At 43.9% G+C, this 60,948-nt stretch overlaps 1 protein-coding gene across 2 annotated transcripts; it reads right to left on the minus strand.

The window, feature by feature from the left end:
- Positions 1-8,395: 8,395 nt before the first annotated feature.
- Positions 8,396-54,145, minus strand: LOC142244087 (carbonic anhydrase 13-like). Of its 2 annotated transcripts, XM_075316282.1 has the most exons (7): positions 53,928-54,145; positions 42,827-43,024; positions 20,899-21,017; positions 18,570-18,665; positions 15,750-15,812; positions 12,539-12,694; positions 8,396-8,823 (listed from the first exon to the last, which is right to left on the minus strand). In XM_075316282.1, exons 1-7 carry the CDS (start codon positions 53,956-53,958, stop codon positions 8,698-8,700), a joined length of 789 nt encoding a protein of 262 aa, XP_075172397.1. In that variant the 5' UTR covers positions 53,959-54,145; the 3' UTR covers positions 8,396-8,697. The 2 variants fall into 2 exon arrangements, with proteins under 2 accessions (XP_075172397.1, XP_075172398.1); XM_075316283.1 differs by lacking the exon at positions 15,750-15,812.
- Positions 54,146-60,948: the final 6,803 nt, after the last annotated feature.

Here is a 60,948-nt window from a genome sequence, read left to right on the forward strand (position 1 = left end):
TAGAGCACTTTTTCAAGGCCCTGTACATACAGTATATTTATACAAACGTTTAGATGTAATAAAAACAATAAAAACGGGAAGGGGGTGAAAATTTTGTGTATATCTACAGTGCCTACAAGTAGTATTCAACCCCCTGCAGATTTAGCAGGTTTGATAAGATGCAAATAAGTTAGAGCTTGCAAACTTCAAACAAGAGCAGGATTTATTAACAGATGCATAAATCTTACAAACCAACAAGTTATGTTGCTCAGTTAAATTTTAATAAATTTTCAACATAAAAGTGTGGGTCAATTATTATTCAACCCCTAGGTTTAATATTTTGTGGTATAACCCTTGTTTGCAATTACAGCTAATAATCGTCTTTTATAAGACCTGATCAGGCCGGCACAGGTCTCTGGAGTTATCTTGGCCCACTCCTCCATGTAGATCTTCTCCAAGTTATCTAGGTTCTTTGGGTGTCTCATGTGGACTTTAATCTTGAGCTCCTTCCATAAGTTTTCAATTGGGTTAAGGTCAGGAGACTGACTAGGTCACTGCAACACCTTGATTTTTTCCCTCTTGAACCAGGCCTTGGTTTTCTTGGCTGTGTGCTTTGGGTCGTTGTCTTGTTGGAAGATGAAATGACGACCCATCTTAAGATCCTTGATGGAGGAGCGGAGGTTCTTGGCCAAAATCTCCAGGTAGGCCGTGCTATCCATCTTCCCATGGATGCGGACCAGATGGCCAGGCCCCTTGGCTGAGAAACAGTCCCACAGCATGATGCTGCCACCACCATGCTTGACTGTAGGGATGGTATTCTTGGGGTCGTATGCAGTGCCATCCAGTCTCCAAACGTCACGTGTGTGGTTGGCACCAAAGATGGGCGGCACGGTGGCTCAGTGGTTAGCACTGCAGTCTTGCAGCGCTGAGGTCCTGGGTTCAAATCCCACCAAGGACACCATCTGCAAGGAGTTTGTATGTTCTCCCCGTGTTTGCGTGGGTTTCCTCCGGGTTCTCCGGTTTCCTCCCACACTCCAAAAACATACAGACAGGGAATTTAGATTGTGAGCTCCAATGGGGACAGTGTTCCTGATGTATGTAAAGCGCTGCGGAATATGTTAGCGCTATATAAAAATAAAGATTTATTTTTTTATTTTTAAAGATCTCGATCTTGGTCTCATCAGACCAGAGAACCTTGAACCAGTCTGTCTCACAGTCCTCCAAGTGATCATGAGCAAACTGTAGACGAGCCTTGACATGACGCTTTGAAAGTAAAGGTACCTTACGGGCTCGTCTGGAACGAAGACCATTGCGGTGGAGTACGTTACTTATGGTATTGACTGAAACCAATGTCCCCACTGCCATGAGATCTTCCCGGAGCTCCTTCCTTGTTGTCCTTGGGTTAGCCTTGACTCTTCAGACAAGCCTGGCCTCGGCACGGGTGGAAACTTTCAAAGGCTGTCCAGGCCGTGGAAGGCTAACAGTAGTTCCATAAGCCTTCCACTTCTGGATGATGCTCCCAACAGTGGAGACAGGTAGGCCCAACTCCTTGGAAAGGGTTTTGTACCCCTTGCCAGCCTTGTGACCCTCCACGATCTTGTCTCTGATGGCCTTGGAATGCTCCTTTGTCTTTCCCATGTTGACCAAGTATCAGTGCTGTTCACAAGTTTGGGGAGGGTCTAAATTAGGAGGGTCTAAATTAGTCAGAAAAGGCTGGAAAAAGAGATAATTAATCCAAACATGTGAAGCTCATTGTTCTTTGTGCCTGAAATACTTCTTAATACTTTAGGGGAACCAAACAGAATTCTGGTGGTTTGAGGGGTTGAATAATAAATGACCCTCTGAATAAACGTTTCACAATTTAAAAAAAAAAAAAAAAGAAATAACATTCTTTTTTGCTGCAGTGCATTTCACACTTCCAGGCTGATCTACAGTCCAAATGTCACAATGCCAAGTTAATTCCGAATGTGTAAACCTGCTAAATCTGCAGGGGGTTGAATACTACTTGTAAGGCCCCCTTCACACGTCCGTGAAAAACACGCACGTGTGTTACGGGCCGTTTTTCGGGTCCGTGTCCCGTTTTTGTGTCCGTTTTTATGGTCCGTGTGGCACCTGTGTGAATTGCGTATGCTAGCCGTGTTTGTGTGCAGAACGTCCGTGTGTGCGTGTGGAATTAACGTGTATGTGTACGTGTAATGTCCATGTGTAATGTCCGTGTGTGTGATGCACAATGTCGTTTATAAATGTCGGCTGACAGCAGACAGAGTTGCGCGATGAGAATGAACTCGGGTGAACTTCACCCGACTTCATCCTCATACCGCGGCTCTATCTGTGTCGAGTACTGATTAGCGGTCACCTGTGAAGGATTCACCGGTGACCGCTAATCCCCCGATTGACTGAAGTGTCCCCCCCTCTCTCATACTCACCGATCCCCGATCACCGGCGCTGCACGGCATTCACACGGCTGCGGCGGCTTTTACTATTTTGAAAAAGCCGGCCGCTCATTAAACAATCTCCTATTCCCTGCTTTCCCCGCCCACCGGCGCCTATGATTGGTTACAGTGAGACACGCCCCCACGCTGAGTGACAGGTGTCACACTGCACCCAATCACAGCAGCCGGTGGGCGTGTCTATACTGTGCAGTAAAATAAATAAATAAATAATTAAAAAAAAACGGCGTGCGGTTCCCCCCAATTTTAATGCCAGCCAGATAAAGCCATACGGCTGAAGGCTGGTATTCTCAGGATGGGGAGCTCCACGTTATGGGGAGCCCCCCACCCTAACAATATCAGTCAGCAGCCGCCCAGAATTGCCGCATACATTATATGCGACAGTTCTGGGGCTGTACCCGGCTCTTCCCGATTTGCCCTGGTGCCGTTGGCAAATCGGGGTAATAAGGAGTTATTGGCAGCCCATAGCTGCCAATAAGTCCTAGATTAATCATGTCAGGCGTCTATGAGACACCCTCCATGATTAATCTGTAAATTACAGTAAATAAACACACACACCAGAAAAAATCCTTTATTAGAAATAAAAACACAAACATATACCCTGGTTCACCACTTTAATCAGCCCCAAAAAGCCCTCCATGTCCGGCGTACTCCACGGACCTCCAGCGTCGCGTCCATCTCTGCTGCATGGAGGTGACAGGAGCAGCAGAAGACACCGCCGCTCCGGTCACCTCCACATATAATGTATGCGGCAATTCTGGGCGGCTGCTGACTGATATTGTTAGGGTGGGGGGCTCCCCATAACGTGGAGCTCCCCATCCTGAGAATACCAGCCTTCAGCCGTATGGCTTTATCTGGCTGGCATTAAAATTGGGGGGAACCGCACGCCGTTTTTTTTAAATTATTTATTTATTTATTTTACTGCACAGTATAGACACGCCCACCGGCTGCTGTGATTGGGTGCAGTGTGACACCTGTCACTCAGCGTGGGGGCGTGTCTCACTGTAACCAATCATAGGCGCCGGTGGGCGGGGAAAGCAGGGAATACGAGATTGTTTAATGGGCGGCCGGCTTTTTCAAAATAGTAAAAGCCGCTGCAGCAGTGTGAATGCCGTGCAGCGCTGCGCCGGAGATCGGGGAACGGTAAGTATGAGAGAGGGGGGGAAACTGACCGACAGACTGTGAGAGAGGGACAGACAGACAGAGAGACCGACAGAGAGACTGACCGACGGACTCAGGGAGATTGACCGACATACACAGAAATAGAAAGAATAGCCGACATCACTAGAAATAAAAACACCAAACGGACACGGACTATAGGTATATGCATACGTGTTTACTAACGTGTGTGCACATACCCATAGACTTTCATTGTGTCCACGTGTGCGTGCTCCGTGCAGATAACGGACATGCATCCGTGCCAAACGCAAACACATACGGATCACGGACACGCACACACGGACATAATGAAATAACGGACGTGTGACCACAATCATAGATTAACATTGGTGCACGTTTGGCCGTGTCTCCGGTATATACGGAAACGGACCAAACACGCACGTGTATCACGGACGTGTGAAGGGGGCCTAATAATGTATTATACTCACATGTTCTATTAGTTATAACTGTTGCCACTTTTCATTGACTTTCACTTGTTCCTCTTCATGTTTTGGTCACTAGATGTCACTATCTAACCATATTATGGGACTGCCTCTTATTTCATGTAGGCCATATAGACAGATTGTTTCCATTTTAGAAAACCAGTATATTTCTTTTTTTATTTCTTTTTACAATAATAAGTCAAATCTGTTATGAGCATGATATTTGATCTATATGTGTTAATGAAATAGGGCTTAAAGGTTTGGGGTGAATTAGGGTGCAATGTCATACTGATGATGTATATTGTTTCTTTTTTTTTGCCCTTATAAATGTCCTTAACCCCATAGTGAATGAGGCAATTTTAACCTTACTGACCAGGCCAAATTTTGGAAATCTGATCAGCGTCACTTTATGTAGTAATAAAATGAAATGAAGTTTTGAGGCCTTCAAAATGGGATAGTGAAGAAGCCAGAAGTTCGGCAATATTGAGGTGTTGATATTTTTTTGTTAGGAAGTTTGAAGGGTTAAAACATTATAAGCAATTTCTCATTTTTCTAACAAAATTTACAAAACCATTTTTCTAGGGACCACATCAAATTTGAAGTGATTTTGAGGGGCCTTTATGACAGAAAATACCTAAAGTGACCCCCATTCTAAAACTTGCACCCCTCAAACTGCACAAAACCACATCCAAGAGGTTTATTAACCCTTCATGTGCTTTATAGGAGTTAAAGCAGTGTGGAAGGAAAATATAAACATTTTATTTTTTCCCACAAAAATTTTGCTGTAGCCCCAAATTTTTCATTTTCACAAGGGTAACAGGAGTAAATGCACTATAAAATATGTTCTGTAATTTCTCCTGAGTACGCTGATACCCCAAATGTGGTGGAAAACTACTGTTTGTGCGCACGGCAGGGTTCAGAGGGGAAGAAGTACCATTCATCGTTTTTAATGCAAAATTGGCTGGAATCGTTAGGAGACACCATGTCGTGTTTGGAGAGCCTCTGAGGTGCCTAAACAGTGGAAACTTCGCATGTGACCCTATTTTAGAAACTAGATCCCTCAAGGATTTTAGCCAGGTGCATAGAGAGCACTTTGAACCCGCAGGTGCTTCACAGAATTTATAACGTTGAGCTGTGAAAATAAAAGAATACATTTTACCCACAAACAAGTTGCTTTTACCCCAAATGTCTAATTTTCAGAAGTTTAACAGGAAAAAATGACCATACAATTTGATGTGCAATTTCTCCTTAATACACCGATTCTCCATATGTGGTGAAAAATCACTGTTTTGGCACACTGCAAGGTTCTGAAGGAATGCAAAATTGGCTGTAATCGTTAGTGAACGCCGATTCATGTTTGGTTTAGCCTGTGATGTGCCTAAACAGTTGAAATCGCTCATATGTGACCCAATTTTAGACTCTAGATCCCTCAAGGAATTTATGCAGATGTCTGGTGAGCACCTTGAAACACCAGGTGCTTTACAGAGTTTTATAACGTTAAGACGTAAAAATGAAAAATACATTTCTCCCACAAACGTTGCTTTTGCCCCAAATTTTTAATTTTCACAAGGGTAAAAGGCAGGGCTGGGAAGGGAAGGAGCACCTTATTGGAGTGTAGATTTAGTTGGAATGGTTTGGGGTGGCATTGGAGAGCCCCTGACATGTCAGAAAAGCAGACCCCCACAACTGATCCTATTTAACAAATTACAGCCCTCAATGAACTCATCTTGGTGTGCAGTGAGCATATTGACATCACATGTGTGTCCCTGAATTTTATACCATTGGACGGTGAAGAAAGAATAGTTAGATTTTTTCACTAAAATGTTGTTTTAGCCCCAAGTTTTCAATTTTTATAAGGGCTATTAAGAAAAAAATGGACCATTCAGTTTTTGTGTCATTTTTTTCTGAGTGCGCTAGTGCCTGCCATGTAATCGGGAACTACTTTTGAGGCACAGTGCAAAGTTGAGAAGCGGAGGAATGCCATATTAGATTTCAGAATTTGCTGGAATGGTTTGCAGGTGCCATGCCACATTGACAGAGCTCCTAATTTGCCAGAACAGCAGAAATCCCCCACAACCCCCACAAATGACCCCATTTTACAAACTGTACCCCTCAATGAACTTATCTAGGGGTGCATTGAGCATACTGACACCCCAAGTGTGTCACAAAATTTTATACTACTGGGCAATGAATAAAAAACAATTACATTTTTACTACTAAAATGATGTTTTAACCGCAGATTTCGAATTTTCACAAGGAGAATTAGTAAAAAAACAGTCCCATAATGTATTACAAAATTTCTCCTGAATGTGGCAATACACCACATGTTACTGTACAATACTGTTTGGCCGCACCACAGTGCTCGGGAGGGAAGGAGTGCCATTTCATTTTTGGAGCATTTATTTTCCTAGAATAGTTTGTGGGCTCCATTTGCAGAGCCCCTAAGTGCAAGAACAACAGAAACCAACCCCTCAAGTGACTACATTTTGGAAATTACACCACTCTTGGAGTTCATCTACAGGTATAATGACAATTATGTCTCTGGAAGACACCCATGGTATTAAACGCAGTGAATGTTTCAGAATTATTGCAAATAAGCTCTTGTACATTGTAGTGTCCCTGCATTGTGCCCAGCTCATGCTGCTGGAGACACGCTCCCTGTAAATTAAGTGGGCTTTCCACTTGCAATTTTAAGGTTAAAACGTGTATATAAATAATATGCAGCACAAACACACACACACACACACTGCTTATATATCACACAAAGTACAAACAATGCTTATTAGACACAAAGTACACACAGTGCTTATATATTACACAGAATACACAATACCCATATACAGTATTACACCCATACAATGCACACAGTGCTTATGTATTACACACATACAGTACACACAGTGATTAAATATTACACACATACAGTGCTTATATATTACACACATACAGTACACACAGTGCTTACTATACATACTAGATGCATACAGCACACACACCTTACAAATTAGATACATACATCATGCACATAAGTTACATATTACATACACATACAGTACACATTGCTTACTTTAATTATTAGATGCCTACACCACATTCACCTTTTACATATTAGATACACAGCCCACATACAGCATTTACACAACTTACATATTAGACACATGGAGCACACACTCCGTTTACACATTAGACAAATGGACGCTCATTAATTAGCACACACACGGCAATTACGGTAAATATTAAACACATGCAGTATCCACATGCCACTTACAGCAGACACATAGGAGACATCATATTTTGCATATTAGATAAACACATTATAAACATCACTTCACACTTTATTGACTGCCGAGACATCTAGTTTGTTATTTTTCCAGTAGCCTTTCTACATCATTGAGGAATAAGTGAATAGCGCCCCCTCAGCAGGTGCAGGCTATGCTGGTGTCAGCTGTACATTACAGTTGGCACCTTGCTGCATCGGTCATTATTGGTGCTAGCACTGATTGTGGTCATATCAAAAACTAGAATAGCGCACACCATGTAGTAGAGTAAACAGCTGTTTATTTTCTTTGCATGGTCCAGAGGTATACAAAGGAACAATAGTCAGCAGCTCAGTAGACTATGGATGTTTCCCGCAGAGAGCCCTTTCTCAATGTATACACCTAAAGAAGTTTTATTGAAATTCTGTACATGCCTATATACCTGTACAGTACGTGGAGGTTAGTAACTGACTAATTACATGATCGTGTGCTAATATAACAGAACTCAAGTTTTCCCACGGTTTAGCCCTTATTTGTAGACAACATTGTTTCGCTGTCATCCTTCAGTTACAATCTAAAGGCCACGAGAATGTGCAGGTAGATTATGAACACACGGGACTAACACTATATAAAAACAGGTTAACCTGGATATAACCACAAGAAACATTTTATTTCTTTCATCGACAACTATTTTGTTCCACTTTAACTAAATATACAATATATTGATAATATTTTAGATTTGTATAAATATACTGTTTCACAATGTCATAACCCCTCCCCACTGTGGCCAAATGTTGTTTTTATTTTTTCATTTCTTCCTCTATTTATCCAAGAGCTTTGACATTTTTACTTTTCATAGCCATGAGAGCTTGTTTGAGTTGTAGTTTTTTATGACTTGAAATACTATGTCCCAAGAATGACAAAAGTATTTTAGGAGTGATACCTTTATAGGCTAACCAGAAAAATTATATTAGCAAGCTTTCAGAGCACAGAGGCTCCTTCTTCAGGCTGAATTACGAATTTGTAATTCAGCCTGAAGAAGGAGCCTTGATGCTCTGAAAGCTTGCTAATATAATTTTTCTGGTTAGCCTATAAAGGTATCACTCCTAAAATACTTTTGTCATTCTTGGGACATAGTATTTCAATTGATTTTTCTGGCTAATATGGTACCACAATATTACCTAGTTTTTTATGACATCATTTTACCATATACCAAACTGAAAAATAGGGAAAAAATATCCAAATGGGATGAAATAGTGGAAAAAATTAAACAGGATTAAAAGGATATCAATGCAAAATGTGCAGTAATGAACTGAAAACATTGGAAACCTTTGTACATTGTACACAACTATATACTGTCCTGACTGTCACGGTATAATGCCATCAGACGCAGCGCAGTAATGGCATCATCTAGAAGAATGAAGCTCGGACTTTCCTCCCTTTCAGCGGTTGGGTGGGACGGTGATTGGTTTCCATATAGCAAGGCTCAATTCCGTCTGTTTCAGTGGTCGAGAAAAGGCTGCGGAACCGGGATAACTGGAAAAGAATTCTGGAAATGATCATTCTACAACTATAACTCCTATCACAGGATACAGAAAACTGCCAACAATTTCTATATCAAAGACAGGGCTTATATAAAAGTTCATGGATATTTACATATTTAAGGGTCCTGGACGTTTCCCTCCGCCCACTCCCCTGAGTGACAGGTCTCTCCTGTGTGTTTATATAGGGAGAGATCTGTCAGTCATCACCAGTGGGTGAGGACCTGCCTTTTCGACTAGTCTACTTTGCAGCTCAGTACCTGGCAGCTTTTAAAGTATAGTATGTTTTTTGGCTGCATTTTAGTGTCAAACATATCTGGCTAAAATCATTCATCCAGTGTCTCATATACGCTGTCTGTGGATCGAACAGCATGTATACGCAGAGTTATATATGGGGTAAAGATTTTGATCAGGGACTAAATACCTGGCCCGGGCAGAATGGCAGGTTGGGTTTCCTCCCAGTACATGATAGATTTACTAATGGTTGTATAAATTCCTTCTTACTTTCCATAGTAGCACATTAAACATTGAGTGCATCTATCTGATATTTTATAGACAGGCATAAGTAACAAGCTTAAAGGGCCTGATTTAAAGCTTTTACACCATAATTCATTTTTACATGCATTTTTTTCAGGCTCCTTATAGCAGCATAAAGGGAAAAAATCCCGCAAAAATACTCAGTTAAACAGCGTCTGTAAATGTACAGTGAGCAATTCAATGCACATTTAAAGATGGTGTTGAACTGACCAATTTTTCTGCATCACATCCATTTTGCTTACATTGTCAAAGGGAATTTGTCAGGTCCGCTATACCCTCCAACCCACCAGCATTCACCTCTGTATGACTAAATTCTGCCCTTAATCCTCCTTGTCTGATGTTTTTCACATAGCTGAATGTTTTTAAAAAAAGTATTTATATGATCCAATTTTCCTATGCTAATTAGCCCTTTGACTAGTCCAGTGTTTCTCAACTCCAGTCCTCAAGGCCCATCAACAGGTCAAGTTTTCAGGATTTCCTTATTGCCCAGATGATGGAATTATGCACTGTGCAGTATAGAGGAAATCCTGAAAACCTATAACCTGTGCTATACTAAGGAAATCTTGAAGACCTGATCAGTTGGTGGGCCTTGAGGACTCTAGTTGAGTAACACTGGACTAGTCAATGGGGTGTTAGTTCCTCCGACTAGTCGACCCTCTTTCCATGTTATCATGCCCTGTAGGAGTGACAACATGATTTCCATGAGCCGGCACATCGCCAACTCTTGCAAATCTGGTGCATGCGCGTGGCTTATTTCGACAGCGTTACTGCGCTTCTGAAGCAAGGTGTACGTGTGATGCCCTGGCAAAACCAGGTAGTCACAGATAGGCCCCTGCATAACACCCTTCCCTCACTTAGGAAACACACAGCCGACCTGAAACCCTAGTCACCCCCCCTTAGGGAAAGACAGACACACCAGTGGGCGGGACCAGGTGGTTGGACACGCCCACCAAAGGGCCTAGACAGCCCGGGGCGGGAAAACAAGCAGTTCAGTCTTGTAGTTCAAGTTGAGAGGAGTGTGGGCTGGAGCTAGGCGTAGCTCCAGCAGAGGAGGTCCAAGTTGAACGGTACCAGGGTAGGAGCACTGTTGCCTTTGGCTAGGTGGCAGACTGTGGTCTCTGTCAGCAGGAGACGGGAAGACGACTCGGCAGAACCGAGGTGGACCGAGACAGGGTTGTAGCCCACCGATACCGACACGGGGAACCGACCCGTAAACCGGAACACAAAGGGGGGTACTCGGACCCTGAAGCCAGGACCAGAACCCAGCGGCCTGGTTAATTAACTGATTGAGGCCAGGACTAGAGGTCCTGTCCCACCCAAAGTCCCTCATAGAAGACAACAGCCCACCGATAGGGATAGGAGGTCACCGCCAGGGCCCATAGACTTCAAAGGCCAGTGTCTGCGGGCACGGCTCCTTAGGCCACATCCAGCCGGGAGTGGACTCCTGAGTTCCAGACTAGTAAGTCCACCTTACACAAAGTCAGTGCAGAGAAAATGATAGAGACCACAAGCCCGGGTGGGGGATCCGAATGCAACCGGCCGCGGCGCCGGCCACTAGCACCTTGGTTTACCAAAGACTCGTGTGGTTCATTCACTTTGAGTAATTAAACAACCCCTTGCCGTCGCTATACCCTGCACAAAGACACTGGGCCCCGGGGCAACCATACCTGCCCACGGAGGGGTTAACGTCTCGCTGCCGCTACATCTCCCCTGGGTACCCCATAATCGCAGCGGTGGTGTCCCAACTCACCATACACCGTGGGTGGCGTTATGAACTTAATACGGCCTAGCCTGTACATCTACGTCCCTCCATTTTATTCGGCGTGTCCGCGAGACCCCTGGGTGTGGAGACCCTCGAGCCACCCCCTTAGGAGGTCCAGGTCCGAGCAGCGGTGGCTCCTGGCACGGGGGCGGCACATACGCATCCCAGCTTCAGAGAGTCACACCACGCACAAATGGAAGAACAGCTTCTGCACTTCCAATAATAATAATCTTTATAATAATAATCTTTATTTCTATAGCGCCAACATATTCCGTAGCGCTTTACAATTCAGGAGGATCATATACAAACAAGTAACAGTTATAGAAATTAAATATTTAGAGGGGAAAAAAATACAACCCTGCTCGTGAGAGCTTACAATCTACAATGAGATGGGGGGAGAGGCAAGGTTCAAGTGCTTATTTACAATGACAATCCAACCATCTCACGGAAATGGGGCTGGATAATGGTTTCCTGGACCAGTGGGCCCGAGCCTTGAGATGCCTTTGGGTGCCATGGAGTTTGATGTGGAGCTATGTTGTGAGAGGTTGTAGAGGGACTATGTGAATCGAATCTGATTAGGGAGTGTGATAGGCCGCCCTAAAAAGATGAGTCTTTAGGGTGCGTCTGAAGCTGAGTAAGTTGTGATTTGTCCTAACTTCTTGGGGTAGAGCGTTCCAGAGGGTTGGTGCAGCTCGGAAGAAGTCTTGGATCCGGGAGTGTGCAGTGAATGTGCAGTGCACCTCTCTGAAGCCGGGACGCGTATACAGGACAATAAAAGTGCTGAAAAGAGCCGCGGGTATGCAATTCCATGAGCTGGTGATCAGCTGTCTCGTGGAAATCATGTTATCACACCCACAGGTGCATGATAACATGGAAAGAGGGCAGACTAGTCTGGGGAACTAAAGCCCCATTGACTAGTCAAAGGGCTAATTAGCATAGAAAAAGCGAAGCTTATAAATACTTTTTTTAAACATTCAGTTAAGTTCATAACATCATATAGGACTGGTTAGGCAGGGAATTTAGTCATACAGATGTGAATGCTGCTGGGTTAGAAGTACTGGTGGACACATACAGAAAAAAGACCCCTCTGCAAAACAGTATTTTAGGCCTTTTACAGGCCAGTACCTCATCAAAATACATAATTCCATCTACTTTGGAGATAGAAATGGGCCCCCTTACCTCTTGGACACCTGTGCGATTGCACAGGTTTCACCAGTCTGCCCCTGGTCTGCCCCAGATTGAAGGGCATAGGGGACCTGGCAGGTTCCCTATAAACACAGCAAATTTTTTGCACACAAAAAAATGCAGCTGAAAACTCCCAATATATGTTGCATGGGAACACGGTCTTATAACTAACACATTTCATGTCATCCAACCTTCCCAAACATGTAGATGGAGAATCTGATCATACCTGCCCGGAGCTGATAGATATTGGTTCTTTTAATACAATCCATGTCACACATTCGAATAGCGGGGGAACAGTAATTGATCCTTGGTAAGTCCAGAATTCCTTACAGTTCGGGAGTAGACAAGATGGATTAAAGTTTCTAAAGGATGACTGTTTGTCCTAAAAATGGAAATTAGACTTTGTAGCACATCTAGCCATTCAGTTATTAGGACAACTGTCCAATGAAATACATAAGAACATAACATAATTCAACTATTATTTTCGTAAATTCGTCAAACCCAAACTTAATGAAACGATTCCTTCACTTCTACTCATTAGCTAAATGCGATACCAAGATTTTTGCAAGATACTGTCGCAGGCAGGGCGTGACTGACCACGTCAGGGAAGGTTACCCGAGGCGCTAGGATCCGGGATCGTGGCTGGGGCTCGAGCGGCAGCCGGATCCGGGGCTCATGCAGCGGCCCGTCGCCCACAACAATAAAAAGGGGGTATTTACAGGGGAAGAGTTTGTCAGTGACGCCACCCGTGGGTTGCGGTGAAGGCTGGTGACACCACCGCTGCCTTGGTATGGGACGCCCGGGGCTGATGGAGCGGGGCAACAGGTTGGAATCCCCTCCACGGGTAGGGGTGGTGTTGTCCTTGGGCCCAGGTGTACGGGAAAGGAGGATGCTGAGCGTGTTCTGCAGGGCTGGACCGGGTGGTAAGGGTGTACTCACAGTTCCAGAGAAATTCACACAAAGTCCAATGGTAAACCAAATTGCCAGTGACCGGTGACCTCCAGCAGGTGTATTCAGGTCCCACACCCTGGTACAGCAAACAGGGGTCCCTTCCTCCTACATTTAGTGTTTGTGTCTTCAGTTTGACTACTCCGCTTGAAACGGGGAAGTCCACTCCCGGTGATTCTGTGTGTTGGGAGCTGTGGCCCACGAGAACTGACCCGTGGGATCTTAGCAGGCAATTGCGGAGCCCTATCCCCCTCGTTGGGCTTCTGTCTCACTCTCTGGGCTTACTAGTGGAACAAGACGTGGAGACTTGTCCCCGGCTGGCTAATTGACAAGGGGCTTGAAGCAGTCCTCGCCCTATAGTCCAGGCACCCCGACTGTACACGGCCTCCGGACCGCATTACCGCTGTCAGCACCGGCGGGCTACAACCCTGCCCCGGTCCACTTAAGGTCTACCGCGACCAGATCTCCATTGCCTGTGGCCCTGTCTGCCGACTGCTACCTAGTCAGTAGTCCGGTAGTCCAGAGGCTCCAACACCTGACTACCCTGTCACTTCACACTCCTTTCACTTCCTCACTCCAAACTTAACTGTCTTGTTCCCTCCCAGAACACCTCAGGACCCCTAGGAGGGCGTCACAATCTGCTTGGCCCCACCCACTGGTGTGTCACTATTGTCATGGGGGGTGACTAGGCTTTGCTGGCTGATGTTGTGTACCTGGGTGTGGGTTTTGTTGGTATGCCAAGGAGGATGGAGTCCTGCACCTGGAAGATATGTGCAGTCTCTGTGACAACCTGATTTTTCCAGGGCGTCACACTCCCCCTTGGTAGAATACATTACAATACAATACAATATTTCGGTACATGGGAGCTGGAGTGACAAGTTGTGTTTTATGCTCTGCCCACAGTAGAGCAGAGCAAAGTGCATCTGTGTAAGCTGATGATGCTACTGCGCAGGTGCATGATTTCATTGAGCTATGTGAATGATGCAGGACGCATCATCCACATCAATAAAACCCGGAAGATGGAAATTAGGAGCAATGGTGAGGTACAGAAGTCGCAGATATGATGCCTATCAGACCGGACCATCTGATTTACATACAGGAGCAATTTAAAATACATTTTTGGTGGTATACAGAGGGAGTCTGGATAGAAAACTTTGTGTAATACATTGCAGGAGCTTTAAAAGGTGGCATTTGTTCACACAGTAAAAATTTGGTGACAGGTTTCCTAGTAATATGGTATTGAATCGAAGCTTAGTACATAAATACAGTCCCATTAACAAGCACAGTGTGTGAATACAGAATTATCAGAATAAATTTCAGTAGCTATGTACTATATAGTAACCTAAATAATAAATCACACAGATGTACATGTGTGATTTATCTGAGGAAGGAGATGTGATCAAAATCTAAATTATATTATTACTGCTGACCAACTTCTGACAACAGCGTGGGAGTCTACTGCTAATTGAATTTAGACGCTAAACACAGTAACATATGCAGGCTCATTACATAATACTGTATCAGATCCAAGAATAGCAAATACAGTACTGAAACCAAGCACAGCAAATACAGTACCAGAACCAAGCACAGCAAACACAGTACCAGAACAAAGCATAGTAAACACAGTACCAGAATTAAGCACAGTAAACACAGTACCAGAACCAAGCACAGCAAACACAGTATTATAATCAAGCACAGCAAACACAGTATCAGAATCAAGCACAGCAAACACAGTACCAGAACCATGCACAAACACAGTACCAGAATCAAGCACAGCAAATACAGTACCAGAGGAAAGCTTAATTAATAAATAACGTACTAAAACCTAGCTCATTAAATAAATAGCAGCAATACAATTAGGCTGATAGCATAAATATGATATTATAAAGTCAGTGAAACCCCTGAAATTCAAATTCACCAGCCAAGGCAAATTTTTCCAAAAATTAGATTTGCAGCAAATTTATTCAAGGAACTTTAATTGCCCTAAAAAGACAGTATAACACTCCGAGGTCTCCTAGAACTATATCCAACCCTTTCAATCTCTCTCCAAAATGACAATTAAACAGTATAAACATTTATATAAGGAACATAGCCCCTTTAGAAATCATAACAGGCATATACAGGTTAACTTAATCCTTGCCGAAAAATCTACTTTTATTTAATATACAAATAGTGGCACTTTAATGCACCATTGGCGAGGCCAAAGATTGGTGGATGCAGAGGAGGACGTATCGCTGCACCAAGGCGTAGGCCACACCAATCTTCTGCAATGTGGAAAATAGCAGTTGGCATTTTTAGCAAATTTAATGTCAAATTGTTCAAATTTGCAAATTTTCCAAAATTCAACATGAATTCGATTTGCATCAATCCAATTCTCATCTCTACTGTTTGGGCTAAACGCTGAAATTAATAGTCATTGATAGGCTACACAGTATTATTCAGGCAGTCAGTTTATGTTCATAAATTTCTTCAAGCTTTACTACTGGTACCTTAAAGCTGATGTCATCTAAAGCGTTTGTAATTATTTTTAGATTTTTGTTATGTTTTTCAATCTGAAAAGAAAAGATGTTTGTTATTCACACATGGTAACTCACATGAGAAATTAGGGTTTAAAGGATTATTCCCATCTCCAAGATCCTATCCCAATATGTAGTAGGTGTAATAATAATAATAATATTAGCAAAAACATCCGATTAGAAATGTAATATAGTTCTTCTGTTTCACTGTCGCTTACCTCATGTTCAGGGCATTGTAGGACTTAAAGCATTCATGGCTATGACTACTAGCAACTAACTGGCTGTGACCTTATGCATGGACGTAATTTTAGATACCTAAGGTCCTGCAAATCCCTGAACATGAGGTAAAGACATAGTTAATCAGAAAAACTATACTACATTTCTAAATAGACGTATTTGCTATTATTATTATTATTACACCTACTATACATTAGCATAGGATCGTGGAGATGGGAATAAGCCTTTAACTCAAAACTACTGCACCTATTCCAACCGGTTCCTGTACAGACTAAAGTGGTGGTTGTGGTACCTGCACAGGCTGGAATAACCCTAACCGCAAAACTAGGAGATGTCAACTTGGACCTAGTTGCCTAATAGGCTGTCCAACTAGGAACTGGTGAGACGTATAGAGCACTATAACCCTGAATAAGGAAGGGCGTGCAGAGATAGAAGGGATCCCAAGTGAGAAAATATAAAATATGAATACAAAGTTGAAAAGTAAAGTACCACTGCAAGAAAGAAAAGCCTTCTATTGCCTAATCCTTGCAGTAGAGAGGAATAGGCTAGATAGACTTGCCAGCAAAGTATAATAAACCAAGATGGTTTCCATCTGACTGGCATAAATTCACCTGGACCTCTCAGTAGGATCCACATTGAAATATAGCCAGCAGAGAAGACCAGAAGGGGAAGGTATAAATAGCCACACCAGCAATGTGATAGGACAGACTAAATGATAAATGGAAACACCTGCTGACCAAAAACAATGAAGCAAGGGTAAAAGATAATCAGCACTCAGACAGAGACAGAACCTGCTGTGGCTCCGCAGAGAAGGAATTTGATCACACAGCTCAGGGTCGCCATATTGAATTCCAAGGCATTATAATGTTATTCTGGTATGCGTTCCAGAAATGTTAATTTATATTAAAGCTGATCTGTTAGAGTTTTACTATGCTATGTGTATCACACAGAAAAGAAACCTTGCTTAGAGATATAATGTAATTATGTTTTCAGTTATTTCATGCATGAAGCTGTATAAAAGTTGCCTGGACTCCTAATGAAAGCCTGTGCGTCCTGTTTTAAATACACAGTGTGGGAAAGCAGTCAGTCACTATATGTAGTTGGGTGTCACATAGACATTTTCTCTAACTTCGCAGACTGTTATGGTCCTGTTCAGATTGCTGATTCTGACACTCCGCCTGAGAGATTCTCTGGTGTCTGTGAACAATGCAGGCAGACACCTGCTGTGTGCTGATTCTTAGGCAGTCTGCTTGTTTGCATTCTTTGATCACCTGTTGTAGGGGAGCCTATTACATCTGCTCCTCGCATATATATACTGACTGGGTCCTCCCTCCTATGCCAGCTACAGCTAGTTGTAGTTGGTCTGTTATGGTGTCCTAGATTTTCTGGTACAAATAGTTCTTGCTTCTTTGTGCGATTGTTGAGCTTACCCCAGTTGTCCTTTGTAGTTTCCTTCCTGCTCTTGTTTTCCTCCTGAATCTCTTATTGTCCTATCCTCTGTGTGTGCAGTGTGTCAGAGTTTTGGTTTTCCATTGTTTATCTTCATCTGTGTTTAACATCGCACTCCTGACCCTGCTCCTGCTAGTGTGAGGGACAGCATAGGGGCCCCTATCCCTCGTTATCCAGCAAGTCCCATTGTGACAGTGGGAGAAACATGGGATGTCACAATTAAAATCAGGAAGTCTAGTAAAAAACTCAGTTACAGTGATTTAAAGGTGACTTACAGATTTTATACTTGACAACAGTGATGAAGAAATGGTTCAGAACTGGGCATAAAACAGGGTTCAGCAAAGACACGCTGAGAGGTGATAGTTTTTGGGGGTATTTCAGTTTTTTTAGATGCCATTCCTTGGCTGTCTTGAGTCTAAATGACCTACTGTCTAAAGAAACTTAATAAGGCCACTCCCGGCACTGGGAATTTTTAGGGACATTTCAGTTAAAAGTGTTGTCCTATCTAAAATGACAAGTCTGCAGTCACTCTATGTGTCACTGTAGGTGACTGCAGACTTGTGAATCCTCACATTACACGCCTTGTGCGCTGTGAGGGTTCTCTAGTATTAATGGTGGGAATGGTGGGCATGTGACCGCCAGTATGCTATATGCATATTCCTGTTCAGAATCTTACTAGACTGTTTTCAGCCTCGCTCAATACATTGGCATTGAGCACGCCAGAAACTGTCAAGTCAGATTCTGGCTGGGAGTATGAATATCACATACTTGCGGTCGCGTGACCACCGAAGAATCCTCACAGTGCACAGAAGATCCACAAGTCTGAAGTCACATAGAGTGACTGTAGACTTGTCCTTTTAGACCGGACAGCTCCTTTACATACCATCCTTGTGAGGCAGAGCCTACATGTCCTAAATTTTGCACAATATTTTTTTTCTAAGTATGAGCTTCACCTGCCAAATCTATACAATACAAGGTCTACTCAAAAAGTAAAGGAGCAATAATCCTCTTACGTTCAAGATTTCGAAGAGTGGCCAACAATCTTCACGATAAATATGAGAGAAAGAAAAGCCAAAGTGACAGTACGTATATACATAAAATTTCTACCTTTAAAAATATTCCCAAAACAGCTAAACCATCGGGCTTATAGACAGCCTCCACAAAGCTTGAATATTTTTCTGCGTTCCAATGGACAATGTGAAGCTGAAAGAAATTTACCAAAGAAGGGAGAATTAGTGCTTATTGCTTTATGTAAGAAAAACTAAGCAACAGTAATTACTGTGGAAAAAAACAAATATTGTGTTTTCCTAACTTGACAATATCATCACAATTGCAGTAACGTAAGTGGGAAAATTCTATCTTTTTACACACGTAGGCATTTATTCATCAAAGCAATTTTGCCAAAATTATGGCATAAATTGTTTTGAAAAATTGGAAAAATGTGACGACTTTTGACATTTCACGCCAGTTTCTTTTAGATACACCTAAATGGGTGATTATAAAGTGTGATGGGGAGCAGCGGGTAGTGATTCATGAAGATGTGCGCACATCTTAACGATTCAAAGGGTCTGACTCCGCCACGCTGCCTCATAAAGACTTGATAAATCAGGGCCCCAGCAAAAAAAAGTGCATAAAACATGATAAATATTCTTGGTTTACACCAGAGAGGGGAGTAGACTCATTTATCAGTGGCCTTCATTGGGTGACTCACAGCACTAAATGCAATGTATCATCATCAGAAAATGGCCTATTGTTTAAATTAGGGTTTTCTGTTAAATGTATTTTTTTATTTTGCCAATATTTTTTTCTTTTCATATCAAAATTTATATTAAAATAAAATTAGAAATCTTGCAGTTTTCCTACTGGCCATTGAGGCCATTGTGGACTGATAACGTCAGGCAGTCGGATTATCATCACAGGCAGAATTTGGAGAGGTAATACAATCTATGCACAGCTAAATAGGATCCACCATTCACAACATTCAGTGTGCCACCTCATTTCACAATGACCTTAACACATGCTGATTAGATGCTTCAAAACAACCGATAGGCTCAGGGGTCAGTTTACTGCTGCTAATGTACATGTTGATTTCCTGAAGGAACAGAAAGTGCAGAGATAGAAGGGATCCCAAGGATGGCCCAGGTGGGCAGTGTGAAAATTGCAAAATTTCTAAGTTGTTTTTTTTTTAACCCCCCTTCCCACCCTCACAGCCTATTTTCATCTTCATACATAGGGCAAATTTTACATTTCTGACCAGAACCACTTTATGAGGTCATAACTCTTAAACACTTCAATGTATTCATCTGATTTGGAGAATATTTTTTTGTGTGACACATTGTACTGTATAATAGTGGTAAATTAAGGTCAATATTTTTTGTGTTTGTTTTAAAAATATTGGAATTTTGGGGACAATTTCACAATTTTCAAACTTTTAACAATCATGCCTTTAAACTAGATATAATTGTATCACACAAAATAGTTAATCAATACATTTTACCACATGTCTATTTTACATCCCCATCATTTTAAACAGATTTTTTTTAAGGAAGTTAGAAGGGTTAAAAGCTCATCAGCAATTTCTCATTTTTCCAACAAAATTTACAAAAAAATTTTTTAGGGACCACATAACATTTGACGTGACTTGAGGAGACTATGTGACAGAAACACCCCCCCCCCCCAAAAGTGACACCATTCTAAAAATCATTTTTCAGGACCCTCCTTGTTTAGCACACAACGAACATATGATTAGGACTCGGGACTGGATAAAACGTCACTAATTAATGTCACACATGTCCACTCATTTTTGGAACTATTCTTTATTGCTTACATAATTTTATAATATTGAGGTGTAAAAATACTTGCTTTAGCCACAAATTGTTCATTTTCGTAAGGGTAATAGAAGAAAATTGACCACACAATGTGTTGTGCAATTTCTCCTGAGTACGCTGATACTCCATATGTGGTGGATATCTACTGTTTGGGTGCACGGCAGGGCTCGGAAGGGAAGGGACACTTTTTGAGCATAGATCTGATAGGAATAGACTACTGCATGCACCATGTCACATTTAAAGAGCTGCTTTGGTGCCAAAACAGAAGAAACCACCCACATGTGACCTCATTTTGGAAAGTACACCTCTTGAGGAATTTGTCTAGAGGTGACCTGAGCATTTTAAACCCACAGATAATTCATAGAATTGTGTAATGTATTTTTTACCAGAACATCAGTGACATCACTAAGAAGAGGGGCAGAACGATGCCGGATACTAGAGAAGGTAGCGGTATTTGAGTATATTAATGCACGCTCTTCACAACATGCATATACTGTATAATAAGATTGAATGGATAAGAAATTCATGGAAGGGCTTCTTGAATTGTCTTTTTATAATAGTGATAATGGTAAAATATGTTATGTTGTAATTTATAAACATCTTTCTACCTCTGCCGGATAATTCTTTCCATCCACCTTATGCTCTGATCCATATTCATCACAAGATCCCCAGTGAAAATGTATTTGGCGCAATCTGTAGCTGCCGTGCAGTGGTCCACCTCTTACAACTATCAAGAAAAATCAGAGACAAAATTATAAAATTTCCTCTATGCATTATAATGTATATTCTTTTATGTCAATTATTACATACACAAATGGTGTATTCCTAAATATAAAAGTCTCGTTTTAATACCAAGTCATAAGATTCATTAATAATTCTTTGGAAGATTTTAAAGTAAAATTAAATATACCGTATATTATTAATGTTTGCTTTCTTCCATAAAGTTTTCTTAGAACTATGAATTGGTCCTCTATTATTTCACTTAAAAATGTATAAATACCTAGCTTATGTGCTGGAACCACCGAGCGTCCCCTGATCTACAGTATTTTAACAGAGAACAGAATCGCACAAGAGCCTTTTTATCAATAATTCTTAATATCGAAATTGAAGAAATTCTATTATCTTCAATTACACTAGGCAACAAAATATCAAAAGTTGTCTGGTTCAAAAATCCATTTAGCCATTTCTTAATGATTTTGATGTTCTGAATTCAAATATGACAAGGAAAACTGTCATTTGTCTCTAGTTTCCATTTGTCTCTAGTTTCCATGAGATCGAAGAGTTTGCGTTTTACTGTTACATAAATTAATAAATAATTATAACATGTAGTTATTACTTCTACAAATATAAAACTGAAAATGTATTGTCAAACAAATTGTATTAGATGTATTCAGAGGAAACTCAAGTGTATTTAAATCTACTATACAATTAATTAATTCACATGTCTAAGCACTTTGGACAATTATAATTTTAACTATTAATATATGTTATTGCACAGTACAAAATATGTCCTTAGTCACTGGATACTCGGCTCCTTTTTACTTGTCTCCTGTATTTAAGCATTGGATTATATCTCTGGTGCTTGCCTGCAAGCTTCAAAGGGTTCCAATTACCCTGATATCTTTTTTCCATAGTTGCAATTTCCTGGTGAAATCGCTCACCGCACTCATCACTCACTGCTCTGCAGTTTGGTGCAAAGAAGTCTAGATGCGAATGCAAGAGATGAATCTTTAACCCCTTCACGACCATGGACGGAAAGATCCGTCATGGTGCCCTGGGCCTTAACGACCAAGGACGGATCTTTCCGTCATGCAGTAATCGCGGCACCGGAGCCTCCGGTGACTGCGATCGGTTAACACAAACCGCAGATTCGGGGAGGAGGGGACCTGTACCTGACCTCAGGAGGGGTGGTGCCTCCTCCCCGGACCTACGGAGGCTGTGATTGGCTGACGAACGCCGCTCAACCAATCACAGCCACTGTAATGTTACAGCCACTTAAAGTGACTGAAACATTGAAATCCAGCCCTGGCCAGTGCAGCTATAGCACTGGCCATTGGCTGGAGCTGGGTGACTTCACTGGATCACCCTCCCCCAACTCCAGTAACTCTGATTGGAGAGATCGGCCTTGTGACCGCTGTCTCCAATCACAGTGGACCTGTTGCCGGTGACCGCCCCATCAGCTTCACTTCCCGTTCCCTGGCCTGCAGCACAGTGAGTGTACAAAGTGCAATGGCAGGGCGACAAGCTCCGGTCCCATGCTGTTATGGGACCGGAGCATGGGACCCGGAAGTTGCCGCGCTGCCATTGACTATATGAAACCGGCCTCCCGATCCGCCGCCGCTGCCCTCCGCGATCTGCCACCCACACCCCCACCCCTCGTATCTGCTGCCCGCACCCTCACCCCCACACCTCCCGATCCGCCGCTGCCCTCCGCGATCTGCCACCCGATCTGCTGCCCGCACCCCCACCCCCACACCTCCCGATCCGCCGCTGCCCTCTGCAATCTGCCACCCGATCTGCTGCCCGCACCCCCACCCCCACACCTCCCGATCCGCCGCTGCCCTCTGCGATCTGCCACCCGATCTGATGCCCGCACTCTCACCCCCACACCTCCCGATCCGCCGCCGCCGCCCTCCATCTGCCACAGTGCCACCGGTCCCCCCCGATCTGCTGCCTGGCCCCTTTCCCTCATGATCGGCTGCTCGTCCCCTCACCTCCGTGATGTGCTGCCAGCCCCCTCCACTCGAGATCGGCTGCCCGCTTCCTCCTCCATTATGTGCTGCCTGGCCCCGCACCCTCTCCGTTATGTGCTGCCCGGCCCCGCCCCCTCTCCTCTGTTATGTGCTGCCTGCTCCCCCCCACCTCTCACCCCCGTGATCGGCTACTTGCCCCCTACCCTGTCACCCCCGTGATGTGCGCTCCCTCCCCTGTCACCGCCGTGATGTGCGCTCCCTCCCCTGTCACCGCCGTGATGTGCGCTCCCTCCCCTGTTACCGCCGTGATGTGAGCTCCCTCCCCTGTCACCCCCGTGATGTGCGCTCCCTCACCTGTCACCGCCGTGATGTGCGCTCCCTCCCCTGTCACCGCCGTGATGTGCGCTCCCTCCCCTGTCACCCCCGTGATGTGCGCTCCCTCCCCTGTCACCCCTGTGATGTGCGCTCCCTCCCCTGTCACCGCCGTGATGTGCGCTCCCTCCCCTGTCACCGCCGTGATATGCGCTCCCTCCCCTGTCACCGCCGTCATGTGCGCTCCCTCCCCTGTCACCCCCGTGATGTGCGCTCCCTCCCCTGTCACCCCCGTGATGTGCGCTCCCTCCCTTGTCACCGCCGTGATGTGCGCTCCCTTCCCTGTCACCGCCGTGATGTGCGCTCCCTCCCCTGTCACCGCCGTGATGTGCGCTCCCTCCCCTGTCACCGCCGTGATGTGCGCTCCCTCCCCTGTCACCCCCGTGATGTGCGCTCCCTCACCTGTCACCGCCGTGATGTGCGCTCCCTCCCCTGTCACTGCCGTGATGTGCGCTCCCTCCCCTGTCACCGCCGTGATGTGCGCTCCCTCCCTTGTCACCCCCGTGATGTGCGCTCCCTCCCCTGTCACCCCCGTGTTGTGCGCTCCCTCCCCTGTCACCGCCGTGATGTGCGCTCCCTCCCCTGTCACCGCCATGATGTGCGCTCCCTCCCCTGTCACCCTGTGATGTGCGCTCCCTCCCCTGTCACCGCCGTGATGTGCGCTCCCTCACCTGTCACCGCCGTGATGTGCGCTCCCTCACCTGTCACCCCCGTGATGTGCAGTCCCTCACCTGTCACCCCCGTGATGTGGGCTCCCTCACCTGTCACCCCCGTGATGTGCGCTCCCTCACCTGTCACCCCGTGATCTGTGCTCCCTCACCTGTCACCCCGTGATCTGTGCTCCCTCACCTGTCACCCCCGTGATCTGCGCTCCCTCCCCTGTCACCCCGTGATGTGCGCTCCCTCACCAGTCACCCCGTGATCTGTGCTCCCTCACCTGTCACCCCCGTGATGTGCGCTCCCTCACCTGTCACCCCGTGATCTGTGCTCCCTCACCTGTTACCCCCGTGATCTGTGCTCCCTCACCTGTCACCCCCGTGATGTGCGCTCCCTCCCCTGTCACCCCCGTGATCTGTGCTCCCTCACCTGTCACCCCCGTGATCTGCTGTCCGCTCTCCCTCACCTCTCACCCCCGTGATCTGTGCTCTGCTCACCTGTCTCCTTCGTGATCTGCGCTGCGCTCCCTCCCCCACCTCTCACCCTCCCCGATCTGCTGCCTCCTTCATCTCCTGTGATCCAGCTGCCTAGATCCATCCTGTAGGGTAACTATCCCCAATCTCACCTCCCACTCCCCTTCCCACCCATCCCCCCATCCCCCCTCCCCCCCATCCTCTGCTGCTCCTGCATCCACTGCGCCCTCTCCCATCTGCCCCCACCCTATCCCAGCCGCCGTCTCACAATCACAGATGCTCCCTTTATATGCCGCTGCCCCCCCATCTGCCGCCGCCCCATCTGCCGTTCCCCCCCATCTGCCGCTGGCTTTTTTTTCTATGCCATGGGGGTCTAGTTTCCAAAATGGGGTCACATGTGGGGGAGCTCCACTGTTTCGGCACCTCAGGGGGTCTCCAAACGCAACATGGAATACGCTAATTATCCCAGACAATTTTGCGTTTGAAACGTCAAATGACGCTCCTTGCCTTCCGAGCCCTGCTGTGCGCCCAAACATTTCCACCACATATGAGGTGTCTGTGTACTCAGGAGAAATTGCACAATACATTTTATGGTGCAATTTTTCCTGATACCCTTGTGAAAAAAAAGCTACCTGGTTGAAGTAACAATTTTGTGGTAAAAAAATTTTTTTTTATTTTCACGGCTCAACTCTATTAACTTTTGTGAAACCCCCAGAGGCTCAAAGTGCTCAATAAACATCTAGATAAATTCCATGAGGGGTCTAGTTTCCAAAATGGGGTCACATGTGGGGGAGCTCCACTGTTTCGGCACCTCAGGGGGTCTCCAAACGCAACATGGAATACGCTAATTATCCCAGACAATTTTGCGTTTGAAACGTCAAATGACGCTCCTTGCCTTCCGAGCCCTGCTGTGCACCCAAACATTTTATTTCCACCACATATGAGGTGTTTGTGTACTCAGGAGAAATTGCACAATACATTTTATGGTGCAATTTTTCCTGATACCCTTGTGAAAAAAAAAGCTACCTCTTTGAAGTAACAATTTTGTGGTAAAATTTTTTTTTTTTATTTTCACGGCTCAACTCTATTAACTTTTGTGAAACCCCCAGAGGCTCAAAGTGCTCAATAAACATCTAGATAAATTCCATGAGGGGTCTAGTTTCCAAAATGGAGTCACATGTGGGGGAGCTCCACTGTTTAGGCACCTCAGGGGGTCTCCAAACGCAACATGGAATACGCTAATTATCCCAGACAATTTTGCGTTTGAAACGTCAAATGACGCTCCTTGCCTTCCGAGCCCTGCTGTGCGCCCAAACATTTTATTTCCACCACATATGAGGTGTCTGTGTACTCAGGAGAAATTGCACAATACATTTTATGGTGCAATTTTTCCTGATACCCTTGTGAAAAAAAAAGCTACCTGGTTGAAGTAACAATTTTGTGGTAAAAAATTTTATTTTTATTTTCACGGCTCAACTCTATTAACTTTTGTGAAGCCCCCAGAGGCTCAAAGTGCTCAATAAACATCTAGATAAATTCCATGAGGGGTCTAGTTTCCAAAATGGGGTTACATGTGGGGGAGCTCCACTGTTTCGGCACCTCAGCGGCTCTCCAAACGCAACATGGTGCGGCTAACGATTCCAGCTAATTTTCTGTTCAAAAAAGTCAAATGGCGCTCCTTCCCTTCCGAGTCCTGCCGTGCACCCAAACAGTGGTTTTTCGCCACATATGAGGTATCTGCGTGCTCAGTAGAAATTTCCCAACAAATTTTGGGGGTTCATTTAATCCTGCTACCCTTGTGAATATGCAATATTTGAGGCTAAATTAACATTTTTGTTGCAAAAAGTAAAATGTTCATTTTTTGCTTCCACATTGCTTTAGTTACTGTGAAGCACCTGAAGGGTTAATAACCTTCTTGAATGTGGTTTTGAGTAGCCTGAGGGGTGCCGTTTTTGGAATGCTGTCACTTTTGGGTGTTTTGTATCATGTAGACCTTTCAAAATCGCTTCAAATGTGATGTGGTCCCTAAAAAAAGTGGCTTTGTAAATTTTGTTGTAAAAATGAGAAATTGCTCATAAACTTTGAACCCCTATAACTTCCTTAATTTTTTTTTTTTTCCCAAAATTGTTCTGATGTAAAGTAGACTTGTGGGAAATGTTATTTATTAATTATTTTGTGTCATATGTCTCGTTGGTTTTAGAGCATAAAAATTCAAAGTTTGAAAATTACAACATTTTCAAAATTTTCGCAAAACTTCCGTTTTTTTCACAAAGAAACGCAAAAAATATCGGCCTAAATTTACCACTAACATGAAGCCCAATATGTCACGAAAAAACAGTCTCAGAATCACCTGGATCCGCTGAAGCGTTCCAGAGTTATAACCTCATAAAGTGACACTGGTCAGAATTGCAAAACATGGCCTGGTCTTTAGGGTCAAAATAGGCTTGGGGCTGAAGGGGTTAATGACATGTTGCAGCCAAGATTATGATTTGCCTGAAGATTTTCCACCAGCTCTTTATAGTTGTCTGACTTGGTGTTTCCAAGGAAATTTATTACCACTAACTGGACAGCTACCCATGCAACCTTTTCCTTACCACGCAGTAATAAACGGTGAAACTCCTCATCTTGCAGAAGCACACGAATCTGAGGACCAAAGAAGAATCCTTCCCTTATCTTTGCTTCACTCAACCTTGGATCCGGATCTGGCTGCTCGGATCCGGATCCGCGGTGGCTCGAGAGGCGTTCGGACCCGGGGGTCGTGCAGCCACTCAAATGAAGGGGGGTATTTACAGGGGATTGTATCTAGAGTTCGTGATGCCACCCGTGGTGTTTGGTAAGGTAGAGTACCACCGCTGCAGTTGGGAGTACCCGGGGGCGATGGAGTGGGGCAGCCAGGTGTTGGGACCCTCCACAGGTAGGGGGGATGCCCCGGGACTTGGTGATGGTGATAGGGGAAGCCATGGGATGTAGGTTTGGGAGGCAGGGAGCAGGGAACTCACAGTTGGTAGTCGTGGTGTTGGATGAGGTTGGTGTTGCTTGGAAGGCTAGTAAACACACAGTCTGTAGTTAAACCAAAAGTCCTGCAGTACCACTGCCGCTCAGAAGGGGAGCCCGTCCAGGGGACCGTTCCCAATGATATTGCTCTGCTGTGTTCCAGTCTAGTCCAACCTTTCGGGAGCTTCTATCCCTCAACCCTTCACACCATGAGGGCTGCTGCTCGCTGTCCTTGGAGCTTAAACTCCCCAGCCTACTCTCCCCCTGAGAGCTACTTGAGAGCTACTACTCTCCTTGCTCCCCTGCCATCGACTGCCCAGTCACCTCCTACCAGTCTCCCTGACTCTTAGGTGGGCGGCCCTTTCTCCACTGGACCTACCCACTGGTGTGTGTGTGACTGAGATTTGCATGCTGGTGTTTGCAACATCATTGGGTGGCACCTGCAACCAAGGAGGAGATGGATACTGCACGGAAAGGAAAATTGTGCAATACCCTGTGACGACCTGATAGTCCAGGGGCGTCACATCTGCATTTTTGTTCATTGCCTTTACAAAGTTCTTCATGAGACCCAACTTGATATGCAATGGAGGTAACAGAATTTTCTGTGGTTTGACAAGTGCTGGATGAAGATTATTTTGAGTCCCCGGCTGCAGTGCATTTCTGAGGGGCCAGTCTCTGTTCTTGTAGTGTTCTTGTCATGCTCGATTGTCCCATTCACAAAGGAAACAACAGTACTTTGTGTAACCATCCTGGAGACCAAGCACGAGTGGCAACCACCTTTAAATCACCACAGAGACACTGATCCTGATCCTTGTTCTGATCTCCTATTTTGCAACCAAAATGCAGGTTGTAGGCTTTCTTAACCATATTAGTCAAGTTTTGCTTTTGTGACTCAAAAGTCACCTCACCACAGAAATAGCAGAAATTATCTGCTTTAATAATGCAAGTCCGAGGCATCATTGAAAAGCTGAATGATATCAGTCGACCGCTGAAAATGATGCGTGACTGATAAAGAGGGAGAACATGCGCCTTTTATAGAGTTGTGTGATGCAAGTTTAATTAGGATTACATCTTTCTTTCTTCGGCATCTACCATTGGTCATTTAGAGATGATGAAATACTGATGACTCAATTCATTCGTCATTTCGAGATGATGCAATATTGATGAAGCAATCCATTAGTCAGTGATGACGCAACTGATGACGCAAGGCTGACAATGTATTCCTTGCCTAGCGTTGTATCAAAGGCTGTGAGAAATATTGATGCACACCCTGTATCATAAAAATTAGAGCCAATTTCAAAATTTAAGCATCATTTTCATTTTCAGCCCCCCAAAATTAGTTCAGTCCAACTGTTTTCATGTCTGAACCAATTTTGCTGTTGACTAGTGTTATAGGTTCATGAAAAAGCAAGACACGCTAAACTATCACAGATTACCCAAAACATTCATTATGGGGACTTTCTTTGTAGTTTTTATGAATACGTTCATTCATGCATTATCAGGAGTGTAACAAGTTATGTTTTCCAATGCTACATTTGTTGCTTATGTAAGAGAATACAGTCCATTTTGTTCTCATTGTGTCCATCTTGTCTTATAACGAATGAGGTCATAGGGTTCAACTAACACTGATGGGTGGGGAAGTTTCACATTTTTGTTCGCGCCCCTACTGCTCTTATTGGTTTATAGTTCAGGGGGGGACTTTCCGTTGTGACCTTATATAAACTGGTCACATGTACTAATAAAGGAAAATTATGTGGAGTACACCATACTTAGCATGTGTGCTGTTTTGATTTACCGAGCGCTCATAAAACAAGTCTTATTAATTTGGAGTTCAAGAGGCATAGAAGGAGTGTAATTTCACTCACACTTGCTTTGTATATTTTGCCAACTTCCATTGGAAACTCATTGTCTTCTGTTGCCTAATATTTTTGTCTATTCCTTCTAGAATCAGTGGAAACTCTGCTGACTTCCCTCTACAATTGAGAAGCAAGCAGAACATTATTTCTCGTGGTATTTTGTTTTCTCATCTAACAAACTTATAACCAAAATAGATCTTGTAAAATTAAGAGTTTTATCACCGGTTGTTACAGTATAGGTTGCTTTAGTTTTAAGTACAGGTGTTTTTGCACACACACACACACACACACACACACACACACACACACACACACACACACACACACTGACTAGTCTTAGATGTGGATACAGGAGAATCCGCTATTACCTATGAAGTAATACAGATACATTCTCCATGGTTATGTCTACTTTTATAACCAATATGTTCATTGCTCAAATGTATCTAAAATGGTGCAATCTTGCAAAATAACTTATTTGAAAATGTGCTAATGTTTTTTATACATCCCATGTAGAACAATGAGTGTCCATAAAAAAAGCATAAAGAAAATGAAACAACCCCTTTAAAGTACTTCTATTTATCCCTGATTCGGAATATTTTTCTTTTTTAATCAGAGACCAGATGTTAAAAATTGTCTGTATACAATTAATCATTTGGGGTCACAGCAATGGGAAAGCCTATAATTAGCTTATCACTGGATATTTTTAACAAAAATGGTTTATAGAAAGCACTGCCTATGTCTGTGAAGCTTTGTCACAATTGTCTGATAAAAATGTGTGCAGAAGATTGTGTTTTTAAATGGGATGATTTCTGAAAGTGTTCACAAATGCCTTATGGTAAAGTGTCAGATAGTACACATATTGTATCTGCTTCCAAAAATTAATAATTCTCCATCCAACCACTCCCCGACGCCGACTTGTGTCTAGTTTTGATCCATTGTTACAGGCACTCTCTGTGTATGATGACTCTTTTTTTTACACCTTTTGTTAAACACTAAGTTAGATGTATTTATTAAAAGTTTGTACATCAATATACCCCAGATGGAAGCAATACAATGTGAGAGAAACAGATTGTGTCTCAGTCACACATTAGATAATAAATCAATAATGTTCTTAATTTTTTTGATGGAAATTGTTCTGGCTAAGAAATATTTAAGGTTTGATGACATATTTCTTGCAGCTACAGGGGACTGCGATGGGGTCTCATGTTGCACCAAGTGTAGCAAATAGCAGATATCGCTAGGCAGATACCAGTGATATCAAGATGCTGTACGAAGGCGAGGAGGGCGGCTCCAGTGTGTGGCATCTTGGCCCGTTCCAGCCCTTTTGTAGTACTCAGATCTGAACTAGAACATATACTGTATAAGGTGATGTGTATAACAGACAACTCTAAAAAGAAAATGTATGAAAACCAGTGATTTGCTAGTTTTAGCTCAAAAAATATCAGGTCAACTTGTTAAAATTCAGTGTTTTCTGTACATCATTTTTTTTCTTGACCTTATATTACTTATAAACATGTGCAGATAGGGATCAAAGTTATTGATTGATAGTGAAAGAGAAGAAAATGTTATGGTCAAAAGTCAGGGGCTCTTAGTGACAGACAGAGAATTTCTGCTGGCATGCAGGAGCTGGTTTTATGACATTTTTATGATGTTCGTAGATGATTATCAAGAATGCTAAACATCAAAACCGCTCAGAATCAAAGGCTGATTTAGTTGTGGCGGTGCATAAAAAATATTGGAGAGCTGGTTGATTATTTAATATAATTTATTTTGAATGCCAAGAACACTCTGATAAAAACTTGTACTGAAAATTATCTTGAACTAATCAGCACACGATAACTTCAATCACATTTATTATTGTCCTGTGTTTCTGGACTCTATAGAAGCAGAGAAGAGATATTTAAAAAAAAAAATCATATATTGAAATTAGTTATGTGCTTATCCAAAGTCCAACTTTTTTTTTTATTTAGAGCTCCCTTGCAGATCAACATAAATAATGTGTTTCCCCGAAAATAAGACAGGGTATTATATTAATTTTTGCTTCAAATATACTCATGACCAAAGCCAAACCAAAGCCTTTACTCTCCTGTGTCACATGGTGTTTGGCTCTAAACTCACCGCGTTTCATGGTGGCATCTGACACGCTTCACACTGTAGAATCTGATACTCCTCACTATAGCTCCATTGTTGCTTCTGAGTTACACAGACAGGCTCGAGTGTTGACCAACTGTGTTTTCATTAGTGATCAGATTGCAGAAGTTAATTTGTGCTATCCTCCTGGCTCATATGTTGAGGGAGACCTATCACAGTTATTCTCAACCTTTTTGAAATGGAGGAACCTGTCTTCCTATGCTGACTGTAGCTTTAGTTTCACCGGTCCATGTGCTGTTGTATCAGTACCAGTCCAGCTGGTGATTGTATTGCTTTGTGTGTGGAGTTGTTGTGGAGTTATCCTGTCGTATCGTTGTTTCCTCCCTGCTACTATTTTTTTCCTTATCACTGTTTGTCTTATACCTTTGGATGAGCGTTCTGTATGATTGAGTTTTAGTTTCCCCACTTTTTCCTTATCTGCGGGTTCAAGCACTCCTGTTCTGGCCCTCCCCTACGGTGAGGGAGAGGGGGTATTAGACCATGGCTGTTCATGAGTAGGGCACGTAAGGCAGCCTAGACATCGTCACCATTCATTTTCTGGTATACTGGACAGTTAGGGCCCCTAGCCTGAGGGCCAGTGTAGGGGCCCTGGTCCCAGGTTATCCCATGACACCTCATGATTAGAGTTGAGCGCGGTTCGCGGTTCGAGGTTCTCCAGTTCGAGGCTCGAGTGACTTTGGGGGCTGTTCTAGATCGAACTAGAACTCGAGCTTTTTGCTAAAGCTCGATAGTTCTAGCTACGTTCGAGAACGGTTCTAGCAGCAAAAAGCAGGGCTTTTTACAGCTACAGTGTGCAGGAGCCATCGCTGGCAGCCTGCCAGAAGCTGGTAACCAAGATAAACATCGGGTATCCAACCAAAGCGCTTTGGTTAGTAACCCGATGTTTATCCTAGTTACGTGCAGGAAGCTGACACTTCCCCGCTCAGCTCGCTCCGCCCCCTCCTGCCCGCGGCATGTACACACGTATACACACACACACACACACACACACACACACACACTCTGCACACATGGTCCCGCTCGGCTTACCTGCGGTGATGAAGTCCCGACCTCAGCGTTGTCACTGTCCTCCATGGCCGCCGCTTGTCACATCACCTTCTCTCGCTTCCGACCCGAGACTGACTAGCGGTGACGTCACGTGCCTCTCGCGATACTTGGCTGTGAAGGCGGCGGTCATTGAACTCAGTGACAGGTGCTGTCAGTGTGCTGGAGATCAGCGCAAGTAATGTACCTCGCTGACAGCAGCACTTGTCATCCCCTGCAGTGACCTGGGCTGACCCATTGATGTTAGCTCAGGTCACTGCATTGCTCTCCCAGCCAATGGGGAACATTCTGCTCTTCATTGACTGGGACAGTGTGGATCGTCATGGCAACCCCTTGGATTACACCAGACCTGGATTTGTTTTTCTTTCTAATAAATTGGTTAAAGAGGGAATGTGTTGGGGAGTGTTTTTTCAAATAAAAATGTGTTTGTCGTCTATTTTTTTTTATTACTGACTGGGTTGGTGATGTCGGGTATCTGATAGACGCCTGACCTCACCAACCCCAGGGCTTGATGCCAGGTGACATTACACATCTGGTATTAACCCTATATATTACCCCGTTTGCCACCACACCAGGGCGCGGGATGAGCTGGGGCGAAGCACCAGGATTGGCGCATCTAATGGATGCGCCACTTCTGGGGCGGCTGCGGCCTGCTATTTTTAGGCTGGGGAGAGTCCAATAACCATGGACCTCCCTAGTCTGAGAATATCAGACCTCAGCTGTCTGCTTTACCTTGGCTGGTGATCCAATTTTGGGGGGACCCCTACGTGTTTGTTTTTTAAATTATTTATTTAATTTAAAATAACAGCGTGGAGTGCCCTCCACTTCTTCTCCACTTTTTCTCCACCTTTTCTCCATTTTTTCTCCACATTTTCTACATTTTTTCTCCACTTTTTCTCCACTTTTTCTTTACTTTTTCTCCACTTTTTCTCCACTTCTTCTCCACTTCTTCTCCACTTTTTCTCCACCTTTTCTCCACTTTTTCTCCACTTTTTCTACATTTTTTCTCCACTTTTTCTCCACTTTTTCTCCACTTTTTCTCCACCTTTTCTCCACTTTTTCTCCACTTTTTCTACATTTTTTCTCCACTTTTTCACCATTTTTTCTCCACTTTTTCTACATTTTTTCTCCACTTTTTCTCCACTTTTTCTCCATTTTTTTCTCCACTTTTTCTCCACTTTTTCTCCACTTTTTCTCCATTTTTTCTCCACTTTTTCTCCACTTTTTCTCCACTTCTCCACTTCTTCTCCACCTTTTCTCCACCTTTTCTCCATTTTTTCTCGACTTTTTCTACATTTTTTCTCCACTTTTTCTCCACTTTTTCTCCACTTTTTCTCCATTTTTTCTCCACTTTTTCTCCACTTTTTCTCCACTTTTTCTTCACTTCTCCACTTTTTTTCCACTTCTCCACTTCTTCTCCACTTTTTCTCCACTTTTTCTCCATTTTTTCTCCACTTTTTCTCCACTTTTTCTCCACTTTTTCTCCACTTTTTCTCCATTTTTCTCCACTTTTTCTCCACTTTTTCTCCACTTTTTCTCCACTTTTTCTCCACTTCTTCTCCACTTTTTCTCCACCTTTTCTCCACTTTTTCTACACTTTTTCTCCACTTTTTCTCCACTTTTTCTCCACTTCTTCTCCACTTTTTCTCCACCTTTTCTCCACTTTTTCTCCACCTTTTCTCCACTTTTTCTCCACTTTTTCTCCACTTTTTCTCCATTTTTTCTCCACTTTTTCTCCACTTTTTCTACATTTTTTCTCCACTTTTTCTCCACTTTTTCTCCACTTTTTCTCCACTTCTTCTCCACGTCTTCTCCACTTCTTCTCCACTTTTTCTACATTTTTTCTCCACTTTTTCTCCACTTTTTCTCCACTTCTTCTCCACTTTTTCTCCACTTCTTCTCCACTTCTTCTCCACTTTTTCTCGACCTCTCCACTTCTTCTCCACTTCTTCTCCACTTTTTCTCCACCTTTTCTCCACTTTTATTCCATTTTTTCTCCACTTTTTCTCCACTTCTTCTCCACTTCTTCTCCACTTTTTCTCCACTTTTTCTCCACTTTTTCTCCATTTTTTCTACACTTTTTCTACATTTTTTCTCCACTTTTTCTCCACTTTTTCTCCACTTTTTCTCCACTTTTTCTCCATTTTTTCGCCACTTTTTCTCCACTTTTTCTCCACTTTTTCTCCACTTTTTCTCCACTTTTTCTCCACTTCTTCTCCACTTCTTCTCCACTTTTTCTCCACCTTTTCTCCACTTTTTCTACATTTTTTCTCCACTTTTTCTCCACTTTTTGTCCACTTTTTCTCCATTTTTTCTCCACTTTTTCTCCATTTTTTCTCCACTTTTTCTCCACTTTTTCTCCACTTTTTCTCCATTTTTTCTCCACCTTTTCTCCACTTTTTCTCCGTTCTTTTTCTATGGTCGGTCTACCCATTAGCTCTGCCATGCATAGTGTAGCTCTACACCTACTGCACATGTTACTTTATGATTGACATCTCTTTCGTACCAGAGCTGTCTAAGCCTACTCTGACCCCATATTTGTCATTACTATATTGTCATTGTACTGTATTATGACATTTGTATCATGTGTTTCATTTCTTGCTGAGTTGCAATTTTTTTGCTGCATCCCAATTGTACCTCTACATTGTTCGAGTTTATGTTATTGTTCTCTCACTCTTATGTGATACTGATTATTGTCATTTTTCATGATTACATGCAGATAAGTCCAATCTGACGAAGGCTCAGGCCGAAACGTCATTTGTAACTTGTTTTGGACAAAAACATTTATGCTTATGAAAAAAAAAAAATTCTTAATACGGACCAATAAAGAGTGATTTTGCATTACTAGCCGTTGTGACTTACTGACTTAGTCTGGGAGATTTAGAGTGCCGAGGTTACTCACTAATTTTATCTATGATTACCTCTGAGCAGATAATTTTTTCAGGGGGCAAAAAACTTCTGCATACAGTCTGTATGGAGAAGAGCAGACAGCAGCTGCAGAACTACAAGGCTCAGCATACTCCATCCAGGACTGTATGCAGAAGTGTTTTGCCCACCAAAAAAATGACGTGGGCTTCGCCATATTTTTGTATGCTAACCAGGTACAGCAGACAGCCACGGGCTGCCTCCAACCCCCAGTTGCCTATTTGTACCCGGCTGGGAACCAAAAATATAGGGAAGCCCGTTTTTTTTAATTATTTCACTTATTTCATGAAATAATTAAAAAACAAATGACGTGGGCTTCGCCCCATTTTTGTGTCCAGCCAGGTACAACTAGGCAGCTGGGGATTGGAATCCGCAGCACAGGTTAGCCCGAGGTTTCTGGGCGCCTCTGCTGCGAATTTAAGTCCGCAGCCGTCCCAGAAAATGGCGCTCTCATAGAAGCGCCATCATCTGGCGCTGTATCCAACTCTTCCAAAAGCCCTGGAGCCGGGTGGCTTGTTGGGTAATCATGAGTTAATACTGGCTTTGTTTTACTAGCCAGTATTAAGCCAGAGATTCTTAATGTCAGGCACGTTTGACCCGGCCATTAAGAATCTCCAATAAAGGGTTAAAAAAAAGGCACCACACAGAGAAAAAATACTTTAATAGAAATAAATACACAGACACATTAGTGACTCCATCTTTATTACCCCCTGTCAGCCCTCCACGATCCTGCTCTTCTGTCTTTCTCGTTCAACAAATGCAGCTCTGCTACATCACTGCTGCATGGGGGAAGACGCTGCTTCCCGTGGAGCATTCACTCCGTGAAAGCTGCACGAGAAGCAGCGTGCAGCCTTCACTCTGTGAGTGATCAGTGCTGCTAGCGGTAACAGCGGTAACGCTGACAGACGCGTTACCATAGCAACGGTGCTCCCGGAGCCGCGGTTAGCGGTGACGTCACCGCTAACTGCGTTGCTATGGCAACGGTGATCTCCGTTAATGACCGGCTGTGTCAGCCGGTCCCTAACGGAATGAGGAGTCGACCGTGTGCTAGAGCAAGTCGCCGGTACACGGCGATACACAAATGTGCACCGTGTACCGGAGAGATGCACTCGCAGGTCCTACATGACGCGTCATAGTCATGTGACCAGTCTGTAGCCAATGAGATAATAGCCACGTGACTGGTCACATGGCTATTTTGACGTCACGATAGGTCCTGCATCGCTGCTGGCAGTGCTGGTCACCGGGAGGATTCAGCGATCATCAGATGGAATAGCGGCAGGAGACAGAGTGCAGGAGGGATCGCGGGGACCGGTAACTGTTATGGCAATGTTTATTAACTGTTTGTGTACATTTATCATGCATTTTTATGTGTTTGTGATTGCCTCCCATTATAGCCTATTGGTTCGAGTTCGGTTCGTCGAACGTTCGACGAACCGAACTCGAACGGGACCTCCGTTCGGCGAACCGACCTCGAGCCGAACCGCGACCGGTTCGCTCATCTCTACTCGTGATACCTTTCAGCAACACATTCACAAATCATGTCTTCCAGCTCTCAAAATAAGTGTATGACCTAATCCACACTTGCACTTCTCAGCACTTGCCTTGTACTCTGTTGACTGAGATTATCATACTCTGCTTGTCATCTTTCGGCTTTTCGGGTATTCAACATCTTCTTTTTGCAGAAAGCAGTAAGATTTTTGCCTTGAGAATTCTTCACAATTCCTTTTTTGTACTCGACAGAATAGCTCTTTCTTTTTTCACTCATCTTATATGGGGGTCAAAATACTAGTACCGTATATTTCTTGTTCATCTGTTTACATACTTTACTGCAGTACATGGTGGATTGACCCTTCACCAAGAAAAGCAGAGACCCCCAAAAGAATCACACACAAAAAACACCACGAAACCCAAAACAAAAACGGTTGGCAAGTGCCGGGCATCACACATGTCACAGGAGCATTATATGCTGTCAGGTCACTTCGCATTCCAGCTGTTCTTTCTGCCTTCCCCTTTAGCCAAGTGTAACGTTTGGCATCCCCTTGTGAATGGAAGCAGCCAAGTTAAAATGCCTCCTCCATTGCCCCCTCCAACCTACCATATTTTCCGGCATATAAGACAACTTTTTAACCCCTGAAAATCTTCTCAAAAGTCGGGGGTCGTCTTATACGCCGGGTGTCGTCTTATACGGCGGTGCACAGTGCTGCATGAGCCCATTGTTTAGTAATGCCCTCCTTCCGGTCCCCTTCTTACACACAATAAACATTATTCTCATTTGTCCTCCGTTCCCGCGGTGCTTTTAGCTTCTTCTGGGAGACTGCAGGCCCATAGATCCCTCCGCGATAGCGTCCTGTACACGGGGCTGTCGCCGCTGCTATCATGGCTTTACTGCAGTTGAATGCTTTGCTGTGCCGTAAAGCATTCAACTGCAGTAAAGCGCTAACAGCAGTGGTGGTGGCCCCGTGTACAGGACATGATCATGGAGCGGTCTATGGGCCTGCGGTCCGCAAGAAGCACTCCTCCATGATCGCATCCCATACACGGGGCCGCTGCTGTCAGCGTTTTACTGCAGTTGAATGTTTTACATCACCGCAAAGCATTCAACTGCAGTAAAGCAATGATAGCAGACAGCACAGCAGCCCCATGCATCGGACGCTATCACGGAGGGGTCTATGTGCCTTGCGGTCTACAAGTTGCAGCTGAGGTCACCGCAGGAATGGAGGAGAGGTGAGAATAATGTGTATTAGTGTAAACAACGGCATAATAGGGGACAAAAAGGGGACCAGTAGGAGGGCAATACTAAACAAAGGGCTCATTACTACAAGGGGGGACAAGGTTAGGCACATTACTAAACAATGGGCTCATTATTGCAGGGCACATTACTAAACAATGGGCACATTACTGCAGGGGACATTACTAAACAATGGGCACATTACTCGGGTCGGCTTATACTCGATAATATACGGTATATCCCAAACTCTATATTTTAACTCGAAAAGTTGGGGGCGTCTTATATGCCCAGTCGTCTTATACGCCAGAAAATACGATACCTCATTTCTGCAGAAAATTTTGCTGCACATTTCAAAAATAAGATCGATCACATGAGACAAAGCTTTAATGTGCAACTGCTACAGCCCCTCTACATAACTTACTAATGCCCTTCCCCATAACTTTCCTTTCCACCATCATGGAGGAAAAGCTTACTCATCTTCTCTTCAAATCACACTTCACCAGTTGTGAGCATCACCCTATCATATTCCACCTCCTCCCAACCCTTACCATCCTGTTTAACACTGCCCTATCCCATCTCTTCCATCTATTAACCGGTAGTGTCTTTCCTTATGCTTTCAAATATGTAACAATCACATCTATTAAAAATAAGCCATCTCTTGACCCAAACTCTACATCAAACTATTGCCCCATATCTTTACTCCCTTTAGCTTCAAAATGCCTTGAACAGCAATGAACTTTCCATCCACCTCTTATTCAACTCACTCTTCGACAATCTTCAAGCCAGCTTCCATCCATACCTATTCACCAAAACTGCCCTAACTAAAGTTACGAACAACTTACTGACCGCCAAAGCTACCAGATAATACCCTGTACTCCTGCTCGTAGACCTGTCTGCTGCTTTTAACACAGTCGATCACTTCCTCCTACTACAGATCCTCTTTTCCCTTGGCATCAAAGACCTTGCGCTCTCCTGGACCTCCTCATACCTCACTAACTACACATTTAGCATCTCTTATTCCCATACTACCTCTTCATCTTGCCCTCTCTCTGTTGGTGTTCCAAGGCTCTTTCCTTGGACCCCTACTCTTCTCTACCAATGCCTTTGTTCAGGGAAAACTTATAATATCCCATGGCTTCCAGTACCACCTGTAGGCCGAAGAGACTCAGATCTACCTCTCTTTACCAGATGTCACTTCTCTGCTGTCCAGACTCCCATAGTGTTTATCGGCCATATGCTGCTTCTTCTGATCACATTTCCTAAAACTCAATGTGGACAAAAGCAATTTCATCATCTTTTTTCCATTTCATTCAACCCCATACCTGCTTTTTGTATGACAATAAAGGACATTACGCTGTGTAACAAATCTGCTGTCTCAGTGTAACCTTTGACTCTGCCGTATTCATCAAACACCACATCCAAGCCCTACTCATCCATTTCTGCAAATTCTTTTAGCTTCCTTTAATGGTGAGCAAGCTGTCAGTCAGTGCGGGTGGGGGGCATGGTTACAGCCACTGCTCTTAATATACAGGGCAGTGACTGAACCCGCACTGGTACCACCCCAATGACTGAAACCCGAATGTTGCCGTGAAGATTAAAGTTCCCGGCAGAGGGTTTCGAAGTGCAGGTACCAGGCAGGTTCCAAGCACTAGTAATCTGCAGATTAACCCCATATTTGCAGGTTGATAGCATTTTTCCACTTGACAGGTTCCCTTTAAGGTTAAAAAGACCCACAAACAAGGAACAACAGAAGTCAGATGCAGTAAAGGCCGGCAAAGCATCACAAATGAGGAAACCCAGCGTTTGATGAAGTCCATGGCCTCCGGGCTTTATGCAGTCATTGACTGCAAAGGTTTGTTAGCAAAGTAATAAATATGAATATTTTATTTCTGGTAAAGTTAGTTTGTCCACTTACTTTTGAGCCCATGAATAGAGGTGACTTTGTATAAAAATGGTTCCAATTCCTAAATGTCTCATAGGATATTTTTGTTCAGTCTTTCAAACTAAACCTGAAAGTCTCCACTTCAATTGTATCTCAGTTGTTCTATTTAAATAAGAAGTAATGGCATACAGAGGACAAATCACAAAGATTAGGTCACTGTCCAAATATTTCTGGACCTAACTGTATGTAGAAGTATTTCAGCATAGAGACCCTGATTTATTGAGAAAAAAGGTAATGAAATTTCAGCTTACCATAGGCAACTGCGCTCCAGGACTTGCAGGTGCTCGTGGTCCTCCAGACCGGCCATGGTGGTATATAGCTGAGAAAAAGTGAAGAGTGGACCCAGCACCACAATCCAGTTTATTAAAATATCAAAAATGTATTAGATATTAAAACATCCAAGACATCCAAAATTTGAGATAGCACACATAAGGGCACCTTACGCGTTTCGGACAACAAGTAAAAACAAGTCGTTAATCATAGGTGATTAAGGACTTGTTTTTACTTGTTGTCCGAAACGCGTAAGGTGCCATATGCGTGTTCTCTCAAGTTTTGCATCCACTGGATTTTTTAATATCTAATAAATTTTTGATATTTTAATATACTGGATTGTGGTGCTGGGTCCACTCTTTACTTTTTCTCAGCCTGATTTATTGAGTCAGGCATTTTATATGCCAGTCTTAATGATGGGCATGCTGGAATAAGAAGCACATCTTTGTTGCTTGTCAGGAATTTTACCCCCCATTGTTGTGCAGGGTTAAATCCTACAATCATATTCCAGGTATTTTTTTAACACATAATGAGTGCCGTAAAAACAAACAAAAAAACCCCTCTTGGAATGTTTTCCTGTTTTTCAACACATCATATAGTAAAATGAATGATGCCATTGAAGAAGGTGAGGAAAAAAATGAAAAATTCCCTGGTCCTTAAAGGGAATTTGCCAACAGGTTTTTGCTATGTAATCTGAGGACAGCATGCTGTAGGAGTTAAAAAAACAAACAAAAATAAAGTATGCCTCTCTTATCAGGCTCCTTGCTGGCTGTTGTAAAGACTTTATCACTTAATCATTATCATTGCTAGGTCTAGCTGTCATGTGAAGGGAGTCCGGCAAGCCCCCTCCTTTGATTGACACCTCACTATCAATGTACAACCTCTACAGAGAGCCTGGCATGGACAGGAGCAGCTCTCTCAGCTCTGCTGTATGACTAATGTTAAAAATTCAGATTGTGTTAGAACTGCTGCACCCAGTAATCTAAGTGATACATCGTTGGATTCAGAATCTCTTTGCCTACATTATGCTGCTCTCAGATGAGGTAGCAAAAACCTGCTGACAGATTCCCTTTAAGGTGTTAACATGTAATAGCCTTCCATGGGTTACATTTATACACAATAGTGTATGTATTAGAATTAGATCACAACACCGACCTACACAATAATAGCTGATTGCCACTATGCTGATAATTAGATACTCTAAGAAAAAGTGGCATGACACAGAACTCCTTAAAAAACCATTTTTATTGAAATAATTTTAAAATAGTTTACAACAAGGATCCTCAGTTTTATGAAAAGTGAATACCGCACACAATTTAAATCAATCAGATTAGTTCTAAGACAAAAGTGAATATGGTCAATTAACCCACTACATCAGGCATTGCTCTCAGCATACATATTGCAGCCACATGGTATGAACAGTGTATAGCCCTATTGCAATAACTATGCAGTTAAACCGGCCAAGTAGCCCAGCAATTACATATACGTATAAAGCAGTGAACATAAAAATTCCCAGCAATTACAATATATACGGTGAAAACAAAGTTTTCAACCCTGTGGGGCTGATCTTACAGGAGTCAAGGTGCCAGGTATAAGGTTAGTCAAATCAACACATGCCAACATAGTCTATTGACCCTCCGACAACCCGTAAGGCAATGCTAGGTTAGAATAGATCCAATGGGGTAAACCATACTGACCAGTGAAAAGTGGCGGTATCACAGCAACTTGTCCCTACGCGCGTTTCACCTCTTCATCAGGGGACGTATACGTATACGTCCCCTGATGAAGAGGTGAAACGCGCGTAGGGACAAGTTGCTGTGATACCGCCACTTTTCACTGGTCAGTATGGTTTACCCCATTGGATCTATTCTAACCTAGCATTGCCTTACGGGTTGTCGGAGGGTCAATAGACTATGTTGGCATGTGTTGATTTGACTAACCTTATACCTGGCACCTTGACTCCTGTAAGATCAGCCCCACAGGGTTGAAAACTTTGTTTTCACCGTATATATTGTAATTGTTGGGAATTTTTATGTTCACTGCTTTATACGTATATGTAATTGCTGGGCTACTTGGCCGGTTTAACTGCATAGTTATTGCAATAGGGCTATACACTGTTCATACCATGTGGCTGCAATATGTATGCTGAGAGCAATGCCTGATGTAGTGGGTTAATTGACCATATTCACTTTTGTCTTAGAACTAATCTGATTGATTTAAATTGTGTGCGGTATTCACTTTTCATAAAACTGAGGATCCTTGTTGTAAACTATTTTAAAATTATTTCAATAAAAATGGTTTTTTAAGGAGTTCTGTGTCATGCCACTTTTTCTTAGAGTATCTAACAATAGTGTATGTACATGACAGTCGTGAAGCGGTAATTTATTAGTATACAGTACAACTATAACAGGAGAAAAAAAGGAAAAACAACCTGATTTATCATGCTCATCATCAAATTCAACACTGAATGTATGGCCGCTATTCAGAATAGCTTTTGCAGTGGACGGGTCATAGTCAACGTTGATGGGTGGCAAACTTGGATCATAGGTAGCAGCATTAGTGATGATATCAATCGGCGACTGACGCTCTCCAGTGGCAAGAGGAAACATTTCATGCCAAACCTCAGGACCTGGATTTAAATAGAAAAAAAATATTAATTTACAAATAAACCTATTCAATCCTGCATAGAAATGATGCACTGACATTGAGAATAATTTCTTCATATTTTAGGGTTCTTTTTTTTTCTTTTGTGGTGCCATTTTTTGAGACTATAAAGGCCACTTTACACACAGCGATATCGCTAGCGATGTCACTGCCGATCGCACCCGCCCCCGTCGTTGGTGCGTCACAGGCAAATCGCTGCCCGTGGCGCACAATATCGTTAGTCCCCGTCACACATACTTACCTTCCTAGCGACGTCGCTGTGGCCGGTGAACAACCTCTTTTCTAAGGGGGCGGTTCGTGTGGCGTCACAGCGACATCACACGGCAGGCGTCCAATAGAAGCGGAGGGGCGGAGAACAGCCGAAGGAAAGACACACCCACCTCATTGCCGGAGGACGCAGTTAAGGTGTTGTTCGTCGTTCCTGGGGTGTCACACGTAGCGATGTGTGCTGCCGCAGGAACGTCGAACAACCTGCGTCCAAAAGCAGCAACGATATTTGAGATTAGAACGATGTGTCAACAATCAACGATTAGGTGAGTAATTTTGATCGTTAGCGGTCGTTCGTACGTTTCACATGCAACAACGTCACTTACGAGGCCGGATGTGCGTCACGAGTTCCGTGACCCCAACGACATCTCGTTAGCGATGTTTTTGCATGTAAAGTGGCCTTAACTCTTTTTCCGCCTATATAGTATGGGGTGATTGTCTTCTTTATGGCAAGCTGAAATTTATATTGACATCCCTTAGGGTTATAAATTATATTTTGATTGCTTTATATTACTTTTTGTGTGAAAACCCTACAATTCTCACATTATAATTTTTTTTTGCATTATGAGTTAATACATTTTATATTTTAATATATCAGACTTTTGCAGATGCAATAAAAATAAATGGGTTTTTGCACACGTTTAGTATTTTCTGAAGATTGTTCTGCTGCAAAAATCAATTGGCAGGAAAAGTGCTGCATAAAATACGAGCGTTTTCGATGCATTGTTACTTGGATTTTTGTCCTATTTATTTGAATGGGTGAAAAATGCTGCAAAATTGCTCACAGATCTGAAAAACACAAAGTTCAAATTTGCAAGGAAAAAATAAGCAGCATCTGAATGAAATTTCAAAAATCTTATTCACTTTGCCAGGACACTTTTTTTCAGTGGAAAAAAACCCAGGCAAAAACTCAAAATGTGAATAAGTCCTATATTTGCTTCCTAATTTTTTTATTTCTATATTTTTCACTGGGAAAAAGTTGGTGATTTAAACTTTTTTTTATTGATTGACAGTAGCATTTAAGGGGTTACCCTGCAGCTACAGGAGCCAGCTCAGTGCTGTTTTACACATACGCCAGCTTTGTAACACAGTGGTACCTGCTATGTATGTAGCGGGCTCAGCTCCTGAGCCAGTCACATATACCCGCATTTGACATGCATAATACAGTACATGTACAGCGGATGGGTTTAAAGGGGTGGTTCGCTACTCTGCATTAGTGGCCACACCCCTTTAAAACTGATAGGGAAGGCTTTTGCAATAGTGGCCACATCCCTGTAAAACTGATAGGGAAGGCTTTTCCTAAATACCTTGTTCAGCCAATTCTGCCTCTGAGCGGCGCTATTGTTGTGACGCCCTGGACAAGCCAGGGGCCACAGGTAATTACACCACCACACCCTACACCCCGGTTAGGCACATCTAAGCCAGACACAAAACCCTTGTTGCCTTCCTCCAGGGGCTGATGTCCACACCAGGGGGTGGGCCAGGTGGTTGGTCCCACCCACCGAGGAGTTCACAGTCCTGGAGGCAGGAAAAGGAAGTTCAGTTAAGCTAGGGAAGTGAAGGAGTGAGGAGATCAGTTTTGACAGTGAAAGAGGAAGGAGGAAAAGTGTGGTAGTAGAGCAACTGACTGACAGCGTCCGGGTGTGTGGCCCGGGCGAGACAGCAAGGTTGGCAGACGGTGGTGACCGTCTGCAGGAGTGGCCTATCGGAGTTGCCGTAAGGACCGTGGACGGGCGGTGGCCCGGCGGTACCGGACCGGTACACAAGGAGAAGCCAGCACCATTGGCAGGGGCTTTTCGGACCCCGGCAAGGCTAGGAGTCGCCGTGAATTTGCTGAATCCGTTAGTGAAGGGGACCTCCTGGGTTTCCAAACAGTCAAGTCCTGACAGAAGGCAACAGTCCAACCCAGTGAGAGAGACACCGCCACCGCCAAGGCAACAGTTTCTCAGGGCCAGCGCCTGCGGGCAAAAGTGGGCTCCTCCGGCCCATATCCAAGCCAGGGAGCGGGTTACCGGTGGGAACCCATTGGAACCGTCAGAAGTACTTAGGTGCAGGGAAAGGCAGTCACCGTCAACCTGCCGGGGAAAAAGCAACAGCAGCCATCCGTCGGACCCATCTTTCCAGCCGTGTGTTTTACCGAGAACTGTGTCATCGTCTCAGGCTGAGTAAGTACCACCGTGCCGTGCGGCACAGCGCTACCCCTTCGACCCTGCACCTCGCCAGGCCCATCAACCTGCCTGCCATCACCCATCCCTACCCCACCACCGGGCCCCGGGACAACCAACCCCCTACCCACGGAGTGGAGAACTAACAACTCAGCTGCTCCCTGTCACCGCTCCCGGGATCCCCGTTCAGAGCAGCGGTGGTGTCACCTAAATCACCACAACCGTGGGTGGCGTCACGGACAATCAATCCCCAAAACCAAAACCCCCCTTTCACTCATGGGCGAGGAGCGCCGCTCGAGTCCCCGGGATCCGGCACACCGCTCGAGCCACCACCGAGCAGCAGCAGCAGCCGGACCCGAGCAGTGGGAGAGCGCAGCGTCCCCTCCTCCACCCGCGACATTGTGCTTCGCTCATCTCCATGAAGTGACCTCCGAACTCTGTGACCTCTGCGATATGGTGATGTCATGTCAAGTTCCAGTTGACCTGACATCACTGAGCCCGGCCTCAGTCATCTCAGTCTTCCTGAATGACTCGACTGTGGGCGAAGTTTCACCGCTTATCATAGCCCAGTGTCACAGAGCAGCATGTCGCACGCACTCTCCTTTGCTGCAGAGTGCCACAAGCAGAAGCAATGCTACTCTGTGATGCTGAGCTGTGACGAGTGGCGAAACACTACCGACAGCCTAGTCACTGAGGAAGCATGGGGCTTGGTGATGTTAGGTCAACTGGAAGTTGACGTGACATGACCGAATCTCAGAGGTCACGAAGCCCGGGGCTCACTTTATGGGGATGAGCGAACCGCAATAGCGCCACTTAGAGGCAGAATTGGCTGAAGAAGGTATTTAGAAAAAGCCTTCCCTATCGGTTTTACAAGGATGTGGCCACTATTGCATAGTAGTGAACCTCCCCTTTAATGATCATTTATGTAAAAAGGTCCTAAATGAGCACAGATCAACTGTACGTCCTAAGAATACAACAAAGACAATGATGAAATGAACAGTGATATACACATCTTTTGTTTAGTTGAACACTGGGTTTTCCAAATCATCTTATTTAGACCCCCCCCCCCTAAAAACATACTTTGACACCATCTCATGGTCATTCTGTTTTTTTATATATTTTATTGCATTCTCTATCTGTCTATTACAACACATAGAATGGTATCTCTATCCTATAGTCTGACCTGTTCATGTCACCTCATTGACGTAAGAGCACTGGATTATCACTCTAGCATTGAAGATAACCAAAGTATGTGAAATAGTAAGAAAAGCTTCACACGTGCACATTTCACAATCCACACATGGACCGCAATCTCCTGATCACCTGCTGGTCTCCTGACCTGAACCTATAGCCCCATATATGCCTGTGAGTACAAGTCAGGAGCTGCAGGAGCAGTCTGGGCACTGTGATCCGGCCAGGTGCCCCGATATGTGGACGTGCAAAATCACAGTTCTTTTTTTTATTGATTTTTCAATTATCACTTGAAAGTGCAATGTAATATAATATAATCATGTGTAAGACAGAAAATGATGAAAACAATAAATGTTATCTATGGAGTAAGACCTTGCATTAGTTATATCTAGTCAGGAACATGCTTATATATGACACTGTGCACATATAATGTCATGACATTGGCAGCACGGTGGCTCAGTGGTTAGCACTGCAGTCTTGCAGCACTGGGGTCCTTGATTCAAATCTCACCAAGGATCACATCTGCAAGGAGTTTGTATGTTCTGCATGGGTTTCCCACAAAGACATACTGATCGGGAACTTAGATTGTGAGCTCCAATGGGGACAGTGATGATCACATCTGTAAAACACTGTGGACTTAATAGCATTATATAAGTGAGTAAATAAATAAATATTGAATGTATGTAACATTATTTAAAGACTTTAAAGCATACCTGTCATTTCAGACAACTTTTCAGAATAACCTGCCATATTTATGTACATGATAATTAACTATTTTTGCCCATTATTTGTCTTTTTCTCCAGCTTTTCTCTGTCTTGACTTAGTTTCAGGACTCTTGCTGCGTGTTAATCTGGTGACCTTTTGCTGCGTGGTCAGTTTCCTTCCGTGATGAACCGCAGTTTGGTCAGTCTCAGTCCAACTGCTGATGGTTCTCTTATCTTTGCTTTTCTTCCCTTGCTTTGCTGCTACTCAGGTGTTTCTCACTTTCCTATTTTGTCTCTGTCCTATCACATCTTGGGTGGGACTATTTATACTCACCTTGCTTCTTGCTTTTTACTATATATACTTATCTTGCTTCATCCTGCCTTCTTTGATGACTATATTTCTAGGGGGATTTCAGATAAGGAGTTCCAGCACTGCAACTAAGGGATTTTTCCTGCTAAGCAGAGACCAGTCATTACTGCTCTGTGTGTGCTCATATACCTTCCCAATGCCTTTCTTTAGTCCTTGGTTAGGTTGGTGGGAGGTTTCCTTTACTTTGATTTATTCTCTTTTTTCCCCCCTTGTGCACGGGCCTTAATTTTCGTCACCTTGGGTCCACGTCTAGTTCTGTACACTTTTTTTCTTTTGTTTAGCTGTGTGTAGCAGCGTCCCCTCTAGTTCCTCTAGAAGAACAAGAAACAGCTCTATGGCTTTCCAGGGAGCCAGATCTAAGTTGTGGTTATTAGTTGTGTGGCTAGGGATATTGTAGTCTGTACAGGAACCAGTAAGTCATGGGTGCAGCTGCAGTGTTGTAGGTGTTATTTCTCTCTTTTTTGAGTAGGCAGGTGCAAAACATTCTCTCTGCAAACACTATAAATAATTTTTAGCTGTCTCTGAGTGTGTGGGTTGATTCACCACCTGATGAAGCCAAAGACACTAGCGAAACGCTCATTGATATTAAGCCCAGATATATTGTTAATCCTTTTGAAGGACAGTGTTCAAGAAGGCAATAAACGCAGATAGTAATTGTTATTGGTAGCTCTTGAAAGGCAAAGATAGAGCGCTGACTGTGTTGATAACAATTGTTAATAACGGCACACAGATAACATTGATGGACTGCTCATGTGATGCACTCGGCATGCTCTGCTACTACTTGCTCTACTAACAGCTGACAGCTTCAAGCAGGAGGAAGATACTCGGCAGCTATAAACCATTCTGGCCAAATAGCACAGTTATTTTTATATAGAGGAAAAGGAATAGTTAGTAACTAGTACCGAGGTGGAGAAGACGTATGTGGCATATGTTATATTTAATTATAACTGTTTTGTGAATTGAATACATTATAAATATAAAGTGCTTATAAAAAACCTCGTAGAACAGCTCTATCCATCCACATTATTCTGATTATTCCCTTTTTACATCTGGTACACCAATTGATATTGGAATAAATCCAGAAATTGTACATTATATAACTCAGCTATATAGTGTTATGACTTATATAATTAAAAGCGACATTCCAATACTATCATATCAATATTAAGATATTAGGGGTTTATATTAGCTGATCACTACACAATTGTCTATCTCCATAAACAATCCCTTATAAAGCTGGACTGTAATGCAGGCATCACACGGGACGATCTATCGTGTGATCGCATGAGCGATCGTACCCGCCCCCGTCGCAATTAGTTGCCCGTGGTGCACAAAGTCATTAACCCCCGGTCACACGCACTTACCTCCCGGACGACCTTGCTGTGGGCGGCGTACATCCTCTTCTTGAAGGGGGAGGGACCTTTGGCGTCACAGCGACATCACACAGCGGCCGGCCAATAGCAGAGGAGGGGCGGAGATGAGCGGGATGTATACATCCCGCCCACCTCCTTCCTTCCGCATTGCTGGCAGGACGCAGGTAAGCTGTGTTCATCGTTCCCGAGGTGTCACACGGAGCGATGTGTGCTGCCCCGGGAACGATGAACAACTGGAGCACAGAAGAAGAAACGACTTTTTGAAAACGAGCGACGTGTCAACGAGCAACGATAAGGTGAGTATTTTTGCTCGCTCATCATCGCTCGTAGCTGTCACACGCTACGATATATCAAACAATGCCGGATGTGTGTCACTAACGACATGACCCCGCCGTCACATCGCCCGATATATCGTAGCGTGTGACGCCGGCATAACTCATGCATATGGATTATGTGCAACTAATGTTTTAAGGACAAATATAACTAAACCCCAAGTGGGTAGAACTAGAATATTGCTGATATACTGATATTTTCATCAAATTGCTAACATTCATATTTGCCTATCCATAGCTCACTTTATATATGTTATGTAAAGTAACTTGAAAAGTATTAATATCCCGTAAACTTTTCCACTTTTTTCACATTACACCCACAAACTTAATTTTTTTATTGTGATGTTATGTGATATAAGAAGACTAAATGGTAAGTATTTGTGAACTGTAAAAAAAGTAATATAGGATTTTCTAACTATTTTAAAAATATAAGTCTGAAAATTGGGACATGCATTTGTATTCAGCCCCCTGCATCAATTCATTGTAGGACCACCTTTTGCTGGAAATGCTGCTGCAAATCTTGTGGTTATGTCTATACCAGCATTTCACATCTAGAGGCTGAAATTTTTGCCCATTTTTTTTTGTTTTTGCTAAATATCTCTAGCTCAGTGGGATTGGATGGAGGAGTCTGTGAACAGCAATTTTCAAGTCTTGTCACAGATTATCACTGGGATTTAGGTCTTGACTGTGACTGGGCCATTCACAAACATGAATATGCTTTGATCTAACTATCCATTGTAGCTCTGGCAGGATGTTTAGGGTCATTGTCCTGCTGGGAGGTCAACCTACTAAGCCTCAGTCTCATGTGTTTTGCAGCCTCTAACAGATTTTCCTCCAGGATTTGTCCTGTATTTAGCTCCATCTATCTTTCCATTAAAACTGACCAGCTCCTTGTACATACTGAAAATAAGCATCCCCACAGCATGATGCTGCCACCACCATGTATAATTGTGGGGATGGTCTCTTTAGGGTGCTGTGCAGTGTTAGTTTTCTGCTACAGATAGAGTTTTGCATTTAGCAAAAATGTTCTTCTGTGGTCTCATCTGACCCGATCACCTTCTTCCACATGCTCGATATGGCCCCGATTTGGTTTCTTGCACACTGCAATCTCAATTTCGACTTGTTTTAAAAAGTGGTCACCTTTTTGTCCCTTTTTCCTAAAGGTCAGATTTGTGTGGACAGATTCTCCCTTTTGAGCTATGGATGTCTGCAGTTCCTTCAGAGTGACCATGAGCCTCTTGGCTGCTTCTCTAATATGTGCACTCCTTGCTTGGTATGTCCTTTTAGGTGGACGGTCATGTTTTGGTAGGTTTGTAGTTATACCATACTCCTTCGATTTTTGGATGATGAATTTAACAGTGCATCATGAGATGTTCAAAGCTACTATGATAAAACCTAACTCTGTTTTTTTCCTCTCCACAACTACGTCCCTGACCTAATATTCTCAAGCAAAATCTCTGTGGCCTTCACAGAACAACTGTAATTATACTGAGAAGAATTTACACACACAGGTGGATTCAATGTACTAATTTGTTGATTTCTGAAGGTGGTTGGTCACTCAAGATTATTTAGGGGCATTAAACAACTGTGACCTCATCTGACCAGAGCACCTTCTTCCACATGATAGTTGTCTTCCCTACATGGCATGTGGAAGAAGGTGCTTTGGTCAGATGAGACCAAAGTAGAACTTTTTGTGGAAATGTGTGGTGGATAGCTAACACTTCAAATCACCCTGAAATCACCGATCCCACCATCACACATGGTGGTGGGAGCATCATGCTGTGAGGAGACTTTTCTTCAGGAGCAACATGGAAGCTGGTCAGAGTTGATGGGAAGGTGAATTTAGCTAAATACAGGGCAATCCTGGAGGAAAATCTGTTAGCGGCTGCAAAAGACTTGAAACTGGGGAGTAGGTTAATCCTCCAGGAGGACAATGACCCTAAACATACTACCAAAACTACAATGGAGGGTTTATATCAAAGCATATTCATGTGTGTGAATGGCGCAATCACAGTCCAGACCTAAATCGAATGGGAATCTTTCATAAGACTGTTGCTGTTCACAGACGCCTCCATCCAGTCTCATTAAAGGCCATTTTACATGCTGCGATCTCGCTAGCGAGATCGCTAGCGAGCGTACCCACCCCCGTCGGTTGTGCGTCACGGGCAAATCGCTGCCCGTGGCGCACAACATCGCTCGGACCCGTCACACCTGCCTAGCGACGTCGCTGTGACCGGCGAACCACCTCCTTTCTAAGGGGGAGGTTTGTTCGGCGTCACAGCGACGTCACTAAGCGGCCGCCCATTAGAAGCGGAGGGGTGGAGATGAGCGGGATGGACATCCCGCCCTCCTCCTTCCTTTCTCATTGCGGGCGGCCGCAGGTAAGGTGAGGTTCCTCGTTCCTGCCGTGTCACACATAGCGATGTGTGCTGCCGCAAGAACGACGAACAACCTGCGTCCTGCAACAGCAACGATATTTGGGAAATCGACAGCATGTCAACAATCAACGATAAGGTGAGTATTTTTGATCGTTAGCGGTCGCTCGTACGTGTCACACGCAATGACGTCGCTAACGAGAACGGATGTGCGTCACGAATTCCGTGACCCCAACGACATCTCATTAGCGATGTCGTTGCGTGTAAAGCAGCCTTAAGTTAGAACTATTTTGCAAAAATTTTAGTCTTTAAATGTGCAAAGCTAGTATAGACATACTCCAAAACATTTGCAGAAGTAATTTAAGAGAAAGGTGGCCTTACAAAGTATTGACTCAGGGGGATGAATACAAATGCATGTCACAATTTTCAGATGTATATTTTTAAAATATTCAGAAAACTATAATTTCTGTTATATTTCCCAAATACTTGCTATTTATTGTTGGTATGTGACATAAAATCCTAATAAAATAAATTTAAGTTTGTGGAGGTAATATAAAAAAATATGGAAACGTTCTCGGTATATGAATACTTTTTCAAGGGGTTTTTTCAAGAATGGTGTACACTTAATGAGAAATGAAATTAATATAATACCATAATTTTACAAATTGTCTAAAAAACCTAGAAGTAGTGGGATACTACGTGCTATGCTGTCTCAGTACCCTCAAAATCAACAGCATTGTGGATACATTAGATCCAACCACTGATGTTAAGGAAGCTTTACCTTGGCCAGTCTTTCTATGTCCGGTCCAGGATATAATGTCTTATTAATTCATATAACCCATCAATCAAGCAATCAACATATATGGACACTCACTATAGAACTTCTGTTATAAGCAGGTTCTATAAGATATGACATATATATGATATAATTAGTAGACTAGGGTTATGATTGTGATACCTTTAATTTCTCTGTAGTGTATAGCACTGTGCAAAAGTTTTAAGCAGGTGATGAATAATGTGGAAAAGTAAGAATGCTTTGAAAAATAGAAGTTTTAATAGTTTATGTTCTATTATAGAAAAAAATTCATAGTGAAGGAATGAAAGAGAAATCTAATTCCCAACAATATTTGGTGTGACCACCTTCGACTTCAAGACAGCATCAGATCATGTACACCTGGACACAGTGAAGATGTTTTTTCTTCTTTTTGATACTACATTATAAGGATTATTTTACATTCTCACACTTCATAGGAATGAATATATTCCAGGGCGTCACTATACCTATATGGGACAGCTGATTCTGAAAGGAGAACTACCACAATGGGGCAAATAAAATCTCTGTCAAGTACGTAGGTAGAGAAACAGAGAGTCTAGAACTTCAGACTTGGATTCTTGGAAATGAATCATCTCTGGTAGCAAAGTCCGTTGAACAAAATGAATGAATTAAGATATTTAGCACAGAAATGTGGATACTGAAGGGTCCAATTATAGATGCTTCATCATATATGCACCCCAATTTGGGCTGTATTCCATCTGTCTAGATTTTGGCGGTTGGTGACTGTTCACATTAAGTCATCAAGCCTTGTCCACAGGCTATTTACTTCATGCAGCATTTGCTTGGACCTGTCTCGCCCACAGCCATGACTCAGTCATGGGTACGGGATTGAAATAGACCAGGTGAGTGCTGCTAAGAGCAGTTCTACTATTCATATGTGAGGCCGTATGGCACATTTTATAAAAATATTTTAGTGTAGGACTGCCTCAAATGAGATTTGCCGTGACGTGGCGAGGCAGCTCAAGAAATTGCAATTTTTTGCCAAAAATCTCAAAATTTTTATAATAAGTACAGTTTGGAATGTTTAGTGCTGAAGTGCACATTTAGTGCTGGCTTTTTGTTTTTTTTTCATCATATATGAAGATTCAGACCATACACTGATGATGATGAATAGAGCTACTGTTTTTGTAGATGCCACTTTCCATCAGGACCACTTGCATGGAGCCCATCATAAACAATCCTATGAATATCTAGTAACAATGTTAGAATCTAATAAATTACATTTTTCCATTTAGATGCATTTCTTAAAGCTTACCATTGTGATCGGCATAACCCCAGTTATCCATACTTCTGTTTACTGGGTAACTATACAAAGCTTCTTCGTCTTCTCGGAGAGCAGGGGTAAAGTCTAGCAGTGAACTTCAATCACTTGATCCTATTTGCTTTACTAAATTCCTCCCTGGAGAGGTCAGAGATGTCTGCAAGTAACACTTGCTCCTCGTGCAGGCAGGACCTTTCTCCAGCAGGGTGCTTAGAAAGTGGTAATATTCCTAACCCGAAGCAACTGTTTATACGTATCGGGATTCTGGATCCTGCTCACTGCTTTTACTGTATGTCAATACAATTATCACCGAGAGATAAGAGGAGGCAAGTGGATTATTACATCAAAAAAGGAGAAATTACAGGGACTTTATAAATAACTAACTGGGTTCATTCAACCTCGCATGTCTTTACTTACAGCAACATAAAATATTCTCACAAGGATTCATATGATTCAATATGTGCCTATACAGAGGTATGTTCACATGACGCAGAGTTCTAAAATCAGTTTTGTATGAGGTTATTTTGTCAGAAAGAAATGGAATTCTGAAAACTGCATTTAAAGGAATGAGACTGCTGCAAAAGTAGGACCTCAAGCGATCAATAAGAGTTTTGTTTTGTTTTTTTTTAACGGCCTTCAGCTCAATCTTGAGCCAATGGTGAAATAATGGATGAACGCTCTGTAGGAAGATCAATCTTGTGAAATCCTAGATTTCCTGGGTCCACCAGGGTCTACTCCACCATTTTCTTGACTGTCTCAAGCCATCAGATTGCTGGTCTTCCTCTTCGCCTTGTTCCTTCTTTTCTTACGACCATGATGTCCTTCTCCAGTGATTGCTCTCTTTGTACGATGTATTCAAAGTAGGCAAGTTGTAGCTTGGTGATCCTTGCTTTGAGTGACACGTCTGGATTGATTTGTTCCAAAATGGATTTGTTTGTTCTTCTTGCCATCCATGGTATTAATAACATCCTTCTCCTAGCAAAATACAAAAAAGGAATAACGTTTTATCCTCTTCCCGACAGACATCCTCTGTATTCATACAGAGCATGTCGGGTGCGGGTGTATGGAACAGGCTCAGAAGCTAAACCACTCCATACATTCTGTTTTACAGCCAGCACTTGGCTTTAACAGCAGAAATTGGAGATAACTCCAATTACTACTAGGTAACCACTGAAAGAGTAAAGGCTACTTTACATGCTGCGATATCGGTCCCGATATCGCTAGCGTGGGTACTGCCCCCATCTGTTGTGCGACACGGGCAAATCGCTGCCCGTGCCGCACAACATCGCGCAGACCCGTCACACATACTTACCTGCCCGGCGACGTCGCTGTGACCGGCGAACCGCCTCCTTTTCTAAGGGGGCGGTCCGTGTGGCGTCACAGCGACTTCACTGAGCGGCCACCCAATAGAAACGGAGGGGCGGAGATGAGTGGCCGGAACATCCCGCCCACCTCCTTCCTTCCTCATAGCGGCCGGGAGGCAGGTAAGGAGAGGTTCCTTGTTCCTGCGGCGTCACACATAGCGATGTGTGCTGCCGCAGGAGCGACGAACTACATCGTTACTGCTGCAGTAACGATAATCAAGAATGGACCCCCATGTCACCGATGAGCGATTTTGCACGTTTTTGTAACGATGCAAAATCGCTCATCGGTGTCACACGCAGCAACATCGCTAATGCGGCCGGATGTGCGTCACAAATTCCATGACCCGAACGACTCCGCATTAGCGATGTCGCAGCGTGTAAAGCCCCCTTAACTAACTAAACTTTCTTTCTGATTTTTCATGTTTAGCAGGCACATGAATTGTCTGCAGATTGGTGGGTGTTCAGGCAGTGACATAACTAGAGCCCCATGGGCCCTGGTGTTTAGGTTTGGACCTGGGCCCGCACCCTGCATGTTGGTCAGATATATGGGCTCTTTTAACATTCTAAATCCTATAAAGACATACTTGTTGCCCCCCTCCATTATATAATAATGTCACCTGTCTTGAGCCCAGCCACATTTTATAAGCTCCCCATCCTGGGCCCTTTCCAGTTATATATGTCTCTGATCCTGGGCCCCTTCCTGGTATTTATGTCCCCCACACTGGGCCACTTCCTGGTATATATGTCCTCCATCATGTTATATATGTCCCTCTTTCTTGGGCCACTTCCTTGTATATATTCCCCCTATCCTGTGCTCTTTCCTGTGATATATGTCCCTCCTCCTGGACCTCTTCCAGGTATATGTCCCTCATTCTGCTACTGTTCTCTAGCTTAAAAAATAAAAAATTCTGTCCACCTTTTCCCACTCCCACAACATGCAGTGTCCTCATCTGTTGCCGGCGCAGAGGCCATCAACTAACATCAGCTTGCCTGCTATGGGCAACTTATATAAAAAGAGTGAGTCAAAAATCCACCTAAGTTGAATGCAAAGTATAATTTATTAGACACATATTATACAACAACAAATGGGTGCGGTATTGGGACTATTTAAACTCCACTAAACACACCAACTACACGACCCCCGGAAGAAGCCCACGCGAAACGCGCGTAGGGGTCTTGGAGGGACTCATATCGCAGGACACATAGGGAACTATGGGTAAGCTTCCAGCCACATGATGCATTTTTTTGCTCTTTGGCTGATTTTTACCTCTCCTGTGCACTTTACTTTCAGCGGTGGGCTGGTAATATCTTTATTATAGTATTTATTATATCCTGCTGCTATACTCTGTTGCTGCTATTTGCATGTGCACTTTATATCCACCCCATCGATATATGTGTGTCCTGTTTTTATGGTGTCCCCTTTATCTTGGATTTCTCTCTGAGCACCCATTTGTTGTTGTATAATATAATATCTGTCTAATAAATTATACTTTGCATTCAACTTTGGTGGATTTTTGACTCACTCTTTTTATATAGGCTTATAGTTGTTCCTGAGTCACTACCTATCACCATTCTTTGTCCTTGGTGTTGTTTAGAGGTATATGCTGGGCCCAGATTTTCTGTGACCCTCTACCCCATCTCCTCTTCTGTTAGTTCAGATGTTGTTAATATATGGGCAACTTATGTTGTCACTGCTATGCACCTCTGACCGACACGCCAATGTCAGTTGACGGGATCTTATTGGCCAACGGTGTGTATTACGGTCTTTGTGTCGCAATGCATTTTGACTGCATGTGCATTCTCTGACTCACATCCATCTGAAATAGATGAGCCTTCCTCTCGCACAGGCCTGGTGGCAGTCAGTCGTTATGCCCCTGGGTCCAGGTCTTCAGACCCCCAACAATTGTGTGATGCCCTGGCCGGGCCAGGTAGTCACAAATAGGCCCCTGCATTACACCTTTCCCTCACAGGTGACATCAGCCGACCTTTAAAACCCTAGTCACCCCCTCAGGGCTAGATGGACACACCAGGGGGGCGGAACCAGGCGGTTGGAAGACGCCCACCAAGGAGTCTAGACAGCCCAGGGCGGGGAAAGTAGTCAGTACAGTGTTAGAGTTCAAGTTGGAGAGGAGTGTGGGCTGGAGCTGGGTGCAGCTCCAGCAGAGGCGAATACCCCAAATTGAATGGCGCCAGGGTAGGAGCCCTGGTGTCAGTGGCTAGGAGGCAGACGGCGGTCTCCGTCTGCAGGAGCCGGGAAGATGGCTCGGTGGAACAGAGGTGGACCGGGACAGGGTAGTGGCCCGCCGGTACCGACCCGGGGAACCGACTCGGAAACTGGAGCACACAGGGGGATACTCGGACCCTGAAGCCGGGACCAGAAGTGACTGGAACCGGTTAATTTACTGATTGAGGCCAGGACTCGAGGTCCTGTCCCACCCAAAGTCCCTATTAGAAGACAACAGCCCACCAAGGGGGATAGAAGGCCACTGCCAGGGCTCAGAGATCCCACGGGCCAGCGTCTATGGGCAAGGGCTCTTTGGGCCGCATCCAGCCGGGAGCGGACTCCTGAAGTTGCAAGCACAGGCAGTCCACCATCTTACAAAGGTGCAGGAGAAAGACAGAGACCACCAGTCGGGTGGGGGGACCAGAACGCAGCCGGCTGCGGGCACCAACCACCATCACCAGCACCCTGCGGTCGCCCATCTCCCTGCACCAAAACCCCAACGGGTCCTGGGGCCACCATCTCTGCCCATAGAGGAGTTAACAACTTGCTGCATAACATCTCCCCCGGGTGCCCCGTAACTGCAGTGGTGGTGTCCAACCTCACCACATACCGTGGGTGGTGTCATGAACTTAACACGGCTCAGACCGTACATATACATCCTATACCCACCAATATAACCCCTCTTTTTGATCGAAGTGACCGCGAGACCCTCGGGTCCAGAGACCATCGAGCCACCCACAGAAGGTCCGGATCCGAGCAGCTCGGCTGCTGAGAGTGGGGCGGTACAATTGCGCAATACATTCTGGAGAAGTGGTCAATTTAACAAACAGAAGTGCACATCTACTTTACTCTTCATAGCAGCGTACACCATCCCACAGCTGGTCACCATCTTGGATATAGTAGTGAGCTGTTTCTATTTGTCTTAGTTAAAACTGTTATTTAATGTTTTTCATGCTTGTCTCTGCTGCCATCTACTGGTCAGACCTTTCGGCTCCTCTGTTTCTTTTGTCCAGCCCATGGGAGTGTCTGATGACCCTCTTGCATCACATCCTGGTGTGTGCATTCCAAACCAGAGCTTGTGAGAACAACATCCCTTATTTGAGCTACTAGGAGCAAAGTCTTCTGACCACGTAGTAGCTTCAGAGGCAAGCATCGCAGGAGAATTACAATGCCAAGTACTTGGATTACTGCACTGTGCATGTCCTAACCTTTGGAGAAAGTAAACCACCATTGTTTCATCTCAGCATGTGCATGTTTCACTCTGGAGCGCTCTGGTCCTGTCTGCCCCACCTATAGGAAAAACGAAGGTAAGATTCTCACAACCTCTCACAACTACGCACCTTCCATCGCCTTTAAGTGGGGACAGAACAAGTAGACAGGCACAAGGCACTGAAGAACTCTTGGCAAAATAACGTTAAATAGTTTATTAATTTTTCCACCTTCATGACAGACATAGCCACACTTATTCAGTTCTGATGCTGCTGTTTCCCGGGGTACTCCGTCTGGCCTATCCCGCTGACTGGGATCTAGTCCTCCAGCTCCCAGACATATGCCTCTTCTTCCCCCTGTTCTTCTTTCCACGGCTACCCGTGGTCCTCTCCCTGCCTCGTACAGTTTCGAGTCTCTCAAGTTCCTTAGGCCCATCCCGAAGAACTCTCTCTCTGGATGACCGTCTAGTCCCTGGACCCTTCTAAGCCTGTCCTGAGGTGAGCTGTAGGCTCCGGACCCTTGGAGGATACCTACAGGTTCCCCAGTGGACCCAAGTTACAAGGTCCAGTCCTCGCTCCAGGAACCCCTCTGCAGAAAAGCGGTCTCACAGGCATGTCTCTACAACCAACCCTCTGGCCATCTATCACTCCTCCCACCTTTGCTCTCACCTCCCTCTGTAACCAGGAAGTATCTGATACTGCTATATCCATTAGTAACAAAGACTATCTACATAATATTCCTATACTTTACCTTACACTATATATAACTTAACATTCTTCACTCTGCTACTTCTATTACAACCTATGTTCTTCCCTAAAGCTTACCTCCCTAATACACTTTACCATTCAATGCTAAAATGTTTATAGCACGTAACAGATTACACTTTACATTACCACATACATAGTTATTACAGCACAATACACTTACGATTGACCTTGCCTGGCCTTAGCACTAGGCGGCGCCGATGGTTACACAGTCTCAAATATGCTGCATCAGGAAACCGCATCCTCATATGAAACATGCTTGCCATAATACACATAAAACAGTATAAAACTCAGTAGGAATGGCGGCAACACGAACATCTCCTACATCATCGCATCTGGTGCGCTGAGACGTCAGCCGTTCAGGAAGTATGATAGAGGAAGGGGCATAAGTGCAGCGCTCCATCTTTTATCATTGCTTTCAGCCGTACTGGCTTCCTGGATACTGATACAGTTGAATGGGTGGGTAGTGGGGCCACTGCCAGTGCTCACACTGGGCCCCCCTCAAGTCACGGGCCCCTAACTCTGTCGCCATTAGCAGTATACCACTAGCAATTACTACTAAAATCTGATATTAAATACATTTATAAATCCCCCTAGTATTGTTTCCTATTTAGCCCCCTCTGTGATGTGCTGAATTATACACAGTATTTTTTCTTTATACTCTTCTCTTATACTTTTCTTTATACTTGAATCATGTGAATATGAACATTCTGAAACTATGGCGGGGTCAGGGATTTAATATGGCACACAATGGGAGCTTTCAGATCCTGCCATGTGACATTTGCGTACAAATGAGTATCGATGGGGCTTACTGCCTTTGTTTTTAAAGCTTTTTTTTTTTTTTTTTATAAAAAGTAAATTATTTATGACAAAAAATAAGTGTAATGAATACAATTTGGTTGCTTAAGACTGATACACATAACTGGTAGTAAGCAAATTCATCAGGATTACTGCTCCTTTGCTTGTGAACCAATATTATTTAATAAAAATTCATACAGTACACGATAAAAAAATAAATACGTGGTTGTTAAAATTCCATTTTTCTGGGCAATCCAGTGACTACGAGTATTGAGTCTACTGGACTGAAATGGATTTAGGTAGAACTATGAATGGTGTCCTATGTGAATCAGACGTTGGTAAGATTAGCTTGTTAGTTACACTTATTTACTCACAAGGAGATAATCTCTTATCAGAAAAACTATAAAGTGGTCTCTGAATGTATTCAATCAAAAACCCATATAAATCACTTCTTGTTAGGGTACCGTCACACTTTAGCGACGTTCCAGCGATCCCACCAGCGATCTGACCTGGTCAGGATCGCTGGTGCGTCGCTACATGGTTGCTGGTGAACTGTCAATCAGGCAGATCTCACCAACGACCAGTCACCAGCCCCCATCCAGAAGCGACGCGTGGAAGCGATGCTGCGCTTGGTAACTAAGGTAAATATCAGGTAA

The sequence above is a fragment of the Anomaloglossus baeobatrachus genome, chromosome 6 (genome assembly GCF_048569485.1).
Source record: "Anomaloglossus baeobatrachus isolate aAnoBae1 chromosome 6, aAnoBae1.hap1, whole genome shotgun sequence".
NCBI classification, from domain to species: Eukaryota; Metazoa; Chordata; class Amphibia; order Anura; family Aromobatidae; genus Anomaloglossus; species Anomaloglossus baeobatrachus.

Coding starts and splice junctions, on each gene's coding strand:
- LOC142244087 (XM_075316282.1), bottom strand. CDS start 53,958: ATGGATAACTGGGGTTATGCCGATCACAATG. Junction 43,025..53,927: donor GGGTTATGCCGATCACAATG/GTAAGCTTTAAG, acceptor ATTTAAATCCAG/GTCCTGAGGTTTGGCATGAA. Junction 21,018..42,826: donor TGATGAGCATGATAAATCAG/GTTGTTTTTCCT, acceptor TTTTCTTGATAG/TTGTAAGAGGTGGACCACTG.